Source organism: Macadamia integrifolia, chromosome 13, assembly GCF_013358625.1.
Source record: "Macadamia integrifolia cultivar HAES 741 chromosome 13, SCU_Mint_v3, whole genome shotgun sequence".
Lineage (NCBI taxonomy): Eukaryota > Viridiplantae > Streptophyta > Magnoliopsida > Proteales > Proteaceae > Macadamia > Macadamia integrifolia.
The window spans coordinates 14,252,742-14,324,830 of record NC_056569.1 but is presented as its reverse complement, the minus strand read 5'-3'; the positions used below and the strand labels follow the sequence as shown (position 1 = coordinate 14,324,830).

The following is a 72,089-nucleotide window of genomic DNA, read 5'->3' as shown; positions in this document are numbered from 1 at the left end:
TGTGTTTTCCCTTCCTCTACTTCCACCTCCTCATGCAGGAGTCTAATCTCTGCAATCCATTTTCCCCAGTGCATTTGCCTCAACCCTCTATAGAGATTCTTCCCAGATGAAATTAAGTTTGTACCCGTAAATGTACAGTCTTGAATCCTCCGAAGGAGAAGGAAAGTCTGTAGAAACGCAACCCTAAAAAGATACAGAAGATAATAAAAAAATAAGAACAAGCAATGCACACAGATTTACGAGGTTCAGTAAGATTGCATACGTCCCCGATGAGATAAGATCTTGCTTCACTATCAATGGAGAATAGGGTTACGACGCTCGTCCCTCACACCTCTCAGTATTGCTTGCATTACAGAGAAAGAAACCCTCGCTACAAATATATAGCAAAAAACCCTAATCCGAAAAGTACACAATTGCCCTCAAATAAAAATTCGAGCAGGGGGCTATGCCCCCCTACACCCCTTACTATGCAGGGGGCCTCCGGCCCCCCTTGCAACCCCCATAGCCCGCTAACTAGCTAGCGGGACTGTCATCCTGCCTGTCGAGGAGTTGCGCCAATACTCTCTGGGTTAAACTGTGATGGAATATAAGACATCGTACACCAACAATATCCACCTTGGCTTGAATTCTGTCGAGCCTCCTGTAAAGATAACTTGTAGACGTCTCCCCGTACCTCATCAGAGGTACAAACCCGCACCTATTTGGTGTGTCCCTCATCTTCAACAATGAGTAATATTAATCAAGTTCAAACAAGACTCGAACTTCTCTGCAGTAACTGGCTTAGTAAACATATCTGCAGGATTAAGATCTATATGAATTTTTCTCAAGTAAATACTGCCTTCTGACACAAGCTCCCGGATCTTGTGAAATCTCACATTAATATGCTTTGTCCTTGCATGAAACACCTGATTCTTTACAAGATGTATGGCACTTTGACTGTCACAATGTAACACTGTACCTCTTGCTCTAACCCCAACTCACGAACCAATCCAGCCAACTAGACTCCTTCCTTGGCAGCCTCAATTGCCGCCATATACTCTGCCTCTGTAGTGGATAATGCAACTGTAGACTGAAGCATCGCCCTCCATGATATAGGTCCACCAACCAATGTAAATACACACCCTGTAGTAGACCTCCTCTTATCTAAATCACCGGCATAGTCAAAATCAACATAACCCGCCAATTCTGTGGAACTTCCCTTACCACTGAACATAACACATATATCTTTAGTCTTGCTTAAATATCTGAAGATCCACTTAATTGCCTTCCAATGCTCCTTCCCTAGATTAATCATGTACCTGCTAACAACACTGACTACATGAGACTCCCAACTACGCTAGCATAGGGGACCTGAGACATATGTTCCACCTCCTCATGTGTTGTAGGGCATTCCCTTCAGATAACTTGAAGTGGCTGGCTAGTAGAGTGCTAACCGGCTTGGCTTTTTCCATATTGAAACGCTCTAGCACCTTTTCAATATACCTCTTCTGAGTTACCCAAAATTTACCTGCATTTCTATCTCTAAGGATTTCCATGCCAAGGATCTTCTTAACAGCACCAAGATCCTTCATCTCAAATTCAGCACTCAACAAAGACTTCAAAGAGACTATATCATGTTTGTTCTTTGCAGCAATGAGCATGTCATCAACATAAAGCATCAACAAAATAATGGAATTATCACTTGACACTTTATAATAAACACAACTATTATACTCACTTTTTATGTAGCCAATCTTCATCATGTGGAAATCAAAACGCTTGTACGACTGCTTAGGAGATTGCTTAAGACCATAAAGCGACCTCTTAAGCAAACAAACATGATCTTCCTTTCTTTGCACCTTGAAACCTTTAGGTTGCTCCATGTAAATCTGTTCCTCAAAGTCACCATGAAGAAATACAGTTTTCACATCAAGTTGTTCAAGCTCTAAATCATATATGGCCACCAAAGCAAATAGTACCCTGATCGAAGTGTGTTTCACCACTGGAGAGAATATTTCATTATAGTCTATCCCCTCCTTCTGTGCATAACCCTTGGCTACAAGTCTGGCCTTATACCTTTCACGCTTCTTCTTAGATGCTGCCTCTTTCTTACGAAAGACCCATTTACACCCAATGATTTTTCTTCCATTGGGTTTTTCCACAATCTCCCAAGTCTTGTTCTTTTGTAGAGACTCCATTTCCTCCATCATAGCTACCATCCATTTATCATGTTGTGCATCACTCAAAGCATCATGGTAAGAAGATGGATCACCTATACCTACAGTGAGGGCATAGGCAACCATGTCCTCAAACCCGTATCTCACAGGTTCTTTGTGAGTACGCTTCCCTTTATCCTTTACCACAGTATAGGGAACTTCTACTGCTTTCTATTATCCTGGTAAGTCACTTGATGACTCATTCTCTCTTGTTGTTTCTGAGTCACCTAACTCCACCTGCACAGTAGAACATTCTTTATTTTCAACAACTGCTTGTGAATTGTAATTTGACTTCACCATATGAGACTCATCAAATACGTCCCTACTAACCATAACTTTCTGTGAACTTGGATCCCACAACTTGAATCCCTTTACGTTTTTCTTAAAATCAAGAAAGATACACTACTTAGATTTTGAGTCTAACTTGAAACGCTGCTCACTCTCAACATGCGCATAGGCTAGACAACCAAATTTTTTTTTAGAATAAAATAATCTACTGGTTTTTATGTCCATACCTCTTTGGGAATTTTACAATCAATCAATCATCTTTAATGGAGACCTGTTGGTGAGGAAACATGCCATGTTCACTGCTCCTGCCCAAAATCTCTTGCTCAACCCTGCATTCAGCCTCATACTCCGAGCTCTTTCTAGAAGTGTTCTATTCATCCTTTCAACTATACCATTTTGTTGTGGTGTCTTTGGAACTGTGAAGTGACGTGTAATCCCTTCAGCTTTGCACAATTCTAGAAATGGCTTGTATGTGTACTCCCCTCTATTATTTGTTCTCAAGTACTTAATTTTCTTTCCTGTCTTCCTTTCTACCTCAGCCTTCTATTCCTTAAATTTAGTGAACACCTCACTTTTATGCTTCATGAAGTAGATCCAGACTTTTCTTGAGTAATCATCAACAAAGGTCACGAAGTATTCTGCCCCACCTTTAGATTTTATTGTTGAAGAACCCCATACATCGATGTGTACATAATCAAGCACCCCTTTACTCTTATGTTTTGAAACTAACCTTGCACTGTTTCCCGAACACATAATATTTGCAGAAGTTCAGTTTACAAGTTTTTACTCCCTTCAACAGTTTTCTTTTATGAAGCTCCATCAATCCTCTTTCTCCCATATGCCCTAATCGCATATGCCATAGATATGTATCATCTGTATCAAATACTGCATCTGTAGTCACAGATGCTCCACCTGTAACTGTGCTCCCTATGAGTCTGTATAGGTTTCCTGCTAGTTGTCCCTTCATGACAACCATAATACCCTTAATGACTTTTAGAACTCCACCTTCTGCTATGTATAGCCATTTGAATCAAGTGCCCTCAAAGATAATAAGTTTTTCCTTAATTCTGGTACATGTCTCACATCTGCTAAAGTTCTTGCTATCCCATCAAACATCTTGATTTTGATAGTGCCTATCTCAATGGTCTTGCATACAACATCATTCCCCATTAGGACAGACCCACCATTAAATGGTTGATATGTATCAAACAAATCCTTATGTGAACACATATGATATGATATGAATATTCAGAATTTAAAATCCAAGAATTAGAAGGTTGATTTTTACCTGATGATATAGAAAGTACATCTCCATCTGAACTGTCAGTCACACTAGCTTCCTCAGATGCCCTATCTACACTTTTCTTCTTTAAGTCCGCCTTTCTTTTCAAACACTCTCTCTTCAGATGACCTTTCTCTTGCAATAGTAACAAGAGACCTTTGTCTTTGCCCCTTTTGATTTCGATCAACTCTTCCCAGATCCCTTCTGATTTGATCTCCCTCTTTCATGTTCCTTATCACCTCCGAAAAGACATTCTCCTTTAGATTTCATATTACTGGCCTTCTTTATTGTATCATTGGACATAAAGGTAGCCGCGACTTCATCCATCTCAATGGTCTCCTTCCAGTATAAGAGAGTCGCTACTAGGTAATCATATGATTCTGGGAGCGACGACAGCAACAGTAACTCCTTGTCTTCATCCTCGATCTTGACCTCCAGGTTTGCAAGTTTACTTACGATCTAATTGAACATATTAAGATGCTCTAATAGATCCATACCGTCCTCCATCTGTAGAGAATACAATTGCTTCTTCATGAACAATTTGTTCGTTAAGGACTTTGTTATGTAGATGCTTTCAAGTTTCGCTCATAACTGTGGTGCAGATTTAATACCCACAACATATTGTAGGGCATCATCAGAAAGATTTAATCGAATAACACTTACCGCTTTTTCCTCCATCTCTTCTCAATCTTCGTCAGTAATTTTTATAGGTTTCTTCGATTTCTCCAACAACATTTTCGCCAAACCCTATTGTATCAGAAGATCTTTCATCCTTTGACACCAAAGGGTGAAATTATTCTTCCCATTAAACCTCTCGATATCATACTTGACATTCGATACCTTCCCTGCCATCGTGATAGTAAACCCTAGAAAACGGAAACTAGAGCTCTGATACCAATTTGTAGAAACGCAATCCTAAAACAATGTAGAAGATAATGGAAAAACAAGAACAAGCAATGCACACAGATTTACGAGGTTCGACAAAATTGCCTACGTCCCCGGTGAGATGAGATCCTGCTTCACTATCAATGGAGAATAGGGTTACGACGCCCGTCCCTCACACCTCTCTGTATTGCTTGCATTACAGAGAAAGAAACCCTCGCTACCAATATATAATGAAAAAACTAATCCAGAAAATACACAATTGCCCTCAAATAAAAAATTTGAGCAGGGGGCTGCGCCCCCCATACACCCCCTGCTATACAGGGGGGCCTCTTGCCCCCTTACAACCCCATAGCCCACTAACCAGCTAATTGGATCGTCATCCTGTCTATCGAGGCGCTGCACCAGTACTCTCTGAGTTAAACTGTGACGGAATACAAGACATTGTACACCAACAAAGTCAATGTTGTATGACCAATGGTAATGGTGACACTACCCCTGCTTTCGTTGCTGAACTTTTGCAGCAACTCCCTCTGGCGAAAATGGACGGAGGAACCTCATGGCTCCTACACTCGACTCCTCACAGCATTAGAATGCGCGCAATTAGAGAAGACTTGTGTCCAATGCATTTCCCACCCGGAGATGAGCAGGGTTGCGCACCAGTATCTATGCTTCTTTCCATTATTTTCCGAGTGAGAGCCATCATTTTCCGAGGACTTTCTCACCCGACGATACAATCGCAGAGAGACTGTAGTGGGCAGTGGAAGATAATGTGCAGGAAAAAGAGGAAGCTAAAAAAAAATCCCTCTTGTTCTAATCGACAAATATAGTAGAACCATACTAAGAAGAAAACAAGGAGTGAATTTTCAACTGAAAAATCTAAATGATCTGAAGAAATAAGTAAAAATCGTTGGCAAGCAAATAGAAATGGAATTCAGATATGAAACTTGGAGCGTGAAATCATATGGGATATGAGAATTTCAACCCTGAAATGCAACAATTATGAGATGAGTACGGTAACAACTGGGGGAAAAATGGAAGCATTGAAGTCTTGAAAATGATATGTAAATTGAAACTTCTGGGAGGTGACTAGAGGACTGAGGCTTCTGCTATGCATCTCTAACTAGGCCCCTGTAAGCAGGATTTAAAGTCACACAAACGCATAGCTCCCTTCCTCTACAACACAAATGGTCATACCTTCTCCCTCTGCTCTGCATCTCTAACCAGCCGCATCAGCCCAGTAACCCCTGTCACCGTCAGTTCCCATAGTGAACCCTTTCTTTTTATTCTCTCTGTTTGAAGAACATACGGTTCATTACACCACAGGCTTTTAGTGAACTATTGAAGCTCTCAAGTGAGTACCAAATGCCGACTGTATTGAATGTTTCCGACTTAAATCCATTCCTCCATGAAAGCTCTACATTCCAATTCTGAAACAAATAAGCAGAGAGGACAAAGAAATACAAAAATGACCTCATCCACACCAGTGTAAGTGATGTGGGCAAGGGTAAAAAAAAGAGGTTACAAAAATCTGTTTTAACCAGCTTGGTTACACACGGAAATACCCTGAAAAAAGGCGTAATTTAATTTGATACTCCAGATTGTTGGCGACAACTCAAGCCATACTCCATGGCAAATGAAAGCTATTCAATCAAATCAGAAAATGGTGCGGAATTTTGATCAAGGAAATAGATACACTCTGTGATACAAGTGCTCATGTCTTCCATTATTCAATCAAATCAGAACTTAGGTACCTATCGCTGCTGTTGCTTTCCATGTTCCCCAAGAATCTCAGTAAATGAAATGTGATTGCAGTGTTTCCCATCATTCTTTAGGACTATTTACGTCTCATCAGAAGCTTGCTCCCCTTCAGCGCTGCTGGATTTGTCATTTCCTACAGGCAGCTCAGTTGATGGACTTTCTTTGCTTTTCTGCCCATTTTTACCTGCAGTTGCTTCACTTGTGTCTTCCATGAAGGAGTTGATTGCCAGCTGCCCAGAGTAGAGGAGTAAACCAATAGAATTGATGCCGAAAATAAATGTAGCCAGATAGCACAACCCATTCACTATGGTCCTGTAGAAGAGAGAATATCATTCAGAAATGAATTTAAATGCAAATGCTGTAATTTGCAGAGTGGCCTACCTTATTGTTATCGTTATTTGACGAACCTGAAAACATAAGAAAAAGTTCTGTCAGAATTACTGAAGGCCAGATTAGATGATGACAGTTGGACTAAGAACATAGTCGATAATCTCTGCTGTTCTAATGGGGTATATACAAGGGTCTCATCAATCTAAAAATGTCCAAGTACAAATTTTAACCTTCTTTGATGTTTCCATAAATTGTAATCAAAGCACACATGTCAAGCAACTCCAAATCAATCAAACTAAAATATTCTATTGGGCATAATCAAAGATTGCACCAATCAAAATTCTATTCTCTCTCAGATTTTGAGAAAAAAAAAGAAGCATGATTTGATCAAATGGCTAAAGGATCTCTCTCTTAAAAAAAACTCACACGAGAAGTTAGTGTTCTCCTTCATAAAATCTAGAGAATCCAAGAGTTTCTTTTGCCTTCATCTTTTAAAACCATAATTATTTTAGGCTCTATTAGGATTGATTTCAGATTGATTCTTAAAATAAGTCAACAAATAGTTTTTTGGTCAAGAAATTGAAATTGTTTGGTTGCATCTTTCTCAGGTTTGATAGAACATTTGCAAAGAATGGGGTGGGGGTGGAGTGGGACTGCAAACCTGAATGGTCATCCGCCATTTTAAGAACTTCGAAGCTCTGATGTCGTTTCCACCCCCCTCGCCCCCAACCCTGTTACGAAAACGAAAATGGAGACAAAATTTTAATCCATTCCTCGGTCTGTTTTAAGTTGTCCCTAATCCCTCATTCTCTCTCCTTCCAAGAACAGAATATGATCTCAAAACATGTGGCTCTGACTGACCTTCGATTGTCAATCAAACACTCATCTTATCTACTCGCTATCGAATCTCAAGGCTTCCACTCAATACATTCTTTGGTTTCACACATCCTATAACGTACATATCTGTGGTATTCTTGACAAATCACAGTTATGGCGGCTTCCAATATTTCAGCTACAACGCATTCACAGGTGAATCAAACTTCTCTTCTCAATGCTCATCTATTGTGACAATCAGAGCTTTCTTATGTGTATGCATTTCGAATATTTGAACTGAAACAGAGCTCATTATTGATTTTTCTTCTGGGTTTTGGTTGGTTATCCCAACGTTGCTCCAGCAAAAATGGGACATTCTCTTCTCGTCAAGCTCTTACTTCGAAACTCACAAAGACCCAATTGCAGGGAAAGAGAAGGGACTGAGGATAATTTTCCATGCTATGATCATTCCATCCTATCACATGCCCGACATGGTAAGAGGCAGCTCATGACTTTGCTTATTGGGTGCCATCTCAGTACCAACTACCGGTGGGGTTGCAGAGAATAGGGTGGAGAGAAGATACCAAAGGGTGTAAGAATCATACCAAACACTCTCAAAAATTCAAATCACCCCCTGAATCGAAATTGAAATCTAAACAAAGAGAGACTTGGGAATGAACAATTGAATGAGAATATTTTTCCGGGAAATTCCTCCCCTCGTCCACCATACTTCATGCTTTTATCCAGCATCTCTCTTTTCCTGTATATCACAGGTCACTAACAATGGAAGCGACAGTGTCAACATTTTCTTACAGAGGATATATGATTAGGTAGAAAGAAGCCTAAAAAGCAGCATGGCCCCTACGCCCAGACACAGTGGTGGCCAAAATGACCTCTCCACCCCTCATGAAAGGTAGAAATCCTGCCCCTATTGATGCTTCAACTAGTGCTCCCATTGGCCCATGCGATGGTGTAGGGGCCACACTTCCATTTAGGGAACCCTCTCCCAGATGATTAATATGTAGCTTAGTTTATGCTGTATCTCAAGAGAAAACTAAAAGAGGATATTTGTGTTATCATCTAAGGTAAATAGCAAGGTGAATTAAAGCCATTAAGTCCCAACATCTTTCTTCCATAGAACAATGTCTGTTTGGAAAGAGTCATAAAGCAAAAACATTTGAAGCTCAATTTGATTTTTGATTCCTAAATACAAAAGCATATGTGTATCAGACCTTGAACAAGAGACCAAGCCTCTTATACAACCTAACCAAGGGTAGCAACATTCATCAATAAAACAATGAGAAGATACTGTGTTGGATTTCATATTATAAAATATAAAATGTTACTTTAGTATATTTAAAGTTTCAAATAATGTTAAAAACCTTTCCCCCCTTTTTGCTTTTTGAAAATAGTTTGTACACAAGTAAGGACAAGTTGGAAAGGAGCTAAAGTAACTTTTCAAAGTTTAGTCCCACATTGGTTTTGGATGAAAGGTGTGAGGGATATATAAGTAGGATTGTTTCTTAAGGATGCAAGCCCTTTGGAGAGGAACTCTCCCTTCTCATGTGTGTGTGGGGTCTCCTGGGGTGCTTTGAATCGTGCGCGCCAAGCCGAGCCTGGCTGAGGATAGGGTCGGGTACGGGTGTGCGTGTGGGTGTGGGTGTGGGTGTCAAGAGATGTATCATTTTACACAAAATTTGAATTTGAATTTTTGAACTTCAAATTCAAGTTACCCATACGTACATGTACAATAGTTCATACACCCATGTACCTGTACGTATATAGACACCTTCTCTTCTATAATATAGAAGTCCAAAACGAGATTGCTCTCTATTATGTTTAGGAAAAACCTTACTGTGGGTAAAAGCGCTCTCTGCCAATATTGTTTACTTAGCGTTCTGCAGAGAAACAGTCTCTGTTTTGCCTAAAATACTCTGATCTCTACCTTTCGTACACAGTACAAGTACTGAGTATTACCTTCGTTTTTCCCTATTGCAATCACTTATTGGAGTTGCACCCTAAGTGTTTGGAGAGTTGTTTTATCTTGGAGGTGAGGACGGACGGTCAACCCGGTTGTATACAAATATGGGGCATTCAAATATGTTAAGGAGAGTATACCAATAAGACTCAGCTCTACATATATTGGAAGGTCTTCTGTTTACTTTCCTGCATCTTTGTTTTAACCTGTAAGCGATACTCTCCTTCTTCTTTTAATAAGATTTTATTAAGTGTTTGTCAAAGTCTTATACCTATTGCCTATATTCTGTTTCTTACATACTCACAACTTTAATTGGGATTTCCACCCTCCTATTCCAATGTTTCAAAGCAAAATCCCTACACCTTTGATGTCAGTCATGCAACCAAAGCACTACTCAGCAATTAGCATAACAATTCCTCACCGCTCTAGAAGGGTGGGGAAAAATTTCCTAATTTTTCAACTTTTCCAAACCAACACACAACAGTTGCAGTATGGCATATTCAACAAATGGAATGTAAGAGCAATGCTCAAATTGTTTGGATAAATTAAAGATAGAAGCTTCATTTGAAAATTGGAACATGAAATATTGAAATTGCTAAAGAAATAAATAAAAGTGACGAACATTTTCAGAAATTCCTGAAATTTCTGAGAGAAAAAAGAACGGGAGGTAAATAGGGTACAGACCGAGAAGTTATCAGAGATAGTCTGCCGACCGAGTGCCGCCTCGATAGTGATGGTGAACTTATAAAGCAAAAGGGCGATGACACCGGCTGTGATTCCTCCCAACAATGCCTGAGCAGGGGAAGGAGTGGACCCTTCCTCACCTGAGGTCGGCTTCATTGCCTTGAGACTATCCAATGCCTCATCCTTAAGAGTCCTTTTGGTGACACCACCGGACCTTACTCTCTGAAACAAAAACAACAGCATCCACCACTTCATTAATAATGGAATTGAATTGAATCAAAGAGGACGGCAGCAATAGATAACAGTAATTACCAACTCTTTAGCTCGTTTGGCCCGACGTCTCAGTGCGCGGAAAAGGAAAACAGAGACAGAGCCAGTGAGAAGTACGCTGGCAGCGACTTGGATGGGAGATGGGTCATCAGTGGTGGCGAAGATGGATGAAGATGAAGACGAAGGAAGTTCGATTGGTCCATCTTCCGGTGGGGTTTCTGTCGTTGCCGTGGTGGGCTCAGAGAGCTGGGCATGCAAAGGTCCGGGTCTGGTTCGGAGTTGGCTGCGATCCCGGCTGACAAAGGTGCCTCTGTAGGAGCAAGAAGAAGAAGGGGAAGAAGAAATGGTAGTTAAAGATGGATAGGAGGGAGGAGAAAGAGCTGAGAGGAAGTTGTAGGGAAGGAGCTGAAGAGACTGCAACATTTGTTTGGTTAAAAAATGAGAGATAGAGAGAGATTCTAACAATGATCCCATCTTCGGCTCGGCTCGGCTCGGCTCTTCTTCCTGCACCCCATATCTTCTTTGTTTTTTTTTTCTTTCGGTAAATCCCCACATCTGCTTTCCCTTCTGAAATATCTGGGCTTTGAATCGTAGGTCATCCCATCGCTGGTACATATGGTCCACAGAATCGGCAACTGTTGACCGTTGATTGCTCCAATGACATGTGGAGCATTATTTGGATGGGGACACGTAGCAAAAACATTTGTCTTGGTTTTGTCCGCGACTATATGTGTTAGGTGGTGAGCACACAGGCAAATATGCATCGGTCACCCATATGTCAAGTTCCCTTGTGTGCTTTATCCATAAAAGGAAAGGGTAATTACGACCACTCTTCCTATACTCAGCCCATATTTATTCAAAGACCCTAATTGTCATATATATATATATATATATCTATATATTTTCTTTTGATACTCCCCTACTACTAAACGTTTACATCTATTTCTCTCCCCTGGTGTTTTTAAATGATCAAATTACCCTTATTTTTTACCCGATAACAGCTTAGTTTTTACCCGCTAACAGGTTATCATAGTCTTGGACTCTTTCTTCACCTTGCCTCCTCCTCCTCCTCCTCCTCCTCCTCCTCCACCTTGTGTGAACATACGATTGAAGCCAACCTCGCACCCCTCCCATTCCTCCTTCCCCAGCCCCTCACCAACTCTCACCCTACCCCTTCTTAGAACCCACCCCCACCTTGAACTTTGCTGATCATCTGATGTCCCAACATTCCATACCTCTTCATATCTACTTGCTACGCCAACACGTGGCCCTTCCTATCACCCACCTTTGCCATTAGTACCCAAATCCCTATCATACCACCCAAGATCGTATCCCTCATCACCCTCGTATCACCCATTATCTCCTTCAGAATATCCAACCTCACACATAACATCCCATTCTTACCATCCCACTTCATACCCATCGACAACTCAACCATATGACCCCAACTCCCGATCATCGCACGACCCAGGAACATTGTATGATCCTTTCTTCCATGAGCCTGAGAATGGATGGGTAGATGGCTTCAGTTGGAGTGAAATTCTCACATTGTCAAGGTCTCCAGATTTTACCTCGTCAACGGGGTCAGTGAATGTTTTGGAGAAAGAAGGGCAAAGGATGAATCCTACTTCATTGATACGTCCCGTCAAGCATGAGAAGAACCCTTTGCTGGTGATTGAAAAAGTAATAGATGAATTACTCCGGGCAGTGATGGCATCAGCAATCGGAGAACAAATCAAGGAAGAAGCGTGTTTGATCCACATAACAAGCGATACTGAGGATGAGTCCGAAAATGTAGTCAATGAGCTTTGAGGATATGATACAGACTCCAACTCTATGGAGGTGTTCCATTCTATACATTCAAAGTATTATCAAGTTTGGATGCGGAGGGGATTAATGATAATGAAGAAACCAATGAAAATGAAGACTTTGAGGAAGAGTACAATAGCGACAATGATGACTTTTGTCGATGAAGAGGGCGTATCTGGGTATTTCTTATATGAAGATCCATCAGATTACCTAGTATGTGCCACAAGTGGGGACAATCCAAACATAGATCTTATAGATGCCATCCATTCGGCAATCTCCACCCGGGTAGAGGAAGATTTTAGGATCAGACGAAGACCTCGGTGAGGAAGAGAATGATGCCATTTTCGAAGAAATATTTGAAGATCGATTGATAGATATTGTTGTATAGATGAATAAGATGATAACCTATTTGGAAGAGACTCAGGGAATGTTAGGAGATGTCGCCATCAGTGATCGCTACTATCTTGAGGAGATGCAATCTCTCGGAGAAATAGAGGGGGATGGACTAAACAAAGACCTACAATACCTCTCAAATTCGGTGAAGTTAGTACGAGCAATGGCCCTTGATATTTGTGGAGGTCCCCCACCTCCCACTCCAAATCAGGAAGGAGAATTCAAAAATATGATGAATACGACACCCCCATGGTCGGAATTATCACCATCACAGACAGTGACGATGAAGGTGATGGATACCACATGGACATTATCATCAAAAAGCCCGTAAGCATGGTTTTAAGTATCTCCGATACCGATACGATACCCTCCGATACGTATCTTAAATTTAGTCGGCCGATACGATACACACTGATACGATACATTGAATTTTTTAAATCATTTCGTATCGATATATATCCTACAATACATACCAATATGCATCAATACACCACTAATACACATCGATACGATACGACATGCCTCGATACGACTCTATGAAAAATATAAAATTGAGGTAAAATGTACGTTTCGGTATGTATTGGTACGTATCGGTATGTATCGATTGGTACGTATCGGTATGTATCGATCAGTACGTATCGATATATATCAGCACGTATCGGTGAGTATCGATATATATCGATACGTATCGGTGAGTATCGATACGTATCGGCGCTACGGTCATATAATGGCCAATATGGGTAATTTTTCAGAAAAAAATGATTTTTTGAAGGGTTTTAGTTCCAAAGTTGCTGTCAGCCATATTTCTCTCTAACTAAAGTGGAAATCAAGGTTGGGAACAAAGATTTTACATTTATGGGACAACAACAGACCTTGAATTCTTAATACGATACCCTCAATTTAGTGTTTATACATAATACATATTATTAATAGCTTTTTTTAATAAATTATTTATGCAAAAGTGTTTAAAAAAATGTTTTCTATCCATTTATGTGTGTATTTTTAGCGTATCTTAGTGTATCTCCGATACGATACGATACCCTCTGATGCGTATCTTAATTTTGGCCGACCGATACGGCGATTGATACCGATACTTTAATCCTTGCCCGTAAGGATAATGGAGACACGAAGGGAAAAAAATTCAAGAACAAGTCTTTGGTGGTAGAGCAACCCAAAGCAAATGGGGTAGGAGAAAAGCATTTAAGTACAGAACCAGAGAAGCATGTTCTGACACAGCTCAAGATGGTGTATGCCAATTTTTCTATCTGAAGTTTGTCAATGGCTTCCCCCTCACACCCAGAAGTCGTGCTTAAGTCTTGCAAATGTACAAATATTGAAATTAATCCGGAAAAACTCTCACAAATAGTATGGGCAACATATGCAGTACAGTCTTTGATGTTCTCCAATTCTGAGCTACTTAACTAAGGGGCTAGGCACAATAGGGCTTTGCATATAACAGTTGAGTGCCATGACAAGGTTGTGCCACAAGTCTTAATTGACAATGGGTCTACCTTGAATGTATTACCATTGAGGTCAACTTCAAGCATCTGTCTGAATATGGAGAAGATGAGGCCATCAAACCAAACAATGTAGGCCTATGATAACACAAGGAGACAGATCCTATGAGTTCTTACGGCAACCGTGATGATTGGCCTGGCAAAATTTGACATTGATTTCCAAGTGATAGATATTTTGCCTCCTTTAACATGCTTTTCGAAGACCGTAGGTACATCAGGTAAAGGCAATATCTTCCAGTTTGCACCAGAAAGTGAAGTTCATATATGAAGGAAAGGTGATAACTATGTCGAGAGACCAAGAGTTAGTCAAAATTCTAGCCAACATTGAAAAAGGGGGAGAACAAGAAAAAGTAGCCCGCCTCAATGGGTTTGAGATAGAAGGCACGTGTGCTTTCCTCACCAAAGGAACAGCTAAGGAAGACTTCCCAACAGATTATGAGGCCATTTGAAGTCCCCCAATTGGTTGTATGATGAAGAACATGCAATACTTCCCAGAGATAGGACTCGACAAATATCATCAGGGTGTTATGAAGTTCCCCATAGTAGTTAAAAGCAAAGAAAAAAGAGGATTGTGGTATGTTCTCCAATACATCAAAGAGGACGAAAGATCTGAGCAGGACGAATACATCAAGGCATTGTTTATAGATGACACAGAAATCATTGCAGCCTATTATCCTACCCTTAATGGATATTTTGTGAAAGAATGAGAGGATTTTCTGTTTTGCGGGAATGCAGAGCCTTGGTTCAATGAAACTGTGGCCCAATTGCAACCAGGGTTCGAGATCTTCTTCCAGAATGAGTTTTCATTGGGTACATTACGAGTTGGAATAGCTCCAGTTTGCAATGAAGGACTATGAAAGTCAGGTCATTGATGTATCAAGAATTCTAATGATTGGAGATGAGGATTCCCCTCTTGATCCCACCACTTTGATTCAACATAAGAAGGTGACCAATCCTTGGATTCTTCTGAAAAGAAAATGGGAGAAGAAGGTGAAGTTGGTTTGGTGCCTACACTTACCTGTGGATATGAAAAGACATATTTGCTCACTCTTTCAAAAGATGTGTGCAAAAGAGTTGCACGAACTAAAGCCTAGACCATTCCGAGGACAAAGTACTTATGCCCGGGAAAGGAGAATAAAGAGATTGACGTTTTGTGTGCATTGTGCAAGAACCAATTATAATGGAAAAGTTCGAGATAACGAAATGAGATGCGACCGAGTGCAGACACCCAATTTTGTCACCCATCCCGACAGTGATGACAAATAGAGAATGATCCAGGTTCGTGCTTCAAATCAGAAGGAAATCTATGCCTTTGGTGGTGATCTAGATGTTAACAGTGACTCAAGAATCAACCCTAACCTCTAATTCAATCATGAACCGGTAGTGGCCCAAAACCCTAATTCAATCTTGAACCCAGCAGTCGCCCGAATCAACTTAAACCCTAATACAACCCGAAACCCAATTTGGCCCCAAGCTAATTTCAAACCCGATCTTATGGCATGCGATCATAACATATTATATTCTGATGAATTGATTCTAAGTACTCTCTTATGGTGCGGGAACGACATGAATAAGGATTGCCGAAAAAACCCCAATTTACAAAAGGAAAAAGTCTCCTCTTTGTTATTTTTGATTTTTACAAATGAATTAGGAGCTTGAAACCCACACCATTGGATAGTGCTCAGAAATACGATTTCGAAGATATATCGCATGCAAAGATCGGACCACTGGATCTCCCGAAATTGCTCCTAGAATTCAAAACAGGGATCAAACGGCTAGTCCGGACCAAGATTCCTCTCGGGCCTACCAGTTTTTGTGGGCCCACTAGATTTTTGACGGGCCCGCCATTTTGTTAGCCAAAAATGGAAAGAAAAAATTAAAAAGAAAAAGGAAAAAGTAATAATAAATGTTTTTTTTTTTTACTAAAAAAGTATTTTATGGAATTAATTTTTTACAAGTCCACCAAAATTATGGTGGGCCCGCCAATTTCTAAGTAAAAAAAAGGTATGATTTGGGCATTTTAAATGCAGAAAAAAACCATTTTTAGAAGAAATTTTTGCCGAGCCCATGAAACATGCCATTTTTGGACAGCGGGCCTGTTGCCACTTTGGACAAACCCACTAAAAGGGGGATAGACAACTATGAATAGTGGCCTCCTTTTTCCAAAGGGGACACAACAGAAGAAAGAGGAAAGGGTGAGAACGAAAACAAAAAGGGAGGAGAAAAGAGAGAAGAGATCTCTTCACTTTCCATCCTCGGGAAGTGTGCTAGGGCTTGAAGTGCCATCAAAGGCCTAGATTCCCCAAAGAAGAGAAGCAACCAGCCTAGGTCAATCCCGTCTAAGCTTCAGCCAGGGTCCATCCCTCTTGACCGAGAACAGGGGTCAAGGTTAGGTATAATTTCTTATGAGTTAAATCGTTTTAGACCCATTAGTTTATGCATGGTCATTTACAAAATAATTGCAAAATACATGGTCAACTGGCTGAAACTTATTTTTCATTCTATCATTAGTCCTTATCAAGGTGCATTTGTTCCATTTGGAGCCATTTCAGATAACATCTATGTAGCTCACGAAATGTTGCATTTTATGAAATATTCTAAACGGAAAGATGGTTTAATGGCTCTTAAATTGGACCTTTGTAAAGTATATGATAAAGTAGAATGGAACTTTCTTAAACATTTGCATTTTAGGTTTGGTTTTTGTGCTACTTGGATTAATTGGATTATGGAATGCATTTCTTCATTCTCTTTTCATGTTAAAGCTAATGGATCCTTGACTGGTGAGGTTAATCCTAATAGGCGCTTAAGGCAAGGATGCCCTCTAAGTCCTTATCTTTTCATCCTCTATTAGGAAGCTTTCTCCTGCTATTTTCTTAAGGCCGAGGGTGAAAGATTTATTTCTAGCATTCGTATTAGTCGGTTTGGTCCTACTATGTGCTATATTTTATTTGTTGATGACTGTTTTTCCAAAGCTGGTAGTTGTAAGGGCCATAAGATTCTGGGACTCATTTCAGATTATTGTCGAATGTTGGGTTAATTGTTGAACATGTCTAAGTCAAGTGTTTGGTTTAGTCCCAACAAACCTCCTAATATAAAGGAGGATGCCTCTTTGGCTTTAGGTTTTGGTGTGGTGCCAAGTTTGGGGGAAGTATATAGGTTTGCCATCTAGTTTTGATCGTTCTAAAAAAGAGATGTTCTTTTACATTGTGGAAAGGGTGCGAGCTAGGCTGTCAGGGTGGAAGGAAAGTCTTCTTTCAATGGACGGTAAGGAAATTCTTATCAAATCAAGTTCTTCTGCCCTTCCATCTTACATGATGCCAATGTTCCTCCTTCCTAGTGGCCTATGTGAAGAACTGAATAAATTGATTAGGTCCTTTTGGTGGAAAGACAATATGGGAATGGGATTATGTTGGGTGAAATGGTCTCAGCTTTGTAAAAGTAAATATGTAGGTGGCCTTGAATTTTGTAATCTGACTTGTTTTAATTATGCTCTTCTTGCTCAAAAAGGATGGAGTCTTTTACATAATCATAATGCTTTATGGGTTAAAATTATTAAGGGTAAATATTTTCCCCATTGATCTTTTATTGATGCCACTATGAAACCAAACAACTCCTGGGGCTGGAGGAGTCTTTTAAAGGGTAGGGATCTTCTCTCCCAAGGTTTAAGAAGAGGTATTGGTGATGGGCCTTTTACCTTAGTTTTTAAGGATTGTTTGGGTTCCTTCTTTACTGGAGGGGTTACGTTTTAAGTAGAAATCACATGCCAAATGTTATGTTTGTTCAGATCTTATTACCCACCCTTTAAAACATTGGAATTTAAGTCTCATCCGCTCTCATTTTTCTGAAGCTGAGGTCAAAGCTATTGCCTAAATTCCTTTGCCTGACTCTCCTAAAGAGGAATTTTGGACTTTGAATTTCACTCAATCTGATGTGTTTACTGTTAGATCTACCAATTTTTATGCTTTGTCTTCAACTTTTCAGGCTTCTTCATCTCAAGCCCCTTTTTGGAAACATAATTGGAAATTAAAACTGATTCCTAAATTTAAATTTTTTTGTGTGGAGATGTTGTAACAATGCTATTGCTGTGAAGCAGCTTCTAGCAAGGGGTAATTTATTGCCTTCTCCTACCTGTCCTTTATGTTCAAGAGTATATGAATCAGTAGTTCATGCATTATTCCAATGTTCTTTTGCCTCGACAGTATGGTTTTCCCCATTACGCTTTGATACATCTTGCTTTTCGGGTGAGAGCTTTAAGGATTGGCTAAACTTTCTCTTTGTTCATTATAAGAATGTTCCTAACTTGATAGATTTTAATCTCATTTGGTCATCTACTTTGTGGTAGATTTGGAAGGCCATAATTAATGCAATCTTCAATCATGTAGAGCCTAATCTTCTCAATGTTTCAGCATCAATTTCAACTTCCACCCGGGAAGGGTATATTTGTATTGGGGTAGTCCAGAATTATTGCTATGTCTGATTTTTCTACTCCTTCTGTGGACCATTTCATTTTAACCACTGATGGTGCCTGGAGATCCTCTTCATGCAAAGGCGGGAGTGGTGCAATTATTATTACATTAGTGCGTGGTTTTGTCGATGCTAACTGTAGAACAAGGATTAGTTTTTCAACAGCTGCTGTAGAACTGAGGCAGTAAGGGATGGGATCCTCTTGGCCAAATACTTGGGCATTAACTCTTTTATCATTTTTAGTGATTGCATAGCTGTAATTTATGCTTGTAAAAGGCTCCCCTCTTCCCTGATTGGGCTAGCCTATTAATAGCCAAAGACATTTTAGTGTTGTCAGAGTCGTTTTGTTTTGTTTTTTTTTTTTTTTCAGATTTCTGCCTCGCGTTGGCAATAGAGGGGCACAATATTTAGCTCAGGGAGTTGTTAGATTCGGTCTTTTTAGGTCTTGGTGGTTTAAACCACCTCTTTGTCTTATAAATCTTGTTTCTGTGGGAAGGAGCTTCACCTTCTCTGATTTTTCTTAAGAAAGTATTTGTTTCTGATAAAAAAAAAAATAGACTTTTCATTAAATAGAACATATATATTATTGTACATTAAATATATATTCATGCATATGGGTTAGGATATAAAGGAAAATATTTGAAATTCAGCCTCTAATAAGAAGACTGGTTCAACCAAGTGAAGTGGGTGCCTAACACCTTCCCAACTTCATAACCTGGCTCAAGTCAATCTCAGGTCTGTCCTTATGGAACGGGTCCACATCCCGAGTCTTAGGCCCTAACCCTAGGTGGCAACTCCAAGTGTTTATTATCGTTATTTTTAGAAGATACCCGAGGAAGATAGCCCCACGAAATAGCCCCCCCAATGTCTTTGAGCTAGCATGTGGTGGTGTGGGGCCCATGGACGCGGTGTGTCTCCCCTCATAGTGGTCACTCTACTAGGGACTGCCAAACTTCCAACATTAGATGCTATCATTAAATGCAAGAATATTCCCTTAATGTATTTGTATAAACATATGCTTGGCAAACCCATGTTTGTAATTGTATGCGCTAACAGCATCATGGATCGTGCTCAATGTGAAATCATGTGGCGAAGATACTCCGTGTCATGCCAGCACCCCCGGGGAGGTTAGTGCACGATATACTAAGTATTATGAGATCACATGATACCTGCTTCCTATACAAGAATGCTTAAAGGACAATCGTGTGACGAGGATGATCATTATTGTGTTAGCACCCTTGGGGAGGTCCGTGCATCTTATGGCATTCTGAGATCGTATGATAGTACTTTTTACATTACATTTTTGCACCCACTCGTAGCACCCCCATAGCCAATTGCTTAAATTCGTGTGTAGTCACGAGTAATGGGTAAGGACGCTACACCCTTGATACTGCACCATCGAGTATATTAAAAGGATCACATACCTTGATTATATAGATCCTGTCAAGGAAACCAGTTCGGGCCTATTGCATCCACTACATCCTCGCATCATGTAGGAAATAGATGAGAAACCCTTAGGAACGCCTCAAGTTGACTGACTAGATTTGTTTGAGATCTAGGTTTGAGTGCTCTTATGATGTATTTGAGTTGTAGGGGATATGCTCTCTCTTGAGTGGGTTGTCAGTTAAAGATTATTTCCCGAAAATAAGGAATGACACCTCTATGGTTCAGTATGTATGATTTTGGGATGATTCCCATCAAATCGTACGGGATGCTGAATCATCAAGGAGGTGCATCTCATGAGAGTCCAGAGGGGAAAGAATCATCGAGTGGGATAAATAATAGAGAGAAGAACCCCACAACGTAGAATACCTTATAAGACCACTTTTTGCAAGGATCACTGTATTTGTACTAACCTTGTATGAAACACTTGTTTGCAAAAAAAATAAAAACTAAAAAAAAAAAAAATGAAGCCAAACCTTCTTTGTGGATCAGGCATGATTCCAAGCCCAATAGATCCCCCGTCGTCCATGTGGGCTCATAAGGGTAGCCAATTGACTCACCTAAGTCCAATATCACCTTGATCAGATAGTCAAAGTTCAGTCAGGATCCTAGTTAGTTTATTCGCGTTTAAAACGGCGTCCCGTTTTTTTGCCGTTTTAAACGCCGTTTTTCGAAGTTTTCATAGAAATTCGGTAAAAAACGGGAACGGGGCTATTGAAAGTTTTTTTGTCGTTTTAAATGCCGTCCCGTTTTTTTGACAGTAAAAAAACGGATTTTAAAAAATATAAACGTTTTAAAATAGAAACGTTTAAAACGGGGCTATTTTTTTTTATTGTTATCTAGGTATTTAGAGAATTATTATGCCAATTTATGTCTATATATTGCCGTTTTTTTGACACCGTATTATTTAAATATAAACGTTTAAAACACGTATCGTCCGTTTTTTATTTTTTCCCGTTTTTACCGTATTTGACCGTATTTTTGACCGTCCCGTTCACATTTTGATCCGTTTAAAACATGCCCGTACCGAACAATGTTTTTTTGCCATTCCCGTTTTAACTAACAGAGGTCAGGATCATGATTTTAAGTATCGGTGCGTATCATGCCGTATCGACCGATACGTATCCGTATCGGTAGGCATCGACACGATACATACCGATACGCTATATGGAATTTTGGGCGCTCTTTTACGTATCGACGTATCGGTCATATCGTATCATGTCGTACCAATATGGTACCGATACGTACGATACTCTGCGATACAAACTTTTAAAAATATGAAAATTCCTGTGAGTATCGGTACGTATCTATACCGTATTGGTATGTATCGACTGTATCGTATAGTATCGAGCCGTATCGGTACGTATCGGTATGATACGGCTACTTAAGTGTGAATGTATCTTTTGTTATTTGAAACAAACACTTCAAACTCTCACCAATGGTTTTCTATATTTCTCTTCTTTCTTCCCTTTGATTCACACACCTTTTTTGGAGACTCAAATCGTAGATTGAAAGAAACATTGTGGAAGTGAATGGTTCAAAGAAGGAGAAAAACATAGTCCAAGAAGAACCTTGAACTTGAAAGTTGAAAATTTTGAATAGTAAGTTCTTGAATCTTTACTCACTTTTTTCAACTTTAACCTTAGATTTTCAAGTTTTTTTACAAATTTAAGGTTCATCATACTTAGAATCACATTTTGTGCATCATTATTACATGAAATCATTGGATTTATAAGGATTTACAAACTTTTTTCAAGAGAAAATGAGGGTTTCAATTTTTTTCAAATTTCTTAGATCTACTCATGCTCAATGATTAAAAATGTTTAGATTTTTTATATGTTATATAAAAACAAGTGTTCTACAACTTCCATGGAAATTTTGATTTTTCTCAAAAAAATATATTTGTCTATCAATACGATACCCTCTACTTAAGTGTTTATGCATTCTATATGTTATATATAGCTTATTTTAACTTTTTTTTTTATGCAAAAGTGTGTAAAAATGTGTTCCCTATCCATTTATGTGCTTATCTTTAACGTATCTTAGCGTATCTCTGATACGATACGATACCCTTCGATACGTATCTTAATTTTGATCGACCGATACGGCGACTGATACCGATACTTTAATCCTTGGTCAGGATGGAAGCTTTTGTTAGGGACCCATTTAGTGGTAAAGTACCAGAGCCAGCATGAGCTCATCCCTTGGAAGCTATACAAGCTAAGATAGTTGAATTTAAGAAGAACTTGGCACAAATCCTACAGAAGATTAGAAACCAGTCTGGGGTGGACCATGCTCCCAATCAAAATGAGAATGTTGCTCGGAACCCGACAACGGTAGATCCTATTCCCCTTTCAAGAGAATCAGAAAGGCCCAGGGTAGCCACACCAAGAGGAACTTCTACAGTGCCTAAGGGTCCACCTAGGTTTGTGATTGATGAGGAGGAAGATTTTACCACCCATTTGCATAATGAACTTCCAGAGACTGAAAGGGAAAAGAAGACGAGAGAGCACTTGAAAAAATTAAAAGGCATGATCTAGAGTGGTAAGAGCCAAGAGGGGTAGGCCATGGATCCCAATGAGATAAGTTTCTTCTTTGGGTCACGAGTTCTTGAGAAGTTTAAGTGACAGACTGATCGATTTGACGGGTCAAGAGACCCTAAGGCACATTTGAGGATCATTGTGAGTATCGCCAAGTTGTGGCAACTCACCGATGAGCAGATGGGGTAGGCATTTATACTGACTTTGTCAGGGCTAGCCGTGAGGTGGCTAACACAATTGGAACCTACGTAAACTCAGAATTGGGGAACAATTGTGTGAGCCTTTACCAAGCAGTACTCTTACAACACAAAAGTTGATGTTAAACGACGTGAGTTGGAGACCCTAAGGCAATAGCCGAAGGAAGGGTTTACGACATTTCTGATTAGGTTTCGTGATAAGGCTGCCAAAATGGCAAATTTCCCTTCTGAGGCGGAACAAGTGGAGATGTTGATTGAAAATCTCTCTAAACCCTATTATAAGGTCCTTTACTACCAACATTTGCAAACTTTTGATGCTTTGATAGCCACAGGCACCCACATCGAGAACAAGTTGTTAAGGGATGCCCAGTATCAGGTAGTGTCCTAGGTTTCAAGAAGGAACGCATAGTTTGAGAGAGGCAAGAGTTCAGAGACGGGCACAGTGAATGCGGTCCAGCAGTCAGTACCATTAGTAGCCATGTCCTAGCCACAGCCGTTTGTTATACAAGCAGATCCTATAGCCCAAAAGGCCCCGCAGCCTAGGAGGCAGTTCACAGATTTGAGAATTTAATGGCCACAGTATATAGAAGTTGAAAAAGCAAGGTCTCCTAGGCACGATTGCTCCCAGACCCTTTAGCAATCCCCCACCTACTAGTACAGAAAACATGAATATTGTGCTTACTATAACCAGAAAGGTCATACCATAGAACGATGCTTTAATTTGTAACATGCTATCCAAGATTTGGTAGATAATGGGACAATAGAATTGAAAGTCAAGCAGGCTCCCAATGTCACAACCAACTCACTCCCAGAGAAGGAAGGAGAAGAAGCTCAAGGGGATCCAACTAGGCTCATCCATCAAAAGAAAAGAAAAGGTCTCATGGATTCCCAAGTTTACAGGAAGATCATGGGAAACAGAGCACGAATAATGAGGAGGAAAGGTAAAAGAGCCATTGAGGAAGAAGAATTGGGAGTCATGGATCAACTACCACCTAGCTCTTTGTCACTCGAAGCTCCTATAGCTCGTGCCCCTCCATCACCTATACATCATCCCCCTTCACCACCACTAGAATCCCAATCATACCATCTGGGATCGTATTCTTCATCGCCCTTATATTATCTGTTATCCCCTTCAGAGTATCCAACCTCTCACATTACATCCCCGTCATATCATCCCACCTCATAGCCATTAACCCCATCAGAGGACCTTGACTTCATATCCGCATATGGCCCCAGGAATAGTGTATGATCCGTGCTCTCAGGAGCCTGGATGAATGGACGAGTGTGACATGTTACCAAGGTCACTGGATTATACCTCATCAACAGAGTCAGTGAAAGCCTTGGACAATGAAGAGCCAAAGATGGATCCTAACTCATTGATACACCCTGTTGAGCCGAGAAAGGACCTTACACCAGTAGTTGAAGATATGACAGATGAGCTACTCAAGGAAGTTATGGTATTAGCAGTCGAGGAGCAAATTAAGGATGAGGCTTGTTTGATTCACATAATGAGTGACATAGAGGGAGAATTTGATTATGAGGAATTTGATAATAAGTGGCAAAGAAGGTATTTAAGTACCTGAAAAGCACCAGAAATCACATGCTAACCTACAGGCATGTGAATGAATTGAAGCTGATTAGATACATAGAATTAGATTATGTTGGATGTGAAGATACAAGGAGATCTACATCAGGATACATATTTATACTGGCTGGAGGAGCAATATCCTAAAGAAGCATAAAGCAACCAAAGATTGCTTTATCTACTATGGAAGTTGAAGTGGTGGCATGCTATGAGGCTAGTGGCACGTTATGAGGCTATCTCTCAAGCATCATGGTTAAGGCAATTTATGCGAATATTAAAACAATACCCTCCATTGAGAAGCTGATTTGTGTTTACTGTGATTGTACAATGGTAGTTAGATTTTCTAAGAATACTTGTTCAGTTAGTCGATGCAGACGCATCGAGATCAAGTATTTTGTCATAAAGGAAGAAGTTCAAAATCACAAGGTTTCAATCGAACATATACGTACCAATGGTAATGTTGCTGGCCCATTTACCAAAGGGCTTGCACCTAAGGTTTTTGTAGATCAAGCAAGGAACATAGGCTTAAGAAAATCATTGTGTGTTTAATTGTAATTTTTAGATATTAGAATATAAGTTTGATTCCTATTAAAGTATTAATAAAGTTGCTACCAATTTGATTTTTCTATAATTTATTATAGTAGTGCGCATTTGTTTTGAATAAGAGATGCATATAAAAGTCTTTAGGCAATAAAGTTTGGACTAAAGTTACCTTTTGAGTCAATTCAGAATTAATCATGGGATCAATTCTGTAAAGTTTAAACTTCATCACATACTGGTTTAAGTAGAGAAGGATAACTTATTATGATATATGGAAGGAAAAAGTTAATTATTGAAAACTTGGAACCCCATGATTCATTGAGTTAAAATTTTCAGCTTGAATGCAAGGTTCTCCATCATATTGAGTTCGGTATGGCCTTACATAAAGTTTGGAACTTAATCATCTGTTTCGCTTATGGAAATCTAGGCCAAGTGGGAGAATGTTGGCTGATATGGCCTTACATTGCCACATAGGTAATAATTTAGGATATTTAATTTAAATATTAAATTAAGGTGATATAATTGGATATAACTATCTATTTACCATAATGGGTGGGGATAGGGTAGTTAAGACCCATAAGGATTCTAGTCCCTCTTTCTATTATAAGAAAATTTTGTCTCAGTCCTATTGAGAAGGAAAGACTTGAGAGAAGAAGTAATAAAGAGATTGGCTTAGAGTATGAGGCTACGAATTAGGATTTGATTGGGTTTGGCTTTTATATTGTCTCTACAATAATTAGAGTCATTATTGCTCACACCAAATTCTCAAAGAGAGGGCGTAAAGCTTCAAGAGGCCTCTCACCAATATTCGCTGATGGCAAGATACTACGGACCAAAAGGAGGTAGGCCAAAATATTTAATTTTCGCAATCGATTTTTTGTCATTAGGTTCCTCTCATATTCTTACATACCTTCCCACAACCTTGTGCTTTAGTATCAGCTTTTATTAACCCACCCACTATGGATCAAAGCTCTTTGTTTCACCCTCTCTACCAACCCCCTCTGGCAATGCTTTGCTTCTCATCACCATTCGTGTACTGAAGAACCGCCATAAATGGCACACCTGACTCCTCCTTGCTCAGAATACCATCATTGTCGAATGAGAAATGAAGCACCAAACCAGCTAAAAATTGATGACCATCCGGTCCAACGCTTATCCAGCGGTCGATTTGTGGTTCATTCAAACTTGGACTGGCCATCACTTTGTTTTTTGTATTGCTCCGATATGTAATAACGATATTTGATCATATTTAGAACGATCATGTCCGCATCCTTCATAGCTATAACTACTCACTAGTGGAGTGAGAGAGCTCCATCCAGTGCCATGAAAGAGAAAAGAAGTTGTCGGGCCTTGTGGGCTTGAAGGGCTACGCCGATGGGTGGGAAACTGAGTGGTGGCTACATGAGATCTTTTTTGGTGGAGTATTTAGGGACAAGGTGGTAGGAAAAATCGGTGGTGCTTGTGGCGCAATAGATCAAAACCGCCTTTAGGGACAGGTTGGTAGGAAAAACGATGTATGGCTTGAGTTGACTCAAAGCATCATCTACCTTCTTGGAGCAAGTCGGTGGCCATGAGATGTAGAGTGATCTTGAAGACTGGAAAGTAGGGTTCAAGTCCAAGTTAGTATAGGTTGGTATCTGAATCCTTGGTGGTTGTGGTGGCAGATTGAGGGGGACTAACTGAACTCGACTAGAAAACTAAAATAATGGCTGGATCTTGAGGATGTTGTCACGAGTGATTAGGAAGGAGACGAAGAAGCCATGAAAAGCTAATTGATTGGAAACTTAGATGAAGGGATTAACGTAATTGAAAGGGAGCCAATGGAACATGGCGGTGTGGAGAGCTCGTTACCACTGTTGCAGTGTCAATGGCTAGAGGCATCGTGGTCAAGGCTGGGTGGAAGCTAGATTGGGTGAGTGTTTCCGTCTATGGGGCTTGGGTTTCTTTATTTGAGAGCCTCATCCTTGTGGCATGGTTATATATACTCCTGCAAATGGGCTGGGTTTATGAAAACCCTAACCCAACTGTACATCCCCTTAATTGGGTCGATGCCTAGCCCAGCCCTACCAGGGCTTGAAAAATTCAACCAACTCTCTCTTAGGGTAGGTCGGGTTCTTACATCTATGCAAGATGAGACCAACAATACCTACTTTAATCCAATATATAATATGGCAGTCGACATAACTATTAAACATATTATATTCATTATAAATCATATTATATAACTAGAGTTAAAGTCAGGGTTGGGTTGAGCTAGGCCTAGGCCTTGACCTAAGCCCGGCCCAACCTTAACCCGCCCTCAGGGTTAGAAATCTTAGCCTAGCTCCTATTCGGGCTCAGGGAAAGTTCGGGCGATCCAAGCCAAATGTGCACCCCTAGTTATATATGTGTAAAGGGTAATAGGAATACTCAGGTGCTTATGTGGCCCATCAATTTAACTCTCCACGATCTATTCCAATCGCAATATATGACAATTGTCTTAGTCTAAAAGGCATATGGGATTTATCCATGGCAAATACCCCCAAGAAAGATTCACAAATTTTTGTTAAGCTACTAAAGCTTTTGAAGGCAGTTTTGCTGCTAGTATTGTTCCTGCTTTTCTCTGTGACTTTTAATTTCTGTCGAGATTTATGTAGTGGATATGGGAGAGTCTGCTTTTCTCTGCTAAAGATTTTTATTTTTATTTTTATTTTTTGGGAATAGTAATGTTGTCCTTCAACCGTTCACCATGCCCAGATTATATATACACAACACTTGTTTTCAGGGGTGGAGAGGTCTTTTAACAGCCCACTAAAATCTTTGGCTGTGTTTGGACGTGGCAAACAATAGACATACATAATTCTTTCTCCCTCTTTATTTAGTGTAAGTGTTCTTGTAGGAGAGTACACCTCTTACGTGTGGACATCAATAGAGTGTTTTCCCATTTCATGGGGTGGGTCGGTCAATTCACTTTGAACGAGGGGATACCCGCACTAAACCATTTCTTTTCGAGGTTAGGGATTATTATTTGACCACGTGGCTTCCAAGCCAGCACATCTTTTTGAAAAAATCCACTAAAGATAAAAGTTACGTGCGCTGCTAGGTTTAACATGAAAATGACCAATATTGATAGATGGAAAGGTATGCTACTCTGCCTTGGTTTCTCAGGCAACTTTTTGCAAAAATTACATATATCGTGAACCCAAAGAAACTCTTAAAACTTCTTTATTCTTTTCACATAAAAAATCCTCGTCTTTTTCATAATATATATCGTGAATTTTTAAGATACAAGAATTTGTGGGTCCGACGAACACTAGGATAACCTAGTGGTGGTAGTTTCGATTTGTGAAGTCGGCACCCAAGAGATAAGGTCGTGAGATCGAATCTTATCGTATGTCGTACGCATTGTGTGAGTGTGTGTATGTTTTCTTATTTATTCTATATCCACTCATGGATTGCCCAGATGGTTAGGGCGAACTAAAAATTGTATAGATTAGGTGCATGGTCTCAGGTTCAATTCTTTATTTTGTTATTATGTCTCCATCTTCTCCAGCAGTTGGTCTACATAACTGTTATTCAGTTCCTTGTTCAAGAGAAGCTCCTTCAATCGGCAGTGATTGGCCCTTACTTCTTTCCCAACCGGGCCTTCTTTGTCCACCATTACCGACCTCACGGCCTCTCTTACACTCTCCTTAGTGAACCAACCATCCTCGTCTCTCCTTTCCACCTCCACCCCAACCTTAAGGTCTTTACTCATCAGCCTTGCATTCAAGAACTGGTCTCCCTTCTGTGGTAACAGCACCAACTGACACCCACTCGCCACCGCCTCTGCCAGCGATCCGAAGCCTGCATGGCACAGGTACCCTCCCACGGCCTTGTGCTCTAGTATCAACTGCTGCTGAACCCATCCACTGTGGATCAACCCTCGCTGTTTCACCCTCTCTACCAACCCCTCCGGCAATGCTTCGCTCTCCGTCATACCGTTTGGGTACTTAAGAACTGCCATGAACGGCACACCTGACTCCTCCAACCCAAGAAGTAGCTCCCTCAGCTCCTCCTTGCTCAGAACACCATCGCTACCGAAAGAGCAAAAAAGCACCGAACCAACCGAAAATTGGTCGAGCCATCCGGCCCAACGCTCATCCAGGGGATCAGTTTGTGGTTCGTTCAAACTTAGACCGGCCATCACTACTGGTAGGGGTGTCAACGGTCCGGGTTGGTGCGGTTTCGGTCCGGTTCCACCGGTTTCGGTGTGAGTTTGGAAGTGACCGAAACCGACCCATTAAGGATTTATCGATTTCGGTCCGGTGTCTGCTTCGGTGCGGTTTGGGTTCGGGTTGGTACCGGTTTGGATTTATTAGGTTCATTTCGGTTTGGATCGGTTTTTTAAACCGGTATGGAGCCATTAGGAAACAACCAAATGATGAATTGTTGAACTTCGGTTTCATAAATCGATTTGTAACCGGGTTGGTTTTGGTTTTTGGTCTAGTTTGGATTCGATTTTCCATACAAATGTATACAAAACTATTCAAATTTTGATTTTTTTAATGAATTTTGGAGTGTTTCGGTTTCTTACCGATTTGGTTTCGGTTTCGGTCTGGGTTTTGAGCCGGTTTTGGTTTGGTTTTGGGTTCATCCGGTTTTCAGTGCGGTTCGGTTTGGTTTTGGGGTTACAATACTCGAAACCGAACCGAACCAATAAGGCTTCGGTTCGGTCCGGGTTGTTATCGGTTCGGTCCGGTCGGTTTTACCGGTTTGGTTTAGGAATTGACACCCCTAACTACTGGTTTCTTGTATTGCTCCGATATGTAATCACAGTATTTGCTTTCCATCTCTGCACATGACTTGAGAACGATCATGTCCCATCCTTCATGGCCATGACTACTCGCTGGTGGAGTGACAATAATCCATCCGGTCCCATGAAAGCGAAAAGAAGCTGTCGGGCCTCGTGGGCTTGAAGGGCTACGCCAGTAGGTGGAAACCCGGGCGGTGGCTGAGTGAGATCTTTTTGGTTAGAGCATGCGGGAACAAGGTGGTAGGCGACGGCGGTGGCGCTCGTGACGCAATAGAAAACTGCCTTTATTCCGAGGGCATGCGCCATGGAAGGGATGTAGTGGGCGAACTCGTAGACGACGATGTCCGGATTGAGTTGACTCAGAGCAGCTTCTACCTGGTCTTGGAGCTAGTCGGTTGCCATGAGGAGTTGAGTGAGCTTGAAGACTGGCGAGTCTGGGTTCAAGTCCGAGTCAATACGGGTTGGGATCTGAGTCGTCGGTGGTGGTGGTGGTGGTAGATCGAGGGGGACTAACTGGATTCGACCGGGAAACCGGAGAAATGGCTTGATCTTGGGGATGTTGTCACGGGTGGCTAGGAAGGAGACAGTGAAGCCATGGAATGCCAATTGATTGGAGAGTTGGATGAAGGGATTAATGTGGCCAAAAGGAAGCTAAGGGAACATGGCTATGTGGAGAGCCTCCCGACTGTTGTCGCAGTGTTCTGTGGCCGTATGCATCGTGATCGAGAGGGTGGCTGGAAGCTGGACTGTGATGAGTTTTTCACTCTCTGTGGCTTGGGGTTTCTATGTTTGAGAGCCTCTTTCCCCTAGTTGTAAGGAAAACAAGAATTCTCAGATGCTTAAGTGGGCCTGTCAATTTAATTCCACGTGATCTCTGGCAATCGCAACGCAACGACAGCTGTCCTGGTCTGAAAGGCACCTAGGATTTATCTATGACAATTGGCAGCTACCCCTGGGATCTTCCATCATTCTGTTGCCAGGCCAGTGAGCCACTGAAGCGAGGAAAATAATCTTTTGTTTTTCTTATCCCTGTTTTTCCTTGTTTTACTACCTACAGAATACGACACGTGGACAACTTTAAGACCAATGCACCGGATGTAATAATCCTCACCCAACCTTGACCATTGGATCCTTTGTTGTCCACGTGTCGTGTTCTACATGTAGCAAAACAAGGAAAAATAGGGATGAGAAAAACAGAGGATTTTGATCCCTGATGCGAGATATGGGAGGATCTAAAATCCAATATCCGTTAAAGATTTTTTTCCTTAAATAGAATCCACCAAAGATTTTTCATCCTTTTATGATTTTTTATGAAGAGATTATTTTTCTTCGATTTATTTAATAAAAAAAAAAGATTTTAAATTTTGGTCCAAAATTTTGCCTCCAACTAGGGGTGGCAAGAGAGGTGTAAAATCATTTGCACCAGTATGGGGTGGTTGGGAACTCCTTCGAACGTGTGCCTAGATGCTCTCAGTCGTATGATTCTTAAGGCTATACAACCCGAGGAGATAGACAAGAGCAGGCAAGAAGATGGCCCACACAAAAAGAATCTCTCCTACCCCTTTCACTTGTGCCTTTCCCCTTGGTGAAGAGAGAGAGAGAGAGAGAGATAAGAAATTGACCAGTATTTATTTCACACTGCTACTAGAGGGAAGTTTATGAAGAGAATTTTTTTTTTTTGGTTTATTTAAAATTATAAAAAAAAAAAAAAGGATTTTAAATGATGGTCCAAAATTTTGCCTCCAGCTAGGGGTGGCTAGAGAGGTGCACCAGTATGGGGTGGCTGGGAGCTCCTTCGAACGTGTGCCTAAATGCTCTCAGTCGTCCGATGCTCACTGCAGCTTACTGCTCATTGCAGAGGATGTGGTCACACTAGAGAGGGACCAACAAGACACAAACCAGGAGAAGGAATGTGAAACTCCGCATGTACTTTCTCTCCTATTTTGGGGTGTCAATAAGAAAATCTATTAACACCTTTACAACTAATTTCTTAATGACAATAGAAAGTATCAAAGTTTCCCAAGGGTTGAAGATAGCAAAAGATTGTGACTGGGACATAATGGAAGTATGGTGTGATTCGATCAAGATACGACAACTACTAATGAATCTGAAAATATGTGATTGAGCATGGAACAATCTATCTCTGTTTTTTTATGTGTTCTATTTGATCAAAATGGTCAACTTTTGTTTCACACCTTCAAATGAGGTGACGTTTTGGTTTAGGCAATTGGTTTGAATGGCAATCCACAAAATATCGGGTTTTTAGTTAAAGGGAAAAAGGTAAATATTTTGGAGTGTTTTAATAAATGAAAATTTCTTTCTTTCTTAAAAAAAAAAATTAAGTTATTTAACTTTGAAGAAAGAGAACTCTACGTTCTGATGCAGATACACATCACTGGGAGAGCGTAAAGAAAAACATGGTCTTTTTGCACTTAATCTTGCTAAGTAGACACTTGTTAGGAAGTTGCATTCTTCTTCCTTAACTTTCATAGACGTAATGGGCAATGAAAAAATCCCAAAGAGGGAATCACGGGGTGGCACAACCATATATTAAGTTTGAGTAAGATGCCCATGGGCCATGATTTTGCTAGGCTTCTTAAAAGCACCCGGCTATGCTCCGTCCAAATCACCATCACCTTTTTTAGACTCAACACAATAATGGAGAGAGAGAGAGAGAGAGAGAGGAAATTGACCAGTATTTATTTCACACTGCTACTAGAGGGAACTTTATAAAGAGATTTTTTCTTTTCGGTTTATTTAAAAAACAAATTGCATTTTAAATGGTGGTCCAAAATTTTGCCTCTAGCTGGGGGTGGTTAGAGAGGTGTAAAATTGTTCGCACCAGTATGGGGTGGCTAGGAGCTTCTTCGGACGTGTGCCCAGATGCTCTCAGTCATCCGATGTTCACTGCAGCTTACTGCTCATTGCAGAGGATGTGGACACACTAGAGAGAGACCAACAAGACACAAACCAAGAGAGAGAATGTGAAACTCCGCATGTACTTTCTCTCCTATTTTGGGGTGTCAATAAGAAAATCTATTAACACCTTTACAACTAATTTCTTAATGACAATAGAAAGTATCAAAGTTTCCCATGGGTTGAAGATAGCAAAAGATTGTGACTGGGACATAATGGAAGTACAGTGTGATTCGATCAAGATACAACTACTAATGATTCTGAAAATATGTGATTGAGCATAGAACAATCAATCTCTATTTGTTTATGTGTTCTATTTGATCAAAATGGTCAACTTTTGTTTCACACCTTCAAATGAGGTGATGTTTTGGTTTAGGCAATTGGTTTGTATGGCAATGCACAAAATATAGGGTTTTTAGTTAAAGGGATAAAAGTAAATATTTTGGAATGTTTTAATCAATGAAAATTTCTTTCTTTCTTAAAGAAAAAAAAAAGTTAAGTTATTTAACTTTGAAGAAAGAGAACTCTACGTTCTGATGCAGATACACGTCATTGGGAGGGTGTACAGAAAAACATGGTCTTTTTGCACTTAATCTTGCCAAGTAGACACTTGTTAGGAAGTTGCATTCTTCTTCCTTAACTTTCATAGACGTAATGGGCAATGAAAAAAAATCCCAAAAAGGGAATCATGGGGCGGCACAACCGTATATTAAAGAGTCAGACAAAGATCTCAGTCGTTATAGAAAAAAGCTAACAAAGTAGCAGATCCCCTTCCTTCCATGGCTGCCTCTCATTAAACTTTTTGTTTTATAGTGATGAGTTAAAATCGGACCACCACTTTGGCACAAGCAAGTCAAAGCCACATTCCCGAGTTCTCACCTCAGCAAACTTCTGGGCCGAGCTCTGAGCTCTCGCTTCAGTCAGATCCAGGTAGAACTCTAACCTCGATCGTGCCCAGGCTGAGCTCCCAACTCAGTCACATCCAGGCAGAGCTCTGACCTCGGTTATATCCAGGTCGAACTCTAGCCTCGGACTCTCTAAGATCGGGCCCCTAAGGGCTGAGCTATTACCTCGGACTCCCAGATGCCGAGCTCTTGCCTTGGTCTTTCTAGGGGCCGGGCTCTCTCTTCGGTCCCATACGGCCTAGCTCATGCCTTCGACAACCTCCAGGGTGGCCACGAACTAGCAGAAGCCATATCCCACTACAACACTACAAGCAGAATGTGGGAAACTAGGAACTAACCGTAAGAGTTGCACACAAGAGTCCAACCACCACTAAAACTCGGAGTGACGCTCACTCAAGAGTCCCAGATGCTCACGAAAGGAGGATATCCGCAGGATCTTTCCTGAAATCTGAGGATATTCTCAGGATCAGACAAGGTGGACTGGTAGTCAAAGCTAGACTCTTCGCAAGCGAGACCTTAGGGTTCACAACCTATAAATAGCAAGGTAAGCTCCCAGAGAAGGGATCGATCACTCTTTTCACACAAAATCCTCTTAAGTAACTGGTGTGGAGAAATTCTGACTTAGGCATTGGAGAGTCCCCCGTCGGGTTAGCCCATCTCTCTTTTATCTGCTCTCTTGTGCAGGACTAGCGTGGAACTCCCAGTCTTGCAAGGAAGATCACCCGGTCAAATCCTACCACATCAGATTGGCGCCATCCGTGGGAAACTTGAAAAAAAAAGCCTTAGAAACCAATATATTTGCACAGCGATCGAGTCGTATCTCCTGTTGCCCCTAAGACTCGATCCCGATGGTCTTGACATCTGTGAACCACTGCAAACCCTCCTATAGTGGAACTGGGGCATCCTACACCAATGGAGGGGCCGACGCTGCCTCCGGTGGTAGGCGCCACATATGAGAAAAGGTCAACGACAAGGCCACTGGAAATGGCCACTCAAGGCAATCCCATGAGGAACTATTCTGTTTTCGAGCCTGTGGAGGTCACTGAACAAATCCAGGACCTATAGAGACAGATGCTCAAGACCAACAACCTCTTGAGGACATTCATCAGGTAGTTTGGATTGACCTTGCCAGATCCGCCCGCAGGCCATAGAATTGCCCCAGCACCTAGACAAAGTCGCATTGGCTCGACTAGCCCTCATAGGCACAAGAACCGGTAGGAGCCATTGCAGAATTCTCAGCCTGAGCCTAACGAACAACCACGTGTGAGGAGGTCACATGACAATAGCGCGACCCCTCCCGTTGAGCCCAGTTGAAGTGCCAGGCATTCAGCCTGTGAGTCAGGGTACCCTCCTATAGAGGCGAGTAGTGGTCAGCCGTCTCACACTCGACCATGTAATGAAGACTGAACCTGTGTCCCACAGGTGCCCCAGGTGCCAAATCTTGTGTAGTGATCGAGCCAACCACGGGAGGGAACCACATGGAAGTCCACCCTCGCCAGTGGCGACTGCCCCCTGAAGATCAAGAGAAGCACGACCTAGAAAGGTGCCTCCAACAGCTGGCAGAGAAGGTAGAGAGCCTCCAAAAGCTGACACTGAGCTTGACAGTATCCCCTGCCCATAATGCCTTATCAGACGAGATAATGGTCGTAAAGCTTCTTTGGAATTTTGTCGTACCCACCTTCAAGACATACAACAGGACCATAGACCCATCTGATCACCTATTGTACTATAGCTCGGCCATGACAGCACATGCTAAGCTAGAGGTCACGCTCTGCAGAGCTTTTGTAGCATCCTTGAAAGATGCAACTCTTTTGTGGATGTCCAGCCTAAGACCCAAGTGCATACGAAGCTATAACGAACTCACAAAGGTGTTTCTTGTGAGGTTTCAGGAAAGTATGAGGCAACTCCAGACACCCAATAACGTGATGAACATGAGGCAAAGAACTGGTGAGCCCATTAGGGAATTCCTCTCCTAATTCAAAAAGGTAGCCTTAGAGGTGAAGAATCTACCAGATGGGGTGGCGTATAGCTCATTATGCAATGGGATTACTCACCCAAACTTAGTACGATCTTTTGGCTCTTGACCTACCAGCAACAATGCCAGATTTATTACGTAGGTGTAACCAGTACGCTAACATGGATGATGTACTGGTGGCCAAGGGATTGGTGGAGAAACCCAAACCTAAGAAAAAGAGAGCTTAGCGTCCAAGGAAGATCGGGAATACAAGAAAAACAAGCCTAATCGTTTAGCAGACCGAGGGGATGCCCTAGAAAGGTACGAGCTGGACAGGACAAGAACCAATATCTTGATGGAGATTTAGGACCAGAAATTTCTATGATGGCCATGGCCAATGGTTGCAAAACTCGAAGAAAGAAATCCCAACAAGTACTGCAGGTATCACAAGGATCACGGGCATGACACGGAGGATTGTAAAGCTCCGAAGAGGGAAATTGATGAACTCATTAAGGCTGTATATTTGAACAAATATTTGAAGCAAAAATTCAGAGAACAACAGAGAGGCCCAGATGAGGCCCGGCTAAGCCCCCAGAAAGTTGAGCTCAGTGCAAAACTAGCTGATCTCTAGGCTAACCGCCCACAGGACCTGCCATCTTGACAGTCCTGGGAGGACCTACCTCAGAGTCAGTACAAAAGGCAAAGGCCCATGCCCGTTTTGTGTGCATCACCGAACAACTTGCAAAAATAGCTCGGATGGATCCAGTCATCACCTTATCAGATCCTAGTCTGGAAGGGTTGAATTGGCCCCATAATGATGCAATCGTCATCCAGTTGGTCGTCGCTAACCGCCCGTTCCACCGAGTGTTGGTGGACACTGGTGTGTTATTGATCCCAGGCATACGAGGCATTCCAAAAACTTGGCTTGGGAGCAAATGCCCTGAAACCTATAGGTGCCCCATTGTATGGGTTCTCTGGCTCCCCATCAGAAATTGAGGGAACCATTGAGTTGCCAGTGACCATCGGGCATGATCCAAAAACAACCACCATAATAGTAAATTTCATGGTTGTGAAGATGGCCTCCCCGTACAACGCTATTCTCGGGTTCCCAAGACTCAACAACATAGGTGCAATCATTTCCACAAAGCATATGAAGGTTAAGTTCCCCACACAAATGGGATCGAAGAATGTAGGTCAAGCCAACGTGAATCAAGAGAGTATTATGCTAACTTCATGAAAGCCATGAAAAGTTGTTGCGTAGGCCTGGCTTGCCCTATAGTGAATGCTGAAGTAAGGGGCGAGGAGAAAATACACTAAGCTGAGCCAGTTGAGGAGTTGATAACCATCCCATTGAGCCGAACTGATCCAACGAAGACGGTACGGGTTGGTGCCTTACTAAGTCAGTGACACCAAAAGGAAATTCTAAGTGTCCTCCAAGATAATCCAGACGTGTTCACATGGAGTTCATCAAACATGCCAAGGCTCCCAAGAGAAGTGGCCGAGTATAGCCTCAACATTGGGGCAAGCTTCAAGCCATTCTAACAGAGATGGAGAAATTTCGCCCAAGGCAGACAAGCAATAATAGATGAGGAGGTGGAAAAATTATTAAGTTCAGGTTTTGTGAGGGAGATCAAATACCCTACCTAGCTGGCTAATGTTGTGATGGCTCCTAAGTCAAATAGTAGGTGGCAAATTTGTATAGACTATACAAACCTGAATAAGGCATGTCCCAAAGATTGCTATCTGCTGCTGAAGATTGACACCTTGATAGACTCCATGGCAGGCCATGAAATGCTCACCTTTATGGACGAGTAGTCAGGGTACAATCAAATCTGAATGAAGAAGGAAGACGAAGAGAAAATCACGTTCTTGATTGCCCGAGGAAACTTTTGCTACAAAGTGATGCCCTTTGGATTAAAGAACGCGAGGGCTACTTACCAAGGGATGGTAAACTCTATGTTCCAAAGGCAGGTAGGGTGAAACATGGAGGTGTACGTCGATGACATGTTGATCAAGAGTGGCAAAGGTAGAGACCATGTTGTTGACCTAAATGAAGCCTTCAAGGTTCTGCGTCAGAACAGGATGAAGCTGAACCCTACAAAGTGTGCTTTTGGGGTGACCTCCTAAAAATTCTTGGGTTTCTTGGTATTCGAAAGGGGGATAGAAGCAAATACGTCAAAGATTAAGGCCATACAAGAGATACAACCCCTAAGAAACATACGAGAGGTTCAGAAGTTAATAGGCAGCATTGCAGCCCTAAACCGATTCGTCTCTCGTGCAGGAGACAAATGCCAGCCTTTTTTTTAAATCCTGAAAGGGGTGAAGACCAGCAAGTCATTCGAATAGACGAAGGAGTGCAATGACACATTTGATAACCTGAAAGCATACTTGGTTAGTCCACCATTGCTAAGCCGACCCAAGCCGGGTAAAGTACTGCAGATATATTTGGCAACATCCCCCGTGGCCATAAGCACAACACTCATGAAAGAAGAAAAGAATCACCATAGCCCAATTTAGTATGTTAGCCATGTCCTCTTGAGCGCAGAAGCACGTTACACAAAAATTGAAAAGTTGGCATTCGTACTTGTGAAAGTTGCACAGAAACTTACTTCTAGGCCCATACCGTGACAGTACTCAAGGATCAACCACTGAAGAAAGTTCTCCATAGCCTAAGTGTTTCGGGTCGTCTCATGGTGTGGTCTATTAAACTAAGTGAGCATGACATTGAGTATCGGCCGAGGAATGCAATCAAAGTACAGGCACTGGCAGATTTTATTGTGGAATGCAACCCCAGCAAAAGAAGATCAAAAAAAGGAAGATGCCGAGCTGAGCCAAAAATGGAAGTTGCACGTAGATGGGTCTAGAAATTCCTCTGGAAGCGGAGCAAGAATCATCCTCTTAACTCCAGAAGAGTTTGTAATCCAATACACAATAAGATTCGCATTCTCGATGACTAATAATAAAGCGGAATATGAAGCCTTGATAGTGGGAATGAAGGTGGCTAAATCGGTACTAGTGGGGGAACTAGTAGCTCACAACGACTCACAGTTGGTGGTAAACCAAGTCAATGGGTAGTACAAAGCAAAGGAGGAAAGAATATGCAAATATCTCCAGGAAGTGAGGTCACTTGCTGAGAACTTTATAGCATTCACAATGATCCAGGTGGCTAGAGAGGATAACTCGTCGGCCGATTCGCTCTCCAGGCTAGCAGCAGCTGAAAGAGCCGAGCTAGGAACAACGGTGTATCTCAAAACACTTAGGGCCTGTTTGATAACGTAATCAGAAACGTGTTTCTGTGTTTTCTTGTTCTCAGAAACAAAGAAACGGCGTAAATACCGTTTGGTAAAAGTGTTCCGTTCCACTTGTTTCTTGAAACATAAATTGAAATTTATAACAATTTATGCTTCAAGAAACATGAATGACGAAACAAGTTTTACTTGTTTCGCTTGTTTCTCGAAACAAAAAAGGGGCACAATTCCACGATCGACCGACACACCAACTTAAAAATCTATGAAAATTTATGTTGTTCATTCGAAGATCGACACCCCCCTTCCTTTTCAAACACCTTCTTACCTTCACTGCTTCTCCTGCGTACCCAACGACGGGGAGCTCTGCTTCTCCTGCGTACCCAATGACGGGGAGCTTCATCTCGTTGGTGGAACACCAACCACGATCGTCACCCTCTTTAACAGTACGCCTCCCTCCAACGATCGTCACCCTCTTCAACGATCGTCACCCTCTTCACAGTGCAAGGAGAAGAAGTCAAGATTCGCCTGTGTTATTGTTGTGTCTGATGACTTGCCAAATGACTTCATCATTCTGCATCTTGAATTTGACTCTGCTTCTCTCTTTGATTCTTCCACTTCAATTCTTAGTAGGGAAAAAACAAGATATGATCCCTCCCTCCCTCTATAAGAAATGGGTAAGAAGGGTTTGGAGCTCTCGGGAGTTTGGAGTTTGGGGTTTAGGGTTTATAATGCTCTTTCTTTTTCTGGTTTGGGTTGGTACATGGATGCAAATGGGTTTGTAGAGCTCAAGCTTCTTCTTCTTTAAATTTTTTCCTTTTCCTTTTTGAGTTGCAGGGAGGGAACATGAGTCAGGGTCTTGAGAGGCCAAGCAGCCGAATCAGCCGAATCAGCCTAGCGTCTTGTTACATTCTCGACTCGTGTCTCTTACAGAAGAGGAGCACACAATGCCCAGAGGCCAGAGCTGCTACGCATCCTGTTTCAGTCTCGACTCTTGTCTCTTTTCTTTTGTTCTGTATCCATGAGGGGCAAAGGAACATGTCAGAATCGCAGTCAAAGATGGTCATAATTTCGTGAACCTCAACCATAAAATTTAATGGTTTTCTGTGTTCTGCGATTTCAACAGTGCAAGGCTTTAGAGGCATAACCCAGATAGCTTGTTGGAGATTGAAGAACTGTTGAATCCTATCAAGAACTTGATGGAAAGCCCAATATCTGTATATTCCTTTGATCCATACCTTTGATTTCTTTACTGGTGGCTTAGATTGAAGGGTATTTGAGATTTCATGCCTGGAGTTTGCCTGGGAGGGGGTCATGAAAGTTAAATTTCAATAGAATTTGTTTATATTGACAACCTTTTTATGGGTCTTGTCTCTCTGGTTTACTGAAGTTCTAGCTGAATTTTTCCATGGTGTGGAAATCATGGGTTTTTTTATGGTAAAGTAATATTGCTCCTATGCATATTATCATCAAAAGAAGGCTGGAAACCTGCTCTAGTTTGTGCAGATACATTCAGGGCTAGTGCTTTTGACCAGTTGAAACAGAATACAACTAAAGCTCAGATCCCATTCAATGGAAGTTACTGTTTTCTTGTTCTATATCTTTCTGTTAAGCAACTGCTATATTAGACTCTAATGTGAGATTTAACATCATTGATAGTTTGTCTTATATTTGTTGATAACTAATATTGCATATGTGCCAAGATTATTATTTGTATTTTAGTTGTGTTACTTAAATCAAAATGAACAGCATTTTGCTTCATGTTGCCTGAGGTATTCTTTCTTTATTTTAATTTAAGATACTTGAAAAGGTAGCTTTCTCAGGTATGGTAAGTTCTGGAGTTGTCATTCTGCTCTACAATGAGAACTAGTTCTCTTGTTAAGTATTCTCTGTGCAATTTTGGACCAATTTCATTGAGGAAATAGGTAATCAAGAGATATGGAACTATTACCCAAATTTGTAATTATTTGGTTATATTTTTTCCCATTATTTTGCATTTATTTATGTACTTGATAGTGTTCTATATGTTGTGTGCTTTCTTTGCGGAGTTTTGGTGAAGTTGGTTGATGGATTGCTGTTTTTAGTGATGAGAAGTAGAAAATGTTTCTTTAATTTCTTTTAAAGAATATGATAAGAGTGTTTTTCATCAAGTAATAAGATAACCTATAGCATCTAAAGATTTTTCTCAAACATTTTTTGAAGATGAAAATTGGTCATTGATTAATACTGGTACTGCAACTCTCATTGTAAATATGATATTGAAGATGAGAGTATGTTATTCATTGAAAGGAACACAACCGGATTTGGTCCTACAAATAAAAGGTTCTAATTTAATATTTTCACATTTATATGCAGCGTCACAGGCACAAAAGTCCTGTTATATTCATTGGAACTGGAGAACACATGGATGAGTTTAAAGTATTTGATGTTAAGCCATTTGTCTGTCACCATTTAGGTTACTTTTAACTGGACCTTCATCTTACTGTTGTGACATATTTAGTTTGATGTGGTCTATCCTAAAAAATTTCATTAAAATTTCTTATAAACATCATATTCTGTCAGAAATGTTCCCAGAAATAGAATTTATCAAACACCTTCTTACCCGTTTCTGTTTCCAGAAACAAGAATTATCAAACACCCTTCTTACCTGTTCCTGTTTCCAGAAACAACAATTTCTGTTTCTGTCGTTTCTTGAAACAGAAACGGCAGAAACATTATCAAACGGGCCCTTAGTCATCCCACCTATCAAAAGAATAAAGTCTGTTGTAATAAAACACCCGCTACCGAGATAGGCTGGATGGAGCCCATCATTAGCTACCTGAGGGACAACCACTTACCAGAAGACCGAGCCCTAGGCAAGAATGGTGAAACGAAGGGCCGCGAGCTATACAATGCAGGGTGGATTACTTTACAAGAGATCACTCTCAGGACCATTGTTGAAATGCTTGGGCCCAAGACAAGCGGCCGATGCCCTTAAGGAGGTTCACGAAGGAATTTGTGGCAACCACATAGGCAGACAGGCATTGGCATATAAGGTGCTACGCCAGGGGTTCTATTGGCCTAAGATGCAGCAAGAAGCAATGCAGTAGGTACGACGATGTTTCAAGTGTCAGATACATGTCGTAGTGCCACATGTCCCAGCAACTGAGCTGACCCCAATCATATGCCCAATTCCATTCGCTATGTGGGGAGTTGACATCTTTAGCCAATTCAAAGGTGGTAGAGGAGTAAAGTTCCTGATTGTGGTAATTGATTACTTCACCAAGTGGGTAGAGGCTCGCCCCTAGCTAGAATAACCGAACCGGCTATGGAAAAGTTCATAAGGGATGATGTCACCTACCATTTCAAGGCTCCCAAAGTCCTGCTGATCGATAATGGGAAACAGTTCGATAATCGGAGGTTTAGACAAATCTACGATGGGTATGGAATCAATTTTTGCAACACTTCAGTGGGACACCCGCAGACAAATGGGCAAGTGGAAAAGACGAACCAGGTCCTACTTGAGGGAATCAAGAAGAGGCTCGACCAAGCAAAGGAGAATTGGTCGGATCAATTGCTAAGCGTGTTATGGTCCTACAGGACAAGTGCCAGAACCTCAACGAGGGAGACACCCTTCAGGTTGGCATAGGGAACGGAGGCTCTAACACCAATAGAGGTCAACTACGCATCCTTCCAGTATCAACCTTTGAAGGGGCCTATAATGAGGACGGACTAAGGGCTAACCTTGATTTCATTGACGAAGTCCGTGAGGAGGCCCTCCTCCGGAATGCGGCATACAAACAAAAAATGACACAGTTCCATAACAAAAAAAGTGAAGACTCGAGGTTCTCAGTGGGAGACTCGATTTTGAGGAAGGCTTCAGTCTCTGACCCCCGAGGAGTTGGCAAGCTCAGCCTGAATTAGGAAGGCCCTTATATAGTTTCTAGAGTGATCCGCCTAGGGACGTACCACTTGTAAACCCCTGAAGGCCGAACCGTGAAACGAGCGTGGAATGCAGAAAATCTCAAGAATTTTTATCAGTACAGCCCCTGCAATCCATTCATTCAATTAAAGATAAACTCATTCCTTATCTCCAAATTATGGTAAAGCTTCTATTTATGTCTTCGTGGGTGGTCTAAATTCACTCATTAAGGCTTGGCAGCTCGGCCCTGCCCTTTTTTTCGTCCCAAAGGACTATAAGCCCTTATCTTTAAGGCAAATACATAGACCTTATCTTTAAGGCAATAAAAGACCTTACCTCTAAGGCAAAGCGTTAGAAACCCTTACCTCCAGGCCAGGAAAATTAAAGCTCTTATCTGTAGAGCAGGGTGACCAAGCTCAAAGGACCGACCAATAAAAACCCGAGGTGTAACCCTTATCCGTCCCTACAAGATCGAGCTCTAACTAAGGCCTCTACAAGACCGAGCACCAACCACGGCCTCTACAAGATCGAGCTCTAACCTTGGTCCCTGCCAGCTTTTGGCACAATTGTTAGATAACCGGTTCCCCCCCCCCACAAGCCACTAAAGAATGAATAAAAAAGAAAAGAAAAAGTTGTGCAAAGAAGATTTTTCCATTAACACCAAAAAATTAGATATACAAAAGTTCTTGATTACAAAAGAGAGAAAAGAAAGAGATTGTTTACAGATGACGTATCAATGCCCACAAAAAAAGGGAAGAGAAGGGGTGGGGGAGAGCTTAGCTTTATTTCACTCATCGGACTTCCTCGGGACGGCGACTTCAACTGCCCCATGCTCATCTGGACTAGTAGGAAGCACAGAAGACTCAGGAGGAGGAGCAATGTAATGCTTATTGTCAAAAAAGTTGAGGGAGGGGCATTTGCACAGAGCGAAATTCGCCGTGGTGTCTGAGCCGAGGTTGAACGAGGTGGTGTTCAGATCGATTAGCCACGCTTCCCCTTCCAGAGTAACAACATACCCCTCCACCATATTCTTCAAAGCAACCTTTAGCTCAGCTCGGTGCTTATCCTCCATGGCCCTCACCCGAGCAGCGTGTTCCTCCTTCAGCTTTTTTAAGCTCTCTTGGGTCTCTGTGACCTTAGCCTGGAGTGTCTCCTTAGCCTTCACCAAGTCTTGGAGTTGCAAGGCCATCTGAGCCACTAGGACCTCTACCCTTCTCTCTGTAGCATCGGCCTTCTCTTCCTCAACACGGGCATTCTTGCTAGCCACCTTGAGCTGACCCCTAACCTTCAATGGCTTCCCTCGGATCCTTTTTGTCTCAGCTTCGGTCTTTATGCGAGCATGCACCATCCGCTCGAATCGACAAGCTGTCTCCATCGACCAATTGTAGCCCTGCACAAAAACATGGTTAGCTCGGTAAACACACAAAAAAAAGAGAGTAAAATAAAGATGACTCACGTCACCAATATGAGAGTAGAGTTGCTCAGTGAGCTGCACGTTAGGAATGTTCCTCACATGCTCCATATCAATAAGAAGATGCCCTTGACGACCAAAGGTTTGGGCATCATTAGCATTGGTGATGGTAGCTGTCTCATAAAGCATATCCCACGACAGAGGCCTGCGCCCCATGCGGGGTGCCCGCATCAACACCACCCCTGAGGATTCAGTTCAGCCCTCCACGTCAGAGCAACCAAGTGGCTCATCCTCACGATGCCTCTTGCGGCCCCCTTGATCCTTGGGAGGATGAGGTGACGTAGGGGGAGGAGTCTTCCCCGAGCTCCCACCTTTGACCCTAGCTAGGACAAGGAGCGTAGGAGGGGCCATCTTACCTTTACTTAGCACACTGCGCTGAGTTAACCCCTTCACCGAGGGGCTCCTCAGTTTCTCAGCCTGCGGCTCAATCACTATAGGGGCGATCTTGGTGGCACCAACCATAGCGGTTGCAATTCTCTCACCACTTGGCCCATCAACGACTCTCTTCCCCTTGTCAGTAGACTTCTTTGTTGCCTAATCGACAGCCAGCACTTTTCGGGCTTGTGCTGATCCTGCGGAAAGTTTAGAGGGGTCAATTGCCACATTCACCACTGCAAAACAACATAGTTCTAATATTATAAAAATACGTACAATAACCCAAGTCAAGGAAAGAACCTAGGTCAGGATGGGGTCTCACCCTTCTTTGGGACTTCGCTGAGCTCACACTTTCGAAGGAAGTCTTCATCATAAAGGTTATGGACATCCACTGCCTCCCCATCCAAACACATTTAGGCGGTCTGAAGATCCTTTTCACTAAGAGTAGGAGGTTGGTTCGGTCTCGTAAGGTTGGGTTTGGTCCAAGCACCCTTAAAGGGATTCCTGGACATGGCCACGTAGAAGAACCGATCCTTCCAATTCTTCACGGATGTGGGCATATAGGTGAACATTTGCAAAGTCCCATATAGCCCATCTCTGCTCCTACAGGTAAAGTATGGTGCCTCTTCATGATGAAATAACATCGAAAGACATTAAGGGTAGCATCGCGCTGAATCTTCGATATGAAGACTTTAAATCCAAGTAAAACCCGCTAGGAGTTTGGCCTCAGTTGGTTCAGTGTGATCCCCCAATAGTCTAGAATCGAGCAGACCAGCTCAGGAATGGGAATTCAGAGGCCGCACTAGAAGGCTGCAGCGTATAGAGCCACCTCGTCCCCGCAAATATCTATAAACGCCCCCTTGTCAGGGACTCTCGTCACCACATAGTCAGGGATACCGCACTTGTGCCTTATCGAATTTAAGGCCTTCACGGTCATAGTACTCTGAATGGAGGTCGGTCTCCTCTTCCCATCGAAGGATGATGCCGAGCCTTCTCCCTCGGACTCCCCGATCTCCCCTTCCTCGAGAGAACTGTCATTGGCCACCGCGGCAGTAGGGCTCTCCCTCATAGTTGTCTCAGGGGGCTAGCTCAGAGAATCTACCCCTGAGGCAGCCCTTGACACCATGGTCGCCTCAGAAGACTCAGACCCAGTACTGCTACTAGAACCAGAATCGTCAGAAGAGCTATCACCCAAGGAGGAAGTTTCCTCAGGGCCTGGCCGAGCTATCAGGCCCTCCAAAGGCCTAACCACGGCTAAGGGAGGGGGTTGCTCTGACATAGTAGCATCAAAAACCCCCATACACTGTCAGAGGGGTTCCTCAGATGAAAGGCTAGGAGGAAGAATAGAAGAAGAGCGAATGGTAACCATAACTTAAAAACTGACTGATGGAAGATGAAGCAATACGTGAGCTGAAAGTCCATAAAGAAACTGAGCCGAGTTAACACTCCAGTGTGAGGGTAGCTGCCGAAGTATGTGCATACGTTCCTCCCTTGTGGGGGGGAGAAAAAGGCTGGCATTGATTCCATCCTCTCTCCTCTTTTTCTCTTTTATGAGGGAGGGGTGTGTCGTGTGTGCTTTACTTACGGGCCCTGCACCACCGTATCGCCACTTGGAGATACGTGGAGGCCTATATCACAAGAGTGTAAAATTTGTCATTTGAGACTGGGGTTTGATGATGGTCCAATACGGGGATCGGGATCATACAAAAGGGTTTGGAGTCGTCACCTAGGATTATGGGCCTAGTTCAGGGGGTGGCCCCATTTTCAGAGAAAAGGGCCCGAAAATTGGTCTGGACCAGAGATTTAGGGTAAGTGTCAGGTTGTAGAATTGGGAAGGTATTAGGCACCCAATCTACCCAGTTCAACCGATTTTCCTACTAGATGCTTGAGAACGAATATTTTTCACAATTATTCCTATTCCACATACATGGCTAAGTTATCACACATATATACATTAACTGAATTTAAATGACTATTTATTCGGTTAAGAAACTGTACCTGAACTTAACCCTTGTTTCGGGTCAAAAGGGGTGGGCCCCTTATTAGTATTGGTTCGGACTATCTTTTGGATTCTTCTGGCTCAGGAAAAGATGGTATTGACCTCCAACTTCCTTTCTTGAGAGATTTTAATTGTGATGATATTTGGGGCAGAGTTTCGGCTAGGAACGGTTACTTTCGGATTTAGATTTGGACAGAGCTTTAGCTAGGGAAGGCTATTTCTAGGTTTTGGATGAGGTGGCAGTCCAACAGAGTTTTTTTCGGGGATAGGCTATGGGAGGGCTAGGTTGAGGTGGCACTTTGATAGAGTTTTCGTTGGGGATAGGTTAAGGGAGGGCTAGGCTGAGGTGGCACTCCTGCAGAGCTTCGGCTAGGAATGGCTATTTTTGGAAAGATTCCAAGGGCACTCGGACAAAGCTTCCGCTAGGAATGAATATTTTTGGAAAGGAATGGATTGACCTAAAAAGGGATTGAAGATCCCCAAAGCCCCGAAGAACACTTTAAAGATCTGAACAGAACTCTAGATCTTGACAAAGATCTCTTCGTAGACCCGAAGAACCTCAAAGGGGGGAGGGATTTCTACTTTTGGTAAAAACCAAAAACACTCAAAGGAGGGAGGCAAAGAACATATTATTTTTGGTAAAAACTGGATTGGACTAAGAACTTGGATTGAAGATCCTCAAAGTCCCGAAGAACACTTCGAAGACCCAAATAAGATTTCGGATCTTGACAAAGATCACTCTGAAGACCCAAAGAAACTCAAAGGGGGGAGGAGGAGAGAGAGCAGAGCTTCACTTCCTAAGGGGGGTTGTGGGGTAGTTGTTGGTGTGTAAAATCCAAAAGAGGGGGTATTTATAGGATTTCTGGGCCAATGGGGAGGAGGGAGAATTTTTAACCAATGGGCAAAAGGGGGTTTCTAGACTAAAGTGGGTGAAGAAGATTTTCAACCAATGAGCAAAAGAGAGTTTTTGGACTAAAGTGGTTGAAGAAGGTTTCTAACCAATGGGTAAAAAGGGGTTTTATAGACTAATGGGAGGAGAGAGAGTTCTTAGCAAAAAGTGGGTTTTTGGATTAATGTGGCTGAAAAGGAAATCTCTTCAACCGTTGGGCCAGTGGAACACCAATCTTGGCCATTAACAGTGGCACACAGGTTGGGCTGCAGTGCATCGAGCATGGCTGACACGACTACACAAGAGGGTAGGCAATATGCACATGGTGTGCAGGTAGTGGCAGGGATGTGCGGCATATGGCACACGACTGGGCAGCATGCACATGGTGTAGGCAAGGGTGCCAGTAGCAGCTAGTGGAGGCACCAGCAGCAGCTAGTGGGGGGCGAATGCCTGTGGGCTAGGCAGCAGCCAACAGAGGAGCGTGCATGCAGGCTAGACAGCAGCCAGCGCACACAGTACGAGTGTGGGCTAGCTTGCTGGCCAGTGCACACAGTATGCATGCGGGTTGGTTAGCTGGCCAATGCACGCCTCATACATGCGGGCTAGCCTGCTAGCCAGTGCACGCAGCATGCATGTGGGCGCATCACACGTGCGATCATGGAATTTTCTGGTGATGATTACAGGAAATCCGACGGTCTGATTTTGGCATGCCATATATCGTCAGAATCGTATTTCTGAGCACTATCCATCTATATGGTCATCTTGACCAAATTCCTTTGTAAAGAAAAAGTTAAATTTGGACCCTCTTCTCTCCCACACGGGGGTTTCCAGGGTTTTCAGATAGGTGGGAATTGTTTCTCGATTTTCTTAGTCAATCATCATCTCTGTTGATCAAAATTTGAAAGTCTCGTCCAAGATACGCATTTTATCACAGCTAGAGCAGGGTGACAAAATTAGGTATCTACAAAATGCCCCTCTTTGGCCAAGGCCTGTGCCAACAGCCGAAGGGCAAAGAAAAGAACGACCACATTTTGTCCCCTAAAGCATATACTGCCGTCATTTTGCTCATTAATAAAGGAGTTGAAAAATGCAATAGATAATATCTCTCAACTATTTTAGAGTTTTAGGACTTACCTGGGTTGCCAATTGTAGGAAAGGAATTCGTTGCTCTTCCAATCCTGCAACAAATGTTAGTACTTTGATCTTTGAATTTTCCTTAGCTGGGCTTTACATGTGCCAATTCAGGAAATTTGGTCTCCAGGTTGGTGAACCAATCTGGACTATCTGGGACCGATGGTTACAAGGGAGGAATTCGCTGCTCTTTAAATCTTATAAAGGAAAAAACATTTGATTCTTGGATTTTCCTTAACTGGGCTTCGCATGTGTCAAGTCAGGGAATTTGGTCTATGAGATCGGGTCACTCGGAGCCGATACAAAGAGATTGGGCCACCTAGAGCCGGGTCAATGAAATTGGGCCACCTGGGGCCTGGTAAATACAATTGGGCCACCTGGGGCCGAGTCAGTGAAATTGGGCCACTTGGGGCCAGGTAAATACAATTGGGCAGGTGGCCAGGTGGCCAGGTAAATACAATTGGGCCACCTGGGGCCAGGTAAATGCAATTAGGCCACCTGGGGCCTGGTCAATGAAATTGTTTCTTTTCTTGATTTTGATTTTTTGGTTCTTTGATTTAGAATCTTGTTTTTACCATTAATCTTGCTTTTTTGCTTTTGACCTTGAGATTTGACTATGAGAAATTCTTTTACTCATTAATAAAATTTTGACTTTTACTTTCATCTTTTCCATGTGCTATAATTTCCACCTACCACATGAATTTGAATTTTACACTCCTTTTGATTTTTACCTTCCATTTCCATGTGATACCATTTCCACCTACCACCTACCACCTACCACATGGATGTGAGTTTTACCTTCTTTTTTATTTTTACTTTCCATTCTTATGTGAATTTGAATTTCCACTTACCACATGAATTTTTACTTCCCAATTGACATAATTTGCAACTACCATAAAAATAATTTTGAACTTGGTATTTGGTGGTAAGAAATTTTGATTTGCACCTTGGGATTAGAATCTCAATTTAATTTTTTTTGGAAAATAAATTTTTTACCCATAAAATGGTCTCCCTCCTCCTTTGTTTATTCCTCATTCTGACTTTTCTGAGTGGGGAACGATTCATGAGTGAGTGAGTTCAGGTTTTTAGAATCCTCTCGAAAATCCGAACCATTTTACATTTTCTCGGGTTTCTTCAAATTTTTTTTGAAGATCTTCAAGTTTTTCCTGAAGTTCTTTATCTTTCTCTTGAAGATCTTCATAGTTCTTAAGAAAGAAATCATTTGGAGAATTTGATGTTCTTGTGGGCTTTTGTGCTATTTGGAAAACTTCTTGGGGATCTTTTGTGATTTTGGAAAATATGGCTGAAAAAAGAAAGGAAAAGACTTGTGGAGAAATCCAGCTGGAGGGTTACAGTAGTTCCTCCCAAAGGGATGAGGGCCTGACCAATTGGTACTCTGGGTAGACTCTTCACAACAGTTGGAACCACATCTGCAACTCCATATGGGGTTCTTGGGTAAGTCTTTACATTTGCTCATTTATTTTTGTTTTGTTCTTTTTCTTTACTATCTTTTATTTTTATGTTGTTTTTGTGTTTTTTTTTTGTTTTTTTAATTCTTCTTCTTGATACTCTCCCATATTCCTTAGGATGGAAGGATTGTCACCTTGGAGAGCCAAGTCAATTTTTACCAGCAGGAGATTGCCCAACAGGATGCACTGATTCAGGATATGACACAGAGGCTGGAGCACACTGGACTAGCATCCACGAGTTCCTCGATACTCCATGGGGATGATTCAGAGTATGGTTTAGATGATGACTTTACTTCTTAGGGATCTGTTCCAACAATTGTAAGCACATGTATACTTTTTCTTTTTCTTTTTCCCTCCCCTTTTTACTTTGGCATCTTATGAATGAAAGTCTATCTTTGACACGAAGAGAAACTTTTCTTTTTGTTTTTTGTTTGTGGTTTGCAATGTTTTAGGCATAATCAATTCCACAACTCAAGTCATAATTGGAATAATCGGGATAACACGAAAACTCAAATACTTCTTCATTCCATTACCAAGTGAATTATATGGAAAGGAGAACAATTTTTCTACCATAGACAGGATAGGTAAGTAACAAGGTGGGAAGACAACTCTTGAGGTGGGTGAAAGCTCACTAACTCTTCTGGGTCCATCACCTTGAGCCCATATTGTTGGCCGATGTACGTGGGCAAATAAAAGGATGTGTGAGTCTATCCCATCAACCTAACGTAATTGTAGCCAGGGGTCTTCATCAGAAAATCTTCTTGTGGCCTCCCTGGGCATCCCTGTGTGATATCCGGCACAGTCCTTTCCTACAGGTACTTCTCCCAGTCAGTGATACGATTGAATTTCGGAACTTCCCTCCTACCCTAGTAGAATAGAGCTTCAAGTGGGCCTCCTTTTAATGACTTGGTTAACTTTAGCTTCTCTTGATAATGAAAAATAACTGGACTCCCTTGATAATGATCTAATCCGAATCTATGGCCATGACTCATGTCATTGAATCCCTTGAATGTTTTTGCAAGAACCGTGGGGATGATGTCACCTCCTTTCTTCAACTGTTTTACCACCTCAATCAGAACAGGCGGTGCACCACGCTTGGGAGTTTGGAGAACATAGCGAGCTATTATGCAAAGTAAATAAGCATTATGTAATCTCTGTTGATGGATTCCTCCCATTGGTGGATATTGGACAAAGATCTGGGCTACCTTCAGAATGTCAATCTTCCTATGCCTGACGAATTGCTTCACTTCATTTTCTTTCCATTAGAAGAAGTCCTGAATTTCCTCTGAATAATCTTTCTTCAAAGATGGTTGGAATAACCTACCTTTGGGTGGAGATAACATACAAACTCGGAGTTCTTCAAGAGTTGGGTAGATCTCTACTAATCCAAATCGAAATACATGCAAGTTGGCATCCCAGTGTTGGGGCACCTACCTGAGTAATTGGTGATGTAATTTCACACGCCCGATCCAATCGAGAAATGACACATTCACGGATTCCAACAATCCTGGCGCCATCATGTTCATGTCCAAGGTCCATTTCCGTAACGTCTCATCCAACGAGCTCAAGACTTTTCCTGAAACCATCACAAACAAAAGAGATATGATGATTTATCAAAGCATTACCCATTAGCTAATGACTCAAACAAGCCATTACCACTGATGCATCAAGCTCTTTTTTTTTTTTACTGATCAAGGATGGGGAATAAACTGGTGTCGGGTGGCGATTTTCTTTTAAGGGATGGAATCTGGGATAAGAGTTTGACGAACCATAGGTGAATGACAGATACCTAATGGCCTTGCATGCCAAATGGCGATACTTGGGGGATAGAATCCTAGATAAGAATTGACAGACCAATAGGGGAATGACAAAATACCTAATGGCCTTGCCTACCAAATGGTGATTCTTGGGGGACACAAACTATGATGATCTTTTAAGATACTTTGATTATTAATCAAGGAACCAATTTATTGCCTTTAGATGGTTAAGACAGTACTTGCACATGTCAAGTTGCCTATGTATCCCTCGAAAGGAATCAGGTCTGACATAGTTTAGGCTATTCACCCTTTCAGACATAATATTTCTTGAGTTGATCCATGTTGACCAGTTCGGGTATTTCTTCGCCATTGTGGTCTATGAGTTTCACAGCTTTGCCTAGTAGAATCTCCTTGACAGTGAATGGACCACTCCAATTGGGCCTGAATTTCCCTCTTGGACCATGAATTGGGGCTCTTTGTTCTCGAAGAACAAATTCACCCTCCTTTATGTGGCATGGCTTCACATTTTTGTTGAAGGCTCTGGCCATTCTCAGTTGATATTTCTTTAGATTATCCATGGCTTTCATACGCCTTTCATCAAGAAAATTGAGCTGATCATGTTTAGCCTTCACCCATTCTCTTTCAGGTAGCCAACTATCAAGAAGCACCGTTAGGGATGGTACCAGGATTTCTATGGGTAGAACCACCTCAACCCCATATACCAAAGAGAAAGGGGTTACCCCTGTCAAGGATTGTACAGAAGTCTGATATACCCATAAGGCAAGGGGTAACTTATCAGCCCAATCCTTGTGTGTTTTCGTCATTTTCTACAAGATAACTTTGATGTTTTTGTGGGCTGCTTCTACTGCCCCATTGATCTGTGACATGTAAGTGGTAGAGCGATGCCTTCTAATACCAAACTTTGTGTAGATTTTATCGGTCTTACCCCAAAAATGGGATCCCTGATCTGATATCAATTCTTAAGGTACCCCATATTGAGAAATGATATTTTCTTGAATGAATTTGGCTACCTTAGCAGATGTGAGGACCGCATATGACTGAGCTTCTACCCACTTGGTGAAATAATTAGTTGCTACCAAGATGAACTCGTGACCATTGGATGCTTTGGGGTTGATCTTTCCAATGGTATCGATGCCCCAAGTGGAGAAGGGCTAAGGTGAACTGAGCGAATGCAACTCTGTTGGCGGGATATGTATAATGTTAGCAAATATCTGACACTTGTGGCACTTCTTTACAAAGTCCACACAATCCGCTTGCATTGTGTTTCAGTAATATCCTAGTCTAAAGATCTTCTTAGATAACATCTTAGCGTTCATGTGGGGTCCACAAAGACCTTGATGAATTTCCTCTATGATGATTGCGGCTTGCTCCTCGTCCACACACAACAACTGTATTCCATCATAGGATCTCTTATATAACAAATCCTCCTGAAGGATAAATTGGGTGGCATATCTCCTTAGAAATTTCTTTTCTCTGTCAGTTGCTTCAACTGGGTACTTCCTTTCCCTGATGAAATCCACTATGTAAGCGAACCAAGACTGACCATCCATAGTGAGAGAGTTCATTGAATTCTGATAAATAGGCATGCTTCTTTGTTCCACCAAGAATGATCGAACCCTAGCCATAGGGTTACATTCTATCATGGAAGCCAAGGTTGCAAGGGCATCAGCAAACCTGTTGTTATCTCTCTGGAAGTATTTGAATGAGATCTTCTCAAAGTATTCAACCACTTTTTCCAGATTTTCTTGATATGGCTTCAACTTTTCAACTCTGGTCTTCCATTTTCCATGTGTCTAACCGATGACGATGGATGAATCGTCGTAAACCTTGATCCTTTTCACTCCAATAGTTAAAGCAGTTTCGAGCCCAAAGCACAAGCTTCATATTCGGTAATATTGTTGGTATAGGGGAAATCAAGGCGGAATGATGAAGGCAACTAAAGGCCGTCAGGAGTGACAAGAAATATTCCCGCACCACATCCCTTCTGATTGGCTGCTCCATCAAAGAATAATTACCATTCATTAACTATGTCTTCTTCCTCTATTGCTGTAATTCCTTCATCAGGAAAGGTATCATCCAAGGATCTTCCATCTTCTATGGGGAGGGCAGCCAAATGATTGGCTATGGCCTGCCCCATGATAGATTTCTGAGCAACATAGGTAATGTCAAACTCTGATAGCAAAAACAACCAACAGGCCATCCTTCTTGTTAGGGCTAGTTTCTCGAAGAGGTATTTGATGGGATCCATCCTTGAGATCAAGTGCACCGGATAGGAAACCATATAGAGTCGTAACCTTTTCGTTACCCAAATCAATGCAGCACAAGTTCTTTCCAAATATGTGTATCGTGTCTCATATTCTAAGAACTTCTTACTAAGGTAGTATATGGCATACTCTGCCCCTTCCTTCGTCTCTTTCTGTGCTAGCAAAGAGCCCATCCCACGAATAAGTATAAGAGAAGTGGTTCACCTTCCACCAGCACTGTCAATACTGGTGGGTTCATAAGGTATCCTTTGATTTTGTCAAAAGCTTGTTGGCATTGGTCATTCCATTCTGTGGATTGATCCTTCTTCAGCAGCTTGAAAATTGGCCCACAGATGTTAGTCAACTGAGCTATGAATATGCTAATATACTGGATGTGACCCAAAAATCCTCGTATTTGCTTCTCGGTCCAGGGTGTGGGCATTTCCTGAATTGCCTTGATCTTGATAAGGTCGACTTCAATGCCTCTTTCACACACCAAGAAATCTAATAACCTTCCTGTTTTTACCCCGAATACACACTTCTGATGATTCAACTTTAACTAATACTTCTTGATTCTTTCAAAGAATTGCCTTAGTACTGGATATGCCCCTGCCGGTCTTTTGAATTCACTATCATATCATCCACATAGACTTCCATGTCTTTGTTCATCATGTCATACAATATGGCTGTAGTTGCTCTTTGATAAGTTGCCCAAGCGTTCTTCAGTCCAAAAAGCATCACCTTATAACAATAGGTTCCCCATAGAGTGGTGAAGGTTGTCTTCTCATGATCCCCTGGGTGTATGCTTATTTGGTTGTATCCCAAGAATCCATCCATAAATGATGACAAAGCACGCCTCGTCGTGTTATCCACCAATACATCAATGTGAGGTAATGGAAAGTCATCTTTAGGGCCTACTTTGTTAAGATCTCGGAAGTCCATGCACATTCGTACCTTGCCATCTCTCTTCGATACTAGTACAATGTTAGCCAACCATTGGGGGCATTTTACCACTTGTAGAAACCCTACATTCCACTGTTTCACAACCTCTTCTCTGATCTTTTCACTCTATGCTGGACACATTCTTTGGAGCTTCTGCTTTACTGGTTTTGTCCCATGGTAAGTCGGCAATCGATGTTGCACGATGTTGGGGTCAATACCAAGCATATCCTCATAAAACCAAGCAAAGACCTCGACGAACTCCTTCAGAAGACTAATCATCTATTTTGCTTCTTCATCATCAACGGTAGTGCCAATTTTTACCTCTTGAAGGCATTGGTTGGTTCCTAGATTAATAACCCGAGTATAATCACGGATGGGTTGGGCTTTCTTTTGTTTGCATTATTTTATTAATTCTTGATATTTATTAAGATCATCATTAGAAAAATGAGGCAAGTCATACTCTGAATCAAAAATTTCATTCGTGAAAGAAGGAATAACAGACTCGACATACAAAGGTTCTGGACTCTCCTCAAGAGGGGAGGCCGACACAAAATCATAAACAACGGACTCGAACACAGACTTGATAACTTGCTTGATGCTTGATGCTTTCGCCAGGGGTATTCAGGATGGTTGACTCAATAGCATGAGTAAACTTGAAATTTTCCCCAATGCTTGTCCAGTTCAGGAGCGGTTCGGTGGCTTATGGATGAAGGGGTGTGGCAAAGGGCCTTCTTCTCCTTCTGAGAAAATTACTGCTATTTCTTCAGTGGCACAATGATTCTTCTGGATAGATGCCTGCTTCTTCACAAATACCAACTGATCAATCTCGTGCTCTCGGAAGCCAAACTTTTTTAGGGGTGAAGATTGGTGGAGACTACTCAATCCTTTTTCTATAAGTCCATCTTTTCAAGCCTATTGAGGGATGCCATCCCGGCGCCTCGGTCACATCTTTGACCACCTTCACGGACCTTCCCAATGTAGTTGATTCAGGCACAGTACATGCAAACTATCATTCTTTGTGCTCTTCTTCGCTTTGCATACGCAGTTCTTCCTCTGAAAGGACGAGGCTTGAGCTCATGTAGCTCTTGGTTCTTGTAGGAGGGAGCAAATGTAGCTTTTCAAATCAATAGGAAGCGGTAGACTCCAGGTGAGCCTTATCTTCTTTTCCCATTCTCTTTTTAGGAGGACTTGAGGACTCGGTGCCTCCTTTGATCCGATCAATGTTGTAGGGTCACCAGAGGAAGATCCAATCTCAATCAATGTTATTTCTGCTATCCTGGTGATACAACTATCTTGATCACTTTCTTTGACTAGCTTTTGCTGTTGTTCCACTTCATGAGTCACCCACTCGAACTCATCTTGGAAAAATACGTCAAATCCTGGTTGCCTCTTTGTAGGGGTTTCATCAAACCATGGCTCCACATTTCCGCAGAAAGGGAAATCCTCTCCTTCTTTTACAAAATACCCATTGAGAGTAGGGTAGTAAGAGACAGAGATCTACCTAGTCATCCTCAGCACTTTCTGTCCCTTGGTGGTCGAAAGAGTGTACCCAAGACTATTCTTTCCTTTGTTCACTACCAAACTAGTTTGCTTTGGAACTCTTTGATGATATTTCCTAGCCCCATGTGAGGAAAATATTACATATTCTTCATCATCTGATTCACCGGTGGACTCCAGATGGCTTCATAGTTAGCCGGGATTTTCTCCTTTGGAACTTCTTTGGTAATAGCTGCACGAGTTATATCTAACTCAAAACCACTTATTTGAATTTCCTGGTCTTGTTCTTCTCCATTTTCAATATTGGCCAAGGTATTAACCACCTCGGGATCCCCGGCTACTGTGATCACCTTTCCTTCAAGAATGAACTTCATTTTTTTATGGAGACTAGAGGACATTGCCTTCGTATGGTGCAACCAAAGCCTTCCCAAGAGCATGTTAAAAGTTGCCAGTATATCAATGACTTTGAAATCAATATCAAACTTCACGGGCCAATCTTTATGACAAGGGTAAGGATGTCAAGGATTTTCCTCTTAGTATTGTCATATACCCGTATGGTTTGGGTAGTCGACCTCATTTCTTCCAAGTTTATGCCAATACTCTTTGTCAATCTCAAGGGTAGCACATTTAAAGCGGACCCATTGTCAACAAGAACCTGGGGAACCACCTTGTCAAGGCATTCTACCATGATGTGGAGAGCTCGATTGTGCTGGACCCCTTTGGGAAACTTTGAATCTGAGAACGTCAAGGATTGCACCGCATATGTTGCCCTTACTATATATGCGAGATGTGTCAGATTTATCTCGATCATCACATGTACATTAGTGAGGGACTTCAAAACTGCTTCACGGTGTGTGGGGATGCCATCAACAATCCCCAAATTGAGATATTAGCTTGGGACTTCTTGAGTTGAGCCAAGACTGGATTCTTTGGCTCTCTTTTCAAGCTACTGGTTTCGGACCCATTGGTCCCTGACTGTTCCACTGCTATGGCCTTGCCCTTGTAATCTTTTTCACTTCTAGTTTCCATCACGTTGACAGATTTCTTTACAATAATCTCCATGGGATAACAATCTTCATCATCGCTATTTGTTATGGTGATTATCCCTACCATGGGATCATCCTCTTCTTCTGATTCTCCCTCCCTGCTGGGGGTGGAAAGTCGAGGTCCTCCACAAATATTCATAGCCTTGGCTTACAACTTTTTGACTACATTAGAAAGCTGTTGGAATGCAGAATCTACTGCCTCTGTGAACATGTCATCTGGCCCTATTTCCTCCAGATCATTCAGCTGCTCACAGTGGTAATGATCACTGATAGTTACTTCACCCAGCATGTTGTCAATTTCTTCTACCCTTTTTTACATCCTTAGTGTGTTAGAATACACTTCACATAGCTTTTCCTCCATTTCTAGTGCGGAGTTGTGTTCGTCCATATAGACTTGCATCAGCTCTCCAGATTCTTCATCATTTTCTGAATCTGATGTAGAATCATCTCCTCCCATGCAGAGGGAAGGTTGAATGCCACCTGTTGGATCAACTATTAGATCGTCACCACCGATAGCATAGACTGAGAAACATGTCTGGTGATCCGGTGAGTAATATTCTAACTCATCATCATTATCATTGTACCAAGGACCTTAGTAGTCATCCCAGTCCGAATACTCATCATCCTCTTGAGAATTAGAGTCATCTCCATCATTCTCATCCTCATTCTCGTCCTCATCGTCATCGTCATCAACATCATCCTTTCTTCACTGATTTCCCCCTCACTTGGCTCTCCATCAGATTCCTCTTAACCATCAAATTCTCTTGCATCCAAATTCTTGTAGTATTCAGAGCATATGGACTGGAAGATTTCCACATAGTTAGACTTGACATCACTGGCTCGAAATTGGATCAAACCTGATTCATCATCCCTTGTGTCACTCCCTATGTGGATTAGAGAGGTGTGCTCTTTGATCTGTTCCCCTATGGCCAATGCAGTTATTACTCTAAAAAGATCATCTGTAATCTCTTCAATTACCTCTGGATTGCCCTATGAAGATATAGTGGGTTGAATTAGAGAAGTGGGATCACCCTCCTGGTCTTCCCCTAATGCATTCACTGACCCTATTGATGAAGTCATCTTCGGGGAGTCTCGTAGTGCAAGCATATCCTTCCAACTGTACCTATCCGTCCATCCTTTTTTTGGGTTATATACCGAACCTTAAGAATGTGATTGGTATGAGGGTGATGAGGGATATGAAGTGGGATGGTATGAAGATGATGTAATGTGAGAGGTAGGATATGAAGATTGAGGGTGATAGGATGAGGAAATTCCTCCTCCTTGATGGTGGGATGAAGGTTGAAGCTATGGCAGAGGCTGGTAATATGGTGAAGGTGGGAGGTATGGTGGAGGATGGTAATATGGTACGGCGGATTCTTCTGTTGATAAGGAAGGATGAATGGTAGAAGTCCGATCTTCTGATTCTTCTTCGGATGATTCTCTTCTTTTGGGGTTCCTCATGAATCTAGCCCTTTGATTTTTGATTTCCTATAAGTACGGGCATTCATGTGATTCTTTCGAGCTCTAGGCATAATGAGTTGAGTGGGATTACTCTTTGTGGCTTCTTCATCTAGATTGTTCAAATGATCGGAGAGTGGATTGGTGTTGTCATTGGGAGGTTGACTCACCTTGACCTCAATGGTTCCATTGTCTACCAAGTCCTGAATTGCATGTTGCAAATCGAAGCATCTTTTAGTGTTGTACCCCTTCTGAGTGTGGTAAGCACAATATTCATGATCCCTATACCAAGCTGGAGGAGGTTTGCTGATCACTCTTGTAGCCATTGTCCCTAGTAATCTTTATTTCTTTAACTTCTCTTACACTGTTGTCACGGGCATTCCCAAATCAAAAAAATGTCTTCTTGGCCGAGGGCCTTTCTGAGAAGGTGCATCTGCTTGTATTACAAATGTCTATGAAGAAGTGGCTGGCGAGACTGACTGCTGAACTGTACTCACCACATTAGTTTCTGGACTCTTTCCATGTCCAACTCTGGTGTTCTTCCCTACATCTTAGGAGGATCCTTGATACTGAGCTTCTCTTAAGGGGTGTTTGGTTCGGTAAATCTTTGGGATGACATAATTTAGAATGATAATTCTTAATTTTTTTAGTTGTTTGGTTCCACTAGGATGACCCTCATAAGTGAGCATCCTACTTCCCATGAATAATGACCATATTACAAAGGATGTGTTTCAAATCTGAGTTTATCACAACACTTAAACTCATATTTGAGCAACCTTTTTACCACCTAATATAAAAGGAGAAAGCGGAAAGACGTTCTCTACGGAAGCCAATATCTCAATCTGCAAGAAACATGTACTAGCCTCAAGGCAACCAAACGATTTTTCAGAAAGAAACATAAATCAGAAGAATGTCTATCAAAAGATTGACATTCATATCCGATACATACACCATTTGATTTACCGAACCAAACACCCCTTTAGGATTCTATTTTCCACACGTGTGCCGGTGGCTATTAGGGCATCAAAAGTTTGTAAATGATGATAGTATAGGACATTATAATAAGGCTTTGACAAGTTCTCTATCAACATCTCCACTTGCTCTGCTTTTGAAGGCCGATCTGCCATCTTGGCGGCCTTATCCCTAAACCTCATCAAGAAGGTGGTGAATCCTTCTCTAGGCTACTGTCTCAACGTCTCAAGCTCCTAACATTTCACATCCACCTCGGTATTGTATGAGTACTGCTTGATGAAGGCTTTTTCCACTATTATCCAATTCTGAGTTTGGGATGACTCCAAATGGGTGAGCCATTTGAGTGCTGGTCCTGATAGGGTTAACATGAAGGCTTGCCCCATCTGGTTATTTGCAAGTTGCCACGACTTGGCGATGCTGAGGAAGACTTTGAGATGAGCTTTGGGATCTCCTGACCCATCAAACCTGTGGGTTAGCCACTTGAATTTCTCGGGAATCCTTACCTTGGAAAAGAAACTCATTTCCTTTGAAACCACTGTTTAGCTTTTTAAACTTTTCCCTGTTCGGAGCATATTTTCCAATTTTTTTAATTGCTCCCTAACTTTCCTTTCTCTCTCCGTTTCTGGAGGTTCCATTCGGATGTGCACCATAAATTCTTCTTCTTCATCTTCAATCACTACCCTAGGAGAAGGGACCCTAGAATAGGCCCCTCGTTGACCATTTGGACGGTAGGTGAAGATCCTCTTTAACCAGTTGGTCTAACTTGCTCTGGTTCTCTTGAGTCAACTAGGGAAGAGTTCCCATGACAACCTGTAGCTCCATTCTGTTCCACATCTCCCGTAGCTAGTGTCGGCTTAGTCCTGGGATAAGCTTTGGGAGGGTTTTGAAGTGTACGCAATATCTGAGCTATCCCTCTCTTGACTTCAACCATTTCTGTCTGTAAGGTCTCCATGAGACGGACCTATGCCTGTTCGGGTGATTCGGAGTCGTGTGGATCCATACTAACTGGGCTGCAATCACTTGGTAGTAGACAGTCTCGATAAGATGATGGAGGTGACATTGGACTTAGGCGAGTCAACTAATTACCCTGACGTGTCCAAAGGGACCGTAGAGAATACTTGAGGCATGGAATTGTGCCTGAACCAAAAGTGACTTATTTTAGGATCCTTGAAATCCCAACCCCTTGTTCACACTTTCACTAGATTAACAACTATTGATCTATCCAAAGTTACTCCGCTTAATGATAGGGAGTGGATAGGGTTTTGATGCCCCCAGTTCACTCAATGTCATAAGCGGGAGATTCATACAAATGGCTTGTCGAGAATATTCCCGTAAGACATTCCATGTAATAAAGTCATGCTTTCTTTGCTCTTTTTCCCACTAGGTGTCCTTCCTCCTGATTTTCTCGGGAGTTCTCGGGAATTTACCTGACTTTGATGAGATTACCCCTGAGTCACGTATTTGGACATTATTTTAAGGAGGAGGGACACCTCTTATCTAAAACCCACCTAGGAAAGCAATTCTTTAAGATGGAAATATAATGTAGGAAAATCTATTTTCAAGACCGCAAACAAGTTCTACAGTTAGCTTATGGCGCTCCTAGCTTTTTCATCTATTTTCTACATGATGCTGAGTATGCAGTGGATGCAATAGGACAGACAAGGGTTCCTTGACAAGATCTATATACACAAGGTACGTGATCCTTATGATACCCGTAGGTACGAGATTAAGGAGGTGACTTCCTTGCCCATTACTCATGACTACACGCGAGGTTAAGAAACTGGCCACGACTGGTGGAACCTTGAGTGATTGTGTGCAAAAGTATAATATGGAATGCCATTATCCAATCTCAGAATGTCAGAAAGTGCATGGACCTCCCCAAGGGTACTGGTACAATTACGAACATCCTCGCCTTTTAATAATACCCCACACCCTTGTACAGGAAGCGGGTATCATTTGCTCTCAGAGTACTCTCTATGACATGCGCTGACCTCCTCGAGTGTGGGCATGATGGGGAGCCCCTCGTCAAATAATTTCACTTCAAGCACGATGCATGATACGGTTAGCGAATATAATTATAAACATTGGGTTAGCCAAACATGTTCTCAAACAGATGTGGTGGAAAATGTTCTTGTAGTTAAAGGTAGTATCTAGTATCAGAAGCTTGACATTTGTCCCCAGTGGAGTCACCACTATGAGGGTAGCGGTCAGAGGATGCGCATGCATTCCTCCCCTGTGGGGGGAGAAAAAGGCTGGCATTGATGCCATCCTCTCTCCTCTCTTTCTCTTTCATGAGGGAGGGGTGTGTCGTGTGTGCTTTGCTTGAGGGCCCTGCACCGTCGTATCACCGCTCCGAGATACATGGAGGCCTATTTCACAAGAGTGTAAAATTCATCATTTAAGATGGGGGTTTGATGATGGTCCAATATGGGGATCGGGATCATACAAAAGGGTTTGGAGTCACCACCTAGGATTATGGGCTGAGGACCCGGGGGTGAGCCCAATTCCTGAGAAAAGGACCCGATAATTGGTCTAGTCCAGAGATTTAAGGTAAGTGTCAGGTTGTAGAATTGGGAAGGTGTTAGGCACCCAATCTACCTGGTTCAACCAGTCTTCCTACTAGATGCTTGAGAACGAATATTTTTCACAATTATTCCTATTCCACATACATGGCTAAGTTATCACACATATATACATTCACTGAATTTAAATGACTATGTACACTAAAATAAGGTATATATAAAGTCTACATGATGACAATTCGGTTGAGAAACCGTACCTAAACTTAACCCTTATTTCGGGTCAAGAGGGGTGGGTCCCTAATTAGTACCGGTTCAGACTGTCTTTCAGATTCTCCTGGCTCAGGGGAAGATGGTCTTGACCTCTAATTTCCTTTCTTGAGAGATTTTGAATGTGATGATATTTGGGCAGAGTTCCGGCTAGGAACTGTTACTTTTGGATTTGGATTCGGATAGAGCTTCAGCTAGTGAAGGCTATTTTCGGGTTTAAGATGAGGTGGCACTCCGACAGAGCTTTTGCCGGGGATAGGCTATAGGAGGGTTAGGCTGAGGTGGCACTTCGATAGAGCTTTCACTGGGGATAGGCTAGGGGAGGGCTAGGCTGAGGTGGCACTCCGGCAGAGCTTCTGCTGGGAATGGTTATTTCTAGAAAGATTCCAAGGGCACTCGGAGAGAGCTTCCACTAGTAATGACTATTTTTGGAAAGAAATGGATTGACCTAAAAATATATTGAAGATCCCCAAAGCTCCGAAGAACACTTTGAAGATCCGAACAAAACTCCAGATCTTGACAAAGATCTCTTCGTAGACCCGAAGAACCTCAAGGGGGGAGGGATTTCTACTTCTGATAAAAACCAAGAACACTCAAAGGAGGGAGGCTCAGAACATACTATTTCTGGTAAAAATTGGATTAGACTAAGAACTTGGATTGAAGATCTTCAAAGTCCAGAAGAACACTTCGAAGATCCGAATAAGATTTCGGATCTTGATGAAGATCGCTCTGAAGACCCGAAGAAACTCAAAGGGGGAGGGGGGAGGGGGGAGGAGGAGAGAGTGAAAAGCTTCACTTCCTGAGGGGGGGTTGTGGGGTAGTTGTTGGTGTGTAAAATTTAAAGGAGGGGGTGTATTTATAGGATTTTCAGGCCAATGGGGAGAAGGGAGAAATTTTAACCAATGGGCAAAAGGGGGTTTTTGGACCAAAGTGGGTGAAGAAGGTTTTTAACCAATGGGCAAAAAAGGATTTTTGGACTAAACTGGGTGAAGAAGGTTTATAAACAATGGGCCAAAAGGGTTTCTCTGGACTAATAGGAGGAGAAAGAGTTATTACCAAAAAATGGGTTTTTGGATTAAAGTGGGTTTTTGGATTAAAGTGGGTGAAGAGATTTCCTCTTCACCCACTGGGCCAATGGAACACCAATCCTGGCCATTGACGGTGGTACACAAGGTTGGGTTGAAGTGCACCGGGCATGGTTGGCATAGCTGCACAGGAGGGCAGGCAATGTGCACAGGGTGTGCAGGCAGTGGCACAGGTGTGCGGCACATGGCGCACAGTTGGGCGGCATTTGCATGGTGTAGGCAAGGGTGCTAGCAGCAGCCAACGAGGGCTCCAGCAGTAGCCAGCGAGGGCAGCAGCCAGCCAGGGTGCTAGCAACAGCCAATGGGGGCACGTGCATGTGGGCTAGGCAGTAGCCAGCGCGCGCAGTGCACGAGCGATCATGGAAATTTATGGTGATGATTATGAGAAATCCGACAGTCCGATTTTGACATGCCATATATCATCGGAATTGTATTTTTGAGCATTATCCATCTGTACGGTCATCTTAACCAGATTCCTTTGTATATAAAAATTCAAATTTAGACCCTCTTCTCTCCTGCGCGGGGGTTTCCAGGGTTTTCAGATAGGTGGGGAATGTTTCTGGGTTTTCTTAGTTAATCATCATCTCTGTTGATCAGAAGTCAAAAGTCGTAAGTCACGTCAAAGATCTACATTTCATTATAGCCAGAGGAGGGTGACAAAATTGGGTGTCTAGATCCAGTTGTATCGCGCTGAACACTCGCTCACGACTCCTCCAAAGAATGAATGGAGCAAAATAAGACGGAGACCTATTTATAGAAGGAAAACTGTTAATCGAACAATCGAAATCAATCGGGTGTAACGGTTAAGATTTAAGGGTGCTTCATTTGCCTGAGGCAGGAATTCAATCCAATGCCACGTACCAAGTCTAGCGCGATTCACACTGAAATACGGTGCATGATCTTCAAGAATTAATGGCACTCCATACCAAAGAAAGGGCTGACCTGACCCTCTAGACCAGGGGCTAATGATGAGTCAAAATCAGACCACCACATCAGCACGAGCAAGTCAAAGCTATGTGCTCGAGTTCTCACCTCGAAAAACATCTCGTCTGAGCTCTGAGCTCTCTCTTCAATCACATCCATACACAGCTCTGACCTCGGTTACATCCAGGCCACACTCTAGCCTTGGACTCTCTAAGATTGGGCCCACAGCCTTGAGCCCCTAAGGGTTGAGATATTACCTCGGAGTCCCAGATGCCGAGCTCTTGCCTTGGTCTTCCTAGGGGCCGGGCTCTCTCTTCGGTCCCATACGGCCGAGCTCATGCCTTCGACAATCTCTAGGGTGGCCACGAACTAGCAGAATTTGTATCCCACTACAACACTAGCAGTAGAACGTGGGAAACTAGGAAATAATCGTAAGAGTTGCACACAGGAGTCCAACCACCCCTAAAACTCAGAGCGGCGCTCACTCAAGAGTCCTAGACACTCTCGAAAGGAGGATATCCATAGGATCTTTCCTAGAATCTGGGGATATTCTCAGAATTAGATAAGGTGGACTGGCAGTTAAAGCTGGACTCTTCGCAAGTGAGACCTTAGGGTTCACAACCTATAAATAGCAAGGTAAGCCCCTAGAGAAGGGATCGATCACTCCTTTCCCACAAAATCCTCTTAAGTAATTGGTGTGGAGAAATTATGACTTAGGCATCGGAGAGTCCCCCATTGGGTCAGCCCAGCTCTCGTTTGTCTGCTCTCTTATGCAGGACTAGCGTGGAACTCCCAATCTTGCAAGGAAGATCACCCGGTCAAATCCTACCATATCACATGGAATGTAATTTTTCTTTTTCCTGTACTCTTGCTATGTTTTTTTTTTTTTAGCTAGATGGGTGGTAATTGGATTGTGAGGTTTGGCCTCAATGCAATACCCTGTTGCAATGCCATACATACAGCAAGCGATTAAATATGGCAGGGTTATGTATCTATGCCTAATTTGATGGAAACTGGAGGGAGTTGTTAGAGTGGATCCCAATCTGGTTGTGTGTCTATGGTTATCTATATCTTAGGGAATCTCTATCACATAAGATGTCAATCAATAGGTTCAGTCTGATGTTGATCTGGGATATGTTGGTTTCGATGTAGGAATGGTGAAATCAAAACCAAATCAATAAGAAAATGTTGATTTCGATTTGATTTTGATTTTGGTACAGTTTTAGTTCGGCTTTGGTTTCTTATATTGGGTTGACTTTGATTTTAGTGAATTTATGTAAAAATATGATTTTAATGAGTTTTGGATTGGTTTCGATTTTTGACCAATTTAGTATCGATTTTGATCCAATTTTCTATCAATTTCGATTTTGATTCTAATTTAGTTTGATTTCCAATGTGGTTTGATCTGATTTTGAGATCATAATATCCTAAACTGAGGGCAGGTTCGAACTATTTCTAATTCAATCTAATTGATTTTATCGGTTCGATTTAGTTTTTGACATCCCTCGTGTCACCACATGATGACTTGTAACTCCCCCAACTCTTTGGGAGTTTATAAACTGGTTGAATAGAACAAGTCATGTGTTTGAAGCTACATTAGTCCCGCCTCCTTGCCTCCAACCACTCCCATGCCTATGGGCCCCAGTCTATAGTCTTCTAGAATCTAGATCATAGAAGGAATTTTTTGTTTTTGTTTTTTTAAGGTAGATAGATGACGAAGGACCATGTAAGAGGTAAGAGGGAAGAGGGAATAATAATGGCAACATAGATCGTAATTTAAGTATGCTATCGATGAGGCGGTGAGGCCTATTAGTAACACTGCTGAAGTAAACTGTGGTAGGGTATGGTCATGTCTCGTAGTCTCACAAGTACATTGCCTATGAGGCGCATGTTTTTTGTTTTTTTGGATGTGAATATAAGGCATATGTTTAAAGTTTTTTCTTTTGGGTAGAAGTATATTAAAAGTTAAACCAGCTGAAATACCACTGTTAAAGAATTTGTGGTAGAATGGTCATGTGATGTCACAGAGTCACACAAAGTACGCTGCCTATGAGGCTAGGACAGTTGAAGCAGTTGTCGTATCATCTCTCTTTCGCATTAAAATCCTTTGTGATGAAATAGTAAGTGGCACTGACAATACAACATCCAAAGAAGAGTAGGCTGGTGTGGAGAAGGAAGGAAACAACTGATCAAGGTGGGGTGAATGCTGAAATTTGGATAACCAGCGATGTTGATAATTCTCCGACAAATGAAAGAGGTGATTTAGGAAGGATGGAGGTGGATTATATGCATACTAGATCTGGAAAGTATTTTTATTCAAATTCAAATTTGAATATTCAAAATGAGAAAGTTGGCACTATTAGATTCGGTGGAGGATTTCTTTCTCAAACAAATTCAATCGTTGATGCTAATACTTTCACATTATTGGAAGGTTTGACCGAAGAGATTCCTCTTTATTCAAATAAGGAGGTTATGCTATATTCTGAAGGGGGGATAAATGCAGGGAGACTTATATGGAAGGGGTGACTAATTGCGCAGAGGTTGTTTTGGAAAGAGGAGGTGATGGCATGATAGTTGTAGGTGATAAGGATGAGGTGGATGTGGATGTGGACTTTGACTCTAATATCCACTCTGTAGTTGGTAATGCCATAGAGGACGGTGTGCTGGCTGAAGGAGAGATTGAGGGAGAAATTATAAGGATTGACGAATTGGGGTATAATTCAGCTACCATTTTAGAGGGGGTTGTTTTTGAGGAATCTATTAGTGCTCCCTTTTTTGCTAATAAAAATGAGGAGGTGGTGCTGGCCGATATTCAATCTGCTGACGTTGGCAATGTGAATGAAGATTTTTCTCCCAATTTGGTGGGCTTAATTGAAGGAGATGAAGAGGAAAGGAATAAGGTCAATGAGTTGGCTGATCAATTAGAAGAAAATATTGAGAACGTAGAAGATATGGTGGAAAATCTATCAGGGGCAGATTTTGAGGAAGGAAAATATTCTACCTCCTATATCCGATCCTCTTCCACAAGGAAGAGAAAAAGAAGAAGAAGAAGAAGAAGAAGTCAGTCTCTAGGACCCTTGAGTGTAACTTGAATCCTGACCCGCAGCCTAAGCCATTTTCAAATCCCGAAAATGAGACAGATTCGAAAGAGAGTTTAGAGTCTATGGAAAATTTGAACCTAGAAAATGATCCCTATGATGGAGAATCATTCATTTATATTTTAAATTGGGATGTAATGACAACTGTTATCTCTCCAAGAGAAGAGAGAGAGAGATGAACCACGAGGTGGCCCATCGAGTTGATAATATAGATGGTTCATTTGATTTTCCTGAGGAAGAGTCAAAGTCGACCAATGATGACGATGACTTGGCTTAATTCCAACATATCCAAAAATAACTCGTATCAATCCGTTGAGCTGGACGTGATCAATTAGTTAAGAAATCATAGGAGAAGATGGAGATATGCTGATGTGGTCTTTGCTGGAGCATGCAAGTCACATATGCCCAACTTGGACCGTAGATTCTAAAATTGCTCACGGCCAAGAGACTTAGTGAACAAATCGGCCAGTTGTTGTTGAGTAGAGATCTTGGTCGGGCAAAGGAAGCCTTGTTGGATCTTATCACGAACGACATGACAATTGATCTCAATGTGTTTTGTACGCTCGTGAAAGACCGGATTGGCGACGATGTGGAGAGCGGCCTGATTATCACAACAAAGTGGGATGGGTGCCGAAGATGAAATGGCAAGGTCATGTAAAAGATAAGAGAGCTAGGTAAGTTCATATGTTGTAAAGGCCATAGCACGATATTCAGCCTCCACCGATGACCGAGAGACAATTGTTTGCTTCTTTGTCTTCCAAGATATAGGACAAAAGCCAATAAAAATGCAATATCCAGTGGTGGAGCGACGGGTCATGGGACAACCGGCCCAATCAGAGTCACAATAATCCTTAAGGAAAGGTCAGATTGTTTAGGAAATAATATGCCTTGCCCTAGGGTAGCCTTGCCCTGGGGTAGCCTTTAAATAGTGCAATAAGCGAATTGCCGCATCCAAGTGAGGTTGGCGAGGCTGGTGCATGAATTGGCTTAAAATGTTGACAGTGTGGACAATATCGGGCCGTGTAACCATGAGGTATATCAAATGGCCAACCATCCTTCGATAGATAAAAGGATCAGAAAGGACATCACCCATAGAATCAGATAATTTTAAATTTTGTTCCATGGGAAAATCAATTGGCCGTGAACCAGTTAAACCACAATCCTCCAGTATATCCAAAGTATATTTGCACTAAGAAATGTATAGACCACTCTTGGAATGACCCACTTCAATTCTAAGAAAATATTTAAGAGTCCCAAGGTCCTTGGTATGAAATGTTTGGCATATGAGGTTCTTGACAGTTTGAATGGAAGTAGCATTGGATCCTATAATGACAATGTTGTCAACATACACAAGGACAAAAACCGAAGTGGTTTGCTGATGTAGAAAAAATTGTGAGTGGTCAACTTGAGATTGTGTGAAACCAGAATGCAACAACACTTTAGAGAATTTTGAGAACCAATTGCGGGATGCCTGTTTAAGGCCGTAAAAGGACTTGTGTAGGCGGCAAACAAGATTCTCCCCCTTTCATCGATAACCGGGAGGAGGGGTCATGTACACTTCTTCTGCAAGGTCCCCATGCAAAAATGCATTATTCACATCTAATTGATGTAAGTTCCATCCATGAGCAGCAGCTATAGCAAGGAGAGCACAAACATTAACCAATTTTGCAACAAGAGCGAAGGTATCATGATAATCAACGCCTTCAATCTGTGTATACTCCTTAGCAACGAGTCTAGCTTTGTGACGATCAATTGATCCATCAAAGTTTCTTTTTATTTTGTAAACCCATTTTGAGCCAATAGCTCATTTGCCACGGGGTAATGGAACAAGAGACCAAGTACAGTTGTTCTCAAGGGCCACTATCTCAGCTTTCATAGCAGTGTGCCATTCCTGTAATTGCATAGCTTCAGAAAAATTTGCAGGTTCACGAGTTATAGATAGAGAGCTAAAAAAGAAAGGTGAGAAGGAGAAAACTGATCATAAGATAAAAAAATTAGAGAGAGAATGAGATGTACCTAAACCAACAATTGAAGAAGATTGAGTGCAGGCATTGGAAACATAGTAGTCTTTTAGGTAACCACGTGGGACACGAGTGCGAGAGGATAGGGTACTAAGGGGTAGGTGGGAAGTGGGAGTGGGTGGCACTACAGGTTCAGGTGTCGGGTCGGGTTGGGTGCTGGTGTTGGGTCAGGGTGAGTGGGAATAATAGGATTAGGGTGAGGGGCAAGGTCAATAGCTGGGGAAAACGTGTTGGGTTCAGATGAAGGAAAGTCTGGTTCAGTGGGTGGTAGAGGTAGGACAGGAGAATTGGAAGCCAACGGAGATGAAAGCATATTGTAAGCAAAAATATGTTCATGAAAAATGACATCACGTGAAACATAAATGGTTGAGTGGATAGGTCAAAAATACGATAACTCTTTTGGCCATATGGGTACCCAACAAAGATACCAGGAGATGCACGTTTATCAAATTTAGGTTTAACAATGGGATTGCGACCAAAACAAAGGCAACCAAACACCTTGAGATTAGACAAGATAGGGGATTTATGAAAATGAATCACATAAGGTGTTTGGTTGTTAAGAACTGGTGTTGGCAAGCGATTTATGATAAAAGCTGCGGTGATACCACATTCTCCCCAAAAATTTAATGGTAAGTTAGCTTGGAAGAGCAATGCACGGGAAATGGTAAGAAAATGATGATGTTTTCGCTCCACAACGCCATTTTGTTGTGGAGTGTAAACACAACTTGACTGGTGTATCATGCCCAAAGAATAAAAGTAATCAAAATTGGGGTTATTAAAGAACTCTTGTGCATTATCAGAACAAAGTTGGTGAAATTGGGTGTTGAATTGTGTTTTGACCATTGCAAAAAAATAACGAAGAAAAGGAGTTACATCAGTTTTATGATTCATCAAATAAACCCATGTTGTCACACCCCGTTCACACTGAACCGGGCCAGTGACCGAGTTAACACTAGTTAACCCAAACCTGCCAGGATCATCAGATACTATATTCCACCACAGCATACACACAACTAATATAAACTCATCAGATCAGCGGAAGACTAAGTTTTACCTGTGAATAATCCCATAATACTTGATACCCAGATAGTGATACAATAATTATATACATTTGGGCCCGAAGGCATGATATTTACACAAAAAGAATAAAATTCAATTATCAAGTACGTAAGGAAATCCACCAAAACAATCAGAGTACACAGCTCGGCTCGGTATCAAGGTTAGAGCTCAGCTCGGCATCACGTAGTAGAGCTCAGCTCAGCCTCAGAAGTGGAGCTCAGTATGGCCTCAAAGGTGGAGCTCAGCTAGGCCTCAGAACTGCTGTCCCGCAGCATAACTCTCGCACGAGCAGTCGGTGCCGTGCTCTAACTCCTCAGGGGTCCACCAGTCTTCTTCAGGAAACTCGACTGTGGGACCCACCCCGTGCTCCTCAGATGTATGACCTGCAAAATCATCTAAAAAGGGGCGTATACATGGGATGAGCTCACTAGCTCAGTAAGTGGTAAGTTGGACCACACAGCAGTCCACACATCACAACACATCATATGCACTACATGCCATGCTATACATTTTAAATCACATCCACCTAGGCAACATTACTAAGTCCTTGGTTTTAGTGCTACTACAACCACAGTGCGCGTATACTCCGGGTACGAGCTGCGAACTCCCTCCCGCGATACGCCCATAGGGTTGTCGGAGAAGGCCCACCATGAGTACTCGGAAAAGTAAAGACAATGTCATCCATCGGCTCTCAACAGAAATGTAAATGACTGAAAATAAAGGTGCTGACTCCAGCAATTTAAAAGTAGTACGATTAGCCCTCTTGAATGTACCACCAGGGTTGCCGACTGTCCTACATGACCCATCGGGCGTTATGTCTAACTGCCACAGTGACCCGACGACCGCGACCACTACTTCCCCCCAAATGATAACCCAACACCTTAACCCCTGTTGGGAAGGGTCGTAGCACGGGATGATGAAAATCCTAATACCGCATGCTCCTATATGACAATAGTTTGATTGCATAATGCCTCCGTGTCCCATTCCACGGGCCACCAATGCATTCGTTTCCAAGCTGACTACGGCATCTAGTCTATCAATGCAACATGCACAATGATGTCCACATTCAACATATAAACATCTCATTCAATTGGCAATTGGAAAGTAAACATAGCACATATGCACATCAATGTGTGGAATGAATAGTCTACATAGCATATTCATGATGGCATGACTA

At 42.0% G+C, this 72,089-nt stretch overlaps 3 protein-coding genes across 3 annotated transcripts; all 3 read right to left on the bottom strand.

Moving 5' to 3' along the window:
* Window positions 1-6,002: 6,002 nt before the first annotated feature.
* LOC122058808 lies at window positions 6,003-10,970 on the bottom strand. The gene is made up of 4 exons (XM_042621496.1): window positions 10,526-10,970; window positions 10,214-10,435; window positions 6,790-6,815; window positions 6,003-6,720 (listed from the first exon to the last, which is right to left on the bottom strand). Exons 1-4 carry the CDS (start codon window positions 10,955-10,957, stop codon window positions 6,489-6,491), a joined length of 912 nt encoding a protein of 303 aa, XP_042477430.1. The 5' UTR covers window positions 10,958-10,970; the 3' UTR covers window positions 6,003-6,488.
* Window positions 10,971-28,482: 17,512 nt separating this feature from the next.
* On the bottom strand, window positions 28,483-29,136 carry LOC122059037 (anthocyanidin-3-O-glucoside rhamnosyltransferase-like). Its single transcript, XM_042621744.1, has one exon. The coding sequence runs from the start codon at window positions 29,134-29,136 to the stop codon at window positions 28,483-28,485; it is 654 nt and encodes a 217-aa protein (XP_042477678.1).
* A 14,262-nt stretch (window positions 29,137-43,398) lies between these two features.
* On the bottom strand, window positions 43,399-46,897 carry LOC122059213. The gene is made up of 3 exons (XM_042621900.1): window positions 46,511-46,897; window positions 44,494-44,709; window positions 43,399-44,056 (listed from the first exon to the last, which is right to left on the bottom strand). The coding sequence occupies exon 3, from the start codon at window positions 44,039-44,041 to the stop codon at window positions 43,454-43,456; it is 588 nt and encodes a 195-aa protein (XP_042477834.1). The 5' UTR covers window positions 44,042-44,056; window positions 44,494-44,709; window positions 46,511-46,897; the 3' UTR covers window positions 43,399-43,453.
* Between the last annotated feature and the right edge of the window lie 25,192 nt (window positions 46,898-72,089).

Excerpts from the sequence above, each read along its gene's own strand:
- LOC122058808 (XM_042621496.1), bottom strand. The coding sequence starts at position 10,957 with ATGGGATCATTGTTAGAATCTCTCTCTATCTCTCATTTTTTAACCAAA. Across the intron at positions 10,436-10,525 it reads CCAAACGAGCTAAAGAGTTG|AGAGTAAGGTCCGGTGGTGT; the intron begins GTAATTACTGTT and ends TTTTTGTTTCAG. Across the intron at positions 6,816-10,213 it reads CTATCTCTGATAACTTCTCG|GTTCGTCAAATAACGATAAC; the intron begins GTCTGTACCCTA and ends TTATGTTTTCAG.
- LOC122059037 (XM_042621744.1), bottom strand. The coding sequence starts at position 29,136 with ATGGCCGGTCTAAGTTTGAACGAACCACAAACTGATCCCCTGGATGAG.
- LOC122059213 (XM_042621900.1), bottom strand. The coding sequence starts at position 44,041 with ATGGAGACAGCTTGTCGATTCGAGCGGATGGTGCATGCTCGCATAAAG.